The following is a 72,089-nucleotide window of genomic DNA, read 5'->3' on the forward strand; positions in this document are numbered from 1 at the left end:
AAGCATGTCTAGTTTTTGATTTATTTTGGGTAATGAAATGTGTATTTGACTAGTTCCATAATCTAGAGCATGTTACATAATGTAATGGATGTTTTAATGTTCTAAAGATCATGTTGCATTAAATACTCTTGTCTTAGATGATTTAATCTCATGGTTGTATGGCTTGTAGTTTCATAGTGACAATGGAGCTAAGACTATGGAATGGTTTTAATGGCATGATTTTGAGTAGCTTGTTAATTCATTGCTTAAGAATTTCTTTTGATGGATTAACCTTGTGACTTGTTATCATGTGCTCTCATCAATTGATTACTTGATTGACAATCTCTAGCTTAGTGAGCATGTTGAGGATTGCACCATAGTTTAGGTAATTTAAGCATGTGGAACTTTGATAGGTTGTTCTTACATTTTAATTAATTGAATTTCTTAAAGATGTTATAGTAGTCATGAATTGCTATTCATTACTGTCATTTCTACATTAATTCCCCAAATCAATCATATAATTAGCTTGTGTAAAGGTTTGGAGTGGATTCACTTCCCTAGACTTCCTTCTCTAAATCTTTTCTACTTGTATCTCACTTCTTGAATTTCATTGCAATCTATTGTTTTATGCATTTTAATTTCTTAGTTTAGTGACAAACACACAAACCCTTTATAAACCCCTCATCACTCTAAAATGACTTTAGATACTTAGGTTGCCTTAAGACTAGCGCAGTCCCAGTGGTTCGACTTACCCATCCAATAGCCCTATTTTACAATGATTCGTGCTATTGCGAAGAGGGTTGATTTATAATTGATTTCGACCGTCGATCACACATGTCCATGGGGGCAGTTGGAAGTAAAATGTAAGACATTTGAACAAGTCATGAATGGTCTCATTAGATGCATGATAGGAATGGTTAGGGATGGAAGATACTTGATTTGCCGAGTTTTGGTAGATCAAGAATTGATCAAACCTTTGAGATAAGGATTTCATCTCGGCAGCTATTTCATTGGAATGGTCAACTTGATGTAAGCCAACACTCTTCCTTTCACTTGAATGCCTACCATTCTTAGAAGATAAAGTTCGATGCAAAGAATTTTCACTCATGCTCTCATAAAGACGCCACATGTCATCCTCATGCCTATCAATGTAAAAGCCACCCATGAAAGTATCAACCATGCCCTTGTAATTGTCGGATAAGCTCTCAAAGAAATATTGAACTAATTGCCATTTGGGTATGTCATGATGTGGACATTTCCTAAGCAATTCATTGAATCTTTCCCATGCCTCATGGAACGTTTCCCCATCCCCGTGTGAAAAATCTCGAATTGAGGTTCTCATGGCATTGGTCTTAGAAACCGGATAGTACTTCTTTAAGAACTCTTGTTGCATTTCTACCCAAGAAGTTATTGAAAAAGGCCTAAGATTGTTAAACCAGTATTTTGCCTTGTCTTTGAGGGTGAATGGAAAAAGTTTAAACCTTAAGACCTCTTCCGGCATGTCTGTGTATTTCACGGTAGAACATACTTCAAGAAACTCATCCAAATGCTTGTAAGGTTCTTCACTTGGACGTCCATGATAGTTAGGAAGCATTTGAATGGTTTGTAGTTTGATCTCTGTAATACCCCTAATTTTTAAAAGGATAGTCTCGGTATTTTGTTTAATTATTTTCTGTTCATTAATTGTTTTATTTATGTTTTAATTGACTTTTTAATTAGTCCTGGTATTTCATTAATTGTTTAATTGCATTTTTTTTATTTATTTAATTGGTTATTTATTTGTGTGTTTGGTTGCATTGATTATGTGATTGTTTAATGGTTATTTAAACTAGATTTTTGTTTTACTTTAATTGATTAATTGGTTAATTATTTTCTTTTAGTTGATTAATTGTTTTGATTTCATTGGTTTGTTTGTAGTTAATTATTTAATTGCTTTAGTTGAGTTGGTTTAATTAAATTTATTTAGTTTTAATGTGACTATATGGTTGGTTGCATATATAGTATACACATAAGTAACCGACATAGTTTTAACCTAGTTTTCTTTATGGGCTGAGTAGGTTATGTTTAGGGTTTAATTGAACCTAAGGTTAGTGGCCTATAAATATTCAAGTAATATTCTGACTAGGGTTTTAGAAAACTATTACGATATAGTAAGGGCTGAGGGACTTGGAGAAGGCTGGGAAGGAGAATAAAGAGCAAACAAAGAGAGTTTCGACGGCAAATTGAGGCGAACGTCGGCGTAAGGCAAGTTCTATCCGTACTCTCTCCCTTAGGTTTCGTGTTCTTTACATTCTTAAACAGTTCCAGGACTAACTAAATCAACTAAACACATGCTCTATTCGTGCTTAAACTGAAACTTATCAGTATGTGTTGTATGCTTAAAAATTCTGTTAAAACGTGATTTTTAATTGCATAATTCTTTGTTTAAATCCATGTTAATGATGTATTAAGGGCTTAAACACAGACTAGGAACATACTGGGGTTTGGTTTCAACTTCTGGGAACCATAACGGTGAGTTACAGAAGGTGCAGAGTACGTCGGAGGAAGAAAAGATGAGGCAGAGAGAGAGAGAGCCGGCTCTCCCTTGGAGAGAGCCGGCTCCTTTATGATGGGAAGCTGCTCCAAAGGTGTGGGAGCCGGCTCCAAGGGCAAAAGAGCCGGCTCCACAATTTTGGAGCAAGCTCTTTGCTCCATTTTTCTTATATTTTCATTTTCTATACGTTTTTGCATGCAGTGTATGAATTTTGGAGATTTCAGATGAGGTTTAGGTTTGTATGTGGGAAGTTTTTATAAAGCCTATAGTTGTATTAAGGCTCCAAGAGTCATGTTAAGAAACTAATTACTTATGGTAGCTTGGACAGTATATGGTTTAGACAAATTAATACACAGATTGTTAGAGTTGGAAGATTTAAATTGTTTAATCCTTTTGTTAACAAATTTTCCTGTGACGGATAATATAATTGAGGCTTGTATCACAATACACTATGATCAGGTATTTCAATTATGCTATCTGGGGATGGGTTGATGTTTAATGGAACTATGGTTTAACTTTAACAATTTATTTAATTAAGGAGCAATATGAACTAAGTATGTTTTTGTATACAGTTTATCATGCTTATTATAGATTAGTGGATGATTATATAATTATTGTTAGTAGCCACTGTTGGGGGAATGGACTTTGTTGATGTTTACTCTAAATGTCTGTAATATCAACTGTTAAGTGTTGAATGATAATTTGAAATAATTTTATCATTATACCTAATTGAATGAAACAACCTAAACTGAGTAGGTTTGTGTATATACAGTGACTATGGTTCTTGATGCTTACATTATGCCTGTTAGTATCAGTGTTGGATATAAAAACTAAATCTGTTTATATATATAGCTGATTCTGTTTACACTATGCTTGTTAGTATCAGTAATGGGAATATGGATTTAGCTGATGTTTGCTTTAATTGTTGATATTATCAACTGCTGGATGATTGGATAGTATACACCGGTATGGGACGGTGGTATACTAGGGACGGTTTGGTTTCAAAATACCAAAACCTACCTACTCTAGATTAAGAATTGGATTAACTAAAAGTTAAGTCCTATTGATTATAGTGTCATGGCAACAACTAGTTGAGCGGCACTACTAGGATTCAGAATGGATTTTAAATATATTGTTATGGTACCTCGAAATGAGCTTGAGTCTCAGGATCGACGGTTAGGGAGCGTATATACATTGGGATACATAGCTGAATACGATGGTTAGAGGTGTACCCTGTTTAGGTATAGGTACATATGCTCACTTTGTGTGCGTTTTAGTATGTTACCTCTATTCAGGTTGAGACCGGCCTGTAGTCCAGTGAGAGTCCTTTAGTGTGACTATATATATATATTTACGGACTATTAGCTATTGTTGAATTGTTTAGGATGTATATGCGTATCGGGCCTCTGTTTGGATTGTAGTAGTATAGAACTTGCGCGTGGGCCTGACCCACTTTTATTTTTCAGGTACACGACAATTCCAGGCTTAGACATGTTCGTGCTGAGCAGAGGTCTCTATTCACTCTTCCGACAACGTAGGATTCTCTCCATAGCTTTATTTCTGGATGTTTATTACAGTTGTTTTATCTTCCGTTTGGATGTTTAATAGGGGTCCACTAGAGATGGATTCCCGAGTTGTAAACTGAAGGAGTTTTGGAGTTTGGGTTATCAGATTCTAAGTATTTAATTATAAAAGATTTTACTTTTAGTTTCTTCCAGCTTAAACTTTATTTTTTTTCTTAAATTCATTTTTGTCATCTGTGTTCGTATTACATATTAATTGTTTGATATTCCCTCGGGTTTGGGCCTGGGCCTGATCAACCCGTGTCTCGGATCCGAGGGGTATCACAATCTCATAGTGGTCTACTCTAAATGGTGACAATTAAATGCATGTGGGTGCATTGTATTCATTAGGCACATAGTGATCTCTTAAAGCAAGGGGAGGATTAGCAATTAGAGGTGCAACATGGGCACCTTGATTACCTTGAACTATGGGAGGTTGTGGAGCATACATTGGCCTTAGCATTCCCAATGGAACTTGGCCTTGTTGTTGTGGTGGGTGAATGAATAGCCTCGGCATGCCTAATGCTACTTGCATGTTATCATGATGCATATTGGGGTGGAGGATACCTTGTAGGTCTATATGACCAAGGTCCTCCACATGGTCCTTATTATGTACTTCCATTGATGAAATGGATTGACTAGAACTTCCTCTTCCCCTAGGGTTTCGAACAACGGATTCAAGATGAAAATTAAGAGGGACAAGAGTAGGTTTCAATGATCTACGACCATGCATGCACAACACACAACAAGCAACAAACAATCAACAATCACTTCACCTTCGCAACAAATCAATTATCAAACCTCCTCCACATACAATAATCCCATACTCCCATGCTATCAACAATATGCAAAGAATAATAAAATTGTCTCCACGTGGGCTCACGATTTATCTAAGAATTGAAATACAATCTTCCACGCGGGCCGACGATTTAATTAGAGATTGAGTTAAGAAAGAGCTTACAAAGGATCCTTTAGTATTTCAATTCAATTTTCAATTTTTAGCCTTGAAAATTTTTTAGATTTTAGTTTTTTCCTTGCTTTTGCTTAGTTCCTTAAAATGCTCATTTGTTCACCTTCTAGCTCAATGCACCTAGTCAAACAAGAACCAACACAATAAGTAACCAAAATAAAAATAAAGATAAAGGAAAGACAAGATCAAAAGAGTACTAATTCCTAATTGATTCCACAAATACGACGTTGCCTTCAATCAATCCCCGGCAACGGCGCCAAAAACTTGGTGTGCACGTCGTCAAGCACCCCAAAGCTTAGCAAAAGAGTGGATGTTAGACTAAGATGAGTGTGGCCAAGTTTTACATTTATAATTTGCCACTACTACCTTTCACTAAAAATATAGTTAGGGCGAGTAGGGATCGTCCCAAGGAATTGGTGGGTCGTATTAGGTTGTGGGATCGAAATTATGGTTAGTAGGTCAAGTGATCAAAAGATTGGTTGGTGATTGAATTATACTAAGATGCAATTTAAACTAAAGTAAATAATTAAATGTAATGGAGAGAAAATAAGAGAGAGAGATCTTGGCATTTAGAGGTTACCACTAAGCTAGCTTTTCTATACCCTTAATAAATGATTAATGAGGGGAAAAACATGTATTGCAACAATAGTGTGTGTGTGTGTGGTTGTTTCAACAAGCATGGATGACTAATTAAGTATATATTGTCTAAGTAACATGATGGATAGCACAATATATCAAATTAAGCCATTAATCCTTTCTTTAAGCTCACAATCCAAACACATCACAAGGTTAGAGACATATGCTACTTGTTTTCATAAGTATGGAACATCAAACAACAAGCATGGATTGTCCTCCCATTTAATATCTAAACTACAACTACACTACAATAAAGCTAATGACATGAAATTAAACTAATTAAACTAAGGGAGAGGCACAATCCATCAAGAAATGAGTATGAACCATCAAATAAACCACAAGAACATTCTATTAAGCACTATGTCTTGACAAATCTCTAGATTCATAGCATTAATACACATAGACATGCATCAATAACACAAAATCTAGAGACAAACACATGAACATCTATTCTAGCATACATAGACATATGGATATAATGAAATTATCAATTGGAAGCATTAAACCACACAAATCATTGAATAAACAAGATCTATATATATAAATATGTCAAAACATGTATCACAATACAAATCCCCTCAAAAATGCATAAATCAAGATGTACAAAGCATGCTTAGGGCTAACTTTAACCCTAAGAGGATGTCTAGCCACTCATGGATGGTGTCCTCCAACCCTTAAGGGCTAACTCCATAGTAGAGATTGCTCATCTTCTTGGTTGATGAAGAACTCCAAGCTTGTGTCTCTAGCCTCCTCTTTTCTTCCTCACTAAGAATATGATATGGAAAATTATGTCTCTAAAGTATATATATGTCTCTTTCAATCTATCGGCTCATATTCCTTATATAGGTAGGTTAAATATCACCCCCAATGACCTGGGCTCGTACACTAATATTCCCTCCAATGATTGGATATGTGACAACTTTTAATGAACTGGAAATTGAATTTTCTTGCACTTGGGGAAGTTTGATCGATTGAACTTATGATGAGATCGATCGAACATGGCTGAGATCTATCGAACTTAAGCTGGATCGATCCTCTATGTCGGCGCCTTTTTGGATAAGGACAGATCTGAGATATTTTGGGGAATGAGACAAAAGTGGTAGGTGTGGTAGTACAACTGGATAAGATGGAATCTTTTTGATCGATCGGAAGAAAGTTGGATCAATCAAACTTTGTGGGATCTTTGGATAAGGACAAAATAGCTTGGATCCATCTTGAAATGTCTAGATCGATGAACTTTCAATCGATCGAATATTTCCTGAGATCGATCGAACTTGCTGAATTTCCACCACTTGCTTCCTTTTGCTCCCACTTTGCTCATTTCTTTGATTCATCTCAAGATTGCTTCAATTATGCTCTTATTTAGCTGAGTTAGCTTATTTTGGGGATAAGTACCTAAAGAGGGAAATAATACAAAATCAATCTAAAGCGGGAAAATAAGATAGATAAAGGTTCTAGAATACCTAAGCTAAGGGGTTTAGCGCTCATCATGTAACCCTGAATTTTGGGTGAACCAAGTAAAATCTGTGTATTCTTGTTGTGTGGTTGTGTGTGTTTGATCTATTTCTTGTGTTTTCTGTTTAATTTCGCAACAAGTTCCACCTCCTTCATCTGCGACAATCTTCTTGGCCATTTCCATTAATCTATATGGCATGTGAAAAAATTTCAAATGCTTATTTGATGTCTTCACATAGTCATATATCATTCTCTTTATACAAACGCACCATCGATCTTTTTTGTTCTTGAATTTTTTATGACTCTTAAACTTCACATATGCTTCTTTTTTAGAGTCAAAAATTAACTCCATATTCACCTAGCCTGTATCAATTACAAAATTCTCTAAACTATTTTTTTTTTAAATAATTTGAGAATTTCTTATCATCGTGGGCTTCAATCTCATACTTCTTTGGAATAACTTTCTTTAAGAAAAGTTCATCATTTTCTACAACATGAACACAATTATTATAATATTTGATTTCTTTTTTCAATTGGGATGAATATGAAGAAATCAAATTTTATCAAATAAGTTATATCTAACTTCTTTGAAATTGGAATTTGGAACCATACCTGAAATTATTAACTCACTAATTTCATCAACTTTTGCCTCTTCTTTAGCACCTTCTTTTCTTTAATTTCTTTTTCCACTTCAATCTCCTCCACTTTTTCAATCTCTTCTTCAACACCTTTCTTTATCTCTTCCTTATTCACCATTTCACTTTGGCCTTCAACTTTTGAATTTTCAATTTCTTCAACTTTATTTGTGTTGTACGCATTTTCATTCTCCACAAATTTGTCCTTTAAACTTTTATAATCAGCGTTCATAAACTCATCATCCTCAAAGCATTGTACCCAATACTCTATGGGTAGTGATTCACTTCTATAATTGGAAACGATGGTCTCGAGCATCTTCCAAACACAATTTGGAGTTTTAGACTCTCCATAATACTCCCCAATTTCTTGATGTATTGTTTTCTGCAACACTACCAATGTCTTTTCTTCTTTCTTTTCCCAAAACTTGTTGGACATGCCATTCTTTGGCTCTAATCCAACAACATCCCACAAATCACATGGTTTGAGGTATGAAGTAGTGATGATTCTCATTCTCTTGTAATTAGAGAACATCATCTTCTCACTAAGAAAATACATTTTCTCCCCTTCACCATCATCAAGGAGAAACATGTTTTTCTCAAAATGTTGAACCTTTTAAGTTCAACTTCGTTAGGCTTTTAGGATCGTTTAGGCTCTGAACATGAAATCTGGCTCTGATAATGACTTGGCTCTGATACCACTTTGTTGGCTTTTCTCTGATACCACTTTCTGACTTTGCTCTGATACCACTTTGTTGGCTTTTTGATACCACTTTCTGACTTTGCTCTGATACCACTTTGTTGGAAATAGTAGCCTAGATATACATAATACTCAATAATATTTTGGAAGAGATCGAATGATATGGAGGAATACTTAAATAATTATTTTATTTCACTCCTTAACTTTTTCTTATTCAGCTTTCTCTCCCCACATAAAATAGGTATAGTACATGACTTTATATAGGCTCTAAGACATATGTAACCAATTACATTTCAATACCCAATTACTCCCACTAATCCCACTAACATAGTATTTAGTAGACTTAACTCTCATGTCTTCCACTAACACAAATACAAACTCCCACTAACATAGTATTTAGGAGACCTAATTCCCATACCTCTTAATCTTACATAACCTTCTTCATCAAGACCATTTGCTACCCCACTAACATGAAATGCACACATGCATTATATATACCAAATACTTAAAAATACAAATTACAACTAAAATTCTAAAATAAAGTTTATTTTCAATGGCACTGTTACTCCTGAGTTGATTGCCTGATAGTTGGGAGACTTTGGTGGTATCGCTCAACAATTCTGCTTCAGATGGTAAAGTGACTCTGACCGTTGTGAAAGATTGCATTTTCAATGAAGAATTACGGCTAAAGGATGTTAATAGAGACGAAGCTCGTCACAGAATATAAAGACATAAGGAGGTGAAGAGGGACCTGACGATGGTAGCAGAAGTAATGATTCCAGAGGCAGGCCACAGCCTAAAGATGACAGAAAGTGACATCATTGCGGTAGGACTGGTTATATAAAGAAATTGTGTTGGGATTTGAAGAAACGACAGAATTACACAGAAAATGAGAAAATTACAACGCGTGTTATCTTAAATTTCAACAACCACTGAATAGTTATTTGCATGAAACTGAAGAAAACACAATCAGAACATGTAAAGACATTTGGATCCCTGAAAACCAAAAAATAATTTCCACACATTTAGTGTTTTTAGCCAGCTAATTGCATATCCAACGCAAAAAAAAACAGGGCACCAAATTTAAGCATTTATTTCCATGACAAGTACACCAGCATATAAGTACGTGAGACAGTGTTTAAAAGGCCAAAATCCAAGTCACATTTCAATGACAAAGTAGGATTTACCTAATCGACCCCGAATAGTTGAGACAGGCTTTATTAAGTATTGTTAAGTCATCTATATTGTTAACCAAGGTGAAGCTGTCGATGCTTATTGTTGTAGTCTTGTAGACATGTCTCTTTAGCATCTACATTTATTGGTGTCTTTTATTTGTTTCGTTGATCTAATTTGAGGTAACAACTGACCCATGTGTCAAATAATCTTTGAATAATCGGAATGCAGTGCTCAAGTAAAATGATTATATAATAAAGGGACAATTTTTTGGCCATATAGAACTCTAGGATCTAATTTAGTGCCACAATTTTGAACTCCTTGTCATATAAGTTTAGGATCTACTTACATATCGATGATGCAGTAAGTGTAGGAGTGCACAAAAAAACCGGAACCGTGGAACCGAAACTGGAACCGTGGTTCCGAAATTTTGGAACCGTGGGTTACGGTTCCGGTTCTGGTTCCGATTCCAGACCATGGGAACCGTCAGGAACCGGAACCGTATATATATATATATATATATATATATATATATATATATATATATAATTTAATTAGTTATTCTAGACTAAAGGCTTAGAAGCAGCCACATGGGTGAAAACTCATCTAAGCATCTAAACCTATCGCCTCCATCTCTATTCTCTCAACTCTGAACTTGCCCTCTTTCTATGTTCTCGGATCTGAACTTCCCTCTCTCTCTCTCTCTTTCTCTCTCTGCAGTGATCAAACGGCCTGGCCCAGGTCTAAACTTCCCTTCACTCGTTACTAAGCCAAGGTCCCAGTTCTCCAAGTCAGCTCTAACTTTTTCGAAGAATCCTGCACCCATGGGCATACGGCCTAGCCCTGCAAACACCAAAATCTACAAGAATCAGAAGTTCAAAACCCATATATTTCAGATATGTCTGCAAGAATCAAAAGTTCAAAACCTATATTGGCATATCTGAAATAAACTCCTGATTCAGATTGTTTCTGGAATCATTTCAGATTGTAATAAATCTGATTGTTCAAAAATTTGCAAAAAATCATTTCAGATTGTTCAGATTGTGAATAAGCAATCGTGTGATTGCTTTTTGTAATAAATCTGATTACACCGGCATATCATTTCAGATTGTTCAAAAAATCAAAACCCATATCTTTCAATTTCCATCGCTGCTGTTCCAGTTCGGTCGCAAGCTTCAGCCGCTGTCTCTCATGGTTAACGGTTCTCATGTCGGTTCCAATTCCAGTTCTATACTATATGGTTCCGGTTCCATTTTCAAGGAACCGTCGTGAACGGTTCCGATTCCGGTTCCGACCAAAACCGTGAGAACCGGAACCATGTGCACCCCTAAGTAAGTGTACATTCTTCTTGGTTCCAGTTTTGGGTCAATAAACAGCAGCAACTTTTGGTTCTCCAAGACCCAATCAAATATCACACATAAAAACATAGAAATACAACAACATCGTACCTTTTTCACAACTACTTAGGGTCGGGTTCACGAATCCTATGTTTTCATTCCGTTCTGTCTAAAGTCCCATAACCCTAGTTAAACCTCTGCCCTAGTATTACCCGGATTTTCTCTCATTTTATCTGTTACTCTAACCATCTCCCGAATGTGATCATCTTTAATTCTATCATTTCTAGTCTTACCGCAAACCCATCTAACATACGCATTTCTACTAAACTCATTCTAATTCCATAAAGTATAACTGGTCTAATAGCGGTTCGATATACGCCCATCACACAATATATCACAAAAACATAAAAATTACAAAAGAAAATATTTTAAGAAACTTCTAACATTCAAATCAATGAAAACATGTTCTCACACACACCACCCAAAAAAAAAAAAAAAATCATCCAACTTAAATTCACTGCAAACCCATACAAAAATGGTTATGTTTCAGAGGTATTGGAACAATAACACAAGATGTCAAAACCCAATCAAGATACCGAATGAAATTCAAACAAGATCTAAATGGTAAAAACAAAAAAAAAAAAAAAAATTTGTGTGATTCCACAGTGCTACAGGACCAGATTGGATACAGACCTTGCCTGTACGGTGTGGATGTTCTCAAAATTCAAACCCTCTTCTGACGCTACTTTAATTGAAGGTTTTGATATATAGACTTGAATCCCCTCCTAATAACAATTTGGCCAGGTAAAATTTCAGCATGAACAACTCGCGTAAAAATCTGAATCTAACGTGTGCAAAATAAACCATATCTGTCCGAAATAAAATCGTGTGTACACGTCAATTTGAAAAGTAGGACTACGAAGTCTGAGATTCACTTCCATATTATTGGTGCAAGTGAGACATGGACCATACTAATAAGAAATTAAATAGAAATTAAATACTTTATTTTATTTTATAATTTTTATAAAAGAAAAAAAAATGGTTAAATCCATTCATCAACTTTTATTATCAAATTTTGCAATCTCACGCGTTTTAAATCAAGTCTGACACGTGTTTTGTATGAAAGTAAGTGAAAGAAAATTTCCCCTGTGAAAGTTTCACGATAAGAGAGACTCCAGTACTCTGTGCTTACCGTCGATCAGAACGGCCTTTGCTTTATCACAACATTGACCGCATCTATTACCGTCAAAATCTCAAACACCTTGTAGTACCCTATATAGACATATACATATATAAAACCCATGACCTAACGTTTTTGGCAACCCAAAAAAGCAGTTAAATAACTTTAACTGGCAAGTGGCAACAACTCTCCTCAAATGGGAGAGCAAAGCCTTTACCTGTTAGTTTTCCCTATTTTACCACTTGTTATATATATATATATATATATAATTCATACAGAAGCAGATGAGAATGAGAGGTGCGGGTCTTGAATGAGAGGTGTAAGAAGATAAATACTCCGTAACAGATTGATCAATCAACATTAGGTGGTACTAGCCATGGCTGGAGAGACCAAAACTACTGTGGTGAAGGCCAAGCCCAGCAGTCAAGATGCTTCTTCATCAAGGGGTAAGACTGATTCATCACTCCACAAGAAGAAAGTTGTTGTCAGCTCAACCAAACAGCCCCTTGATTCATACCGCAAATCTACCTCTGTAGTCACAAAAACTGAGGTAACCCATTAGAAAAATCATCACTTTTTAAGTCTCTACTTTTGGTAATCTGTACTTTCTCAAATCACCAAATTGTGTTGGGTTTTTGAATTGATTTGATTATTATTGATGAATTGGGTGTTTTGGGTCCTTGAGATTCTGAATTAATAACAATAATTTGTGATGAATTGGGTGATTTTGGGGATACCACTTTTCTGATTTTTGGTGCTTTGAAATTGGGTATCTGGTGTGTGTGTGTGTAATATATTATGAACTGGGTTTTGATGAGTTTGGATTGGTATTGTTCAAGTGAAGGTAAAAGCAAAATCAACATCAGCATCAATATCAAGTTCATCGAAAACCACAGTGACTAAAACTACTACTAAAACAAGAGAGAAGAAAGTTTACACATTGGCAGGCCAGAAGTATGATGTTCCCGAAGAGGTTGGATCTATCACATGCTCTAAGCTTATTCTGTTTCAGAAATTTTATAGTAATTGAACCTTATTCTCCATCCTTCATGTTGCTGCTGTTTTTTTTTTTAAACAGAGGGAACCACTAAGGATATTTTACGAGTCGTTGTCGAAACAGATACCTTCGAGTGAAATGGCAGAATTTTGGTGAGTTTTCTTTATTAAATTCTTGGCACTTCTTTCTTTGTTTAATTTAATCACACAGTTTTTTCTAAAGTTAATTTTCTTAAACTTTTCATCTGTGAGGTTTGAATGTATTTTCTAGTATTGCTTGATGAATCAACTCTGTTAGAGTTAACTAGTTTTATGGTTTAGTTCTGTTTCAATGTTTTATGTCATTTATAATGTTGTGTGTGATATTTTCCACCAATACTAATGCAATTTCCCAAACTGAAAGATTAAGAGTTAAATTACCATTCTGAAGGAGTTCTTTGCTCTTAGGTTAAGTGTTGTCAATATGATGCCTAGGCTCGTGGAATGGACCTTCCTAGTAGATTAGGTTATTGTTCAAGGTTGGGTGGTCCAACGGCTAGGCTTATTGCTGCTAAGCTCTTTTTCGGGTGCCCAAACTTACTTAACAGTGGTTGCACGAAATTTAATTCTTTTGGAATTGAACAATGACCGAACATATGCTCTACGTTTATTTACACTTTCAAAATCTATATTCTGAATTTCCAATAACTGCTCATTACATGTAGAACGGAAAAAAAAGTCAACCAACGTTTGGGGCGGGGGTTGGCGCACAACAAGGGGTTGATGTGGGATGAAGTTGGAGGAAAAAGTCAATTAACATTTCATGGAGAGCTTGTCCCTTTCATGTTTAAGAAGTTAAATGACAATGTTCTCCTGGCCCTAGGATACAATGTCTTTCTTCTCTATACAAGTTGCTGATTAACGTGGACAAGCAAGCTTCCTAACCACTAGAATAACACATGGCTACATAAAATGGATAAGGAGTAATAGTCAAGTAGACTCAAAACGATCACTTTACATGGAAAAACCTGTCTCAGAAAGGAAAATAAAAGGCCAATGTCGAGATTTGACTACAATAGGTATGTACAAGAGGCCTTAACAAGTCAAGTTCTATGGTCTATAATAAGAAATTGAACTAATACAAGCTGTTCTTTAATGCTGTTAGAGAGGGTCTAACTTTAATATTTATATGCTCTAACACTTCCCTCATGTGTGGTCTTCTTTTTTGGTCCAGCATGAGTTTTCAATTTTAATTATTAGGGTGATAGTGAAGTTTTAATTTGAGACTTTTGGCTTTGATACCATTTTAATAACCATTTACTCTAAAAGCTTAAACTGTTAGAAAAGGTGTAACTTTAATATTTCTATCCTTAACACATTACAATGGTTTCCAATCCTTGCTCTGGCCATGATCCGGTGTTTACATTGCACTGCGTGTTAGTTTCTTGTGGTTTCCTGCCTGTGATGTATGTTGAAGGCCAATAACTTTGAGATCATTCATGATATTACGCCATAATTCTTGTTTAGATTGTGGTGCACACAGCTCTTTGATCAGAGTGTTTATGATGTGACCTAGGGTGTGCTGCATGATAATAACAAACGGGAGACTTGGGTTCTTGTGCCTTGGTGATTAAACTAAGTGTAAGGCATGGTGTGGTTCAAGTCATTTATGTCATATCCCACGGCCCAAGTGGATGGACGTGGTACACATGGAGCCCCAGACGACACTACAACCAGGGCCTGTGGGAAGCATATCGCGCTGGGCATATATGTTTGGCTAATTTTTCAACTGACACATGTTGATTCTCCTATAAAAACTGGTGCACCATCAACAAAAGGGGCCAAGCAGTTTACACTCGAAAGGCATTCAGCAGATTCTTTCCAGAACTTTCTTGTTCTGCTGTTTGTCCCCATTCAGTATCCTGTCCTAATTTTCTCCCAACCTTCATTTTCCAAATGTCATATCTCAACAGGTTGTGAATCACTTCCGATAACTCTCTGGAATCCCACATGCATCCATGGCCTTTCCTTCCCTACTTTCCTTATTCCAGCACTTATCTTTGCAGAATGGACCATAAGATGCATAAGCTACTGCAATCCTCTGATTCTCATTAAGCTTTTGTTTTCTAAACATTAAGATAAGTGCAGTTAATGTCATTCCACTACTCTTATCATTTGTAAGTCATAAGCGTGCCGCATGACTTATTTTAGAAGTTCCGTTTGGTATTTCTTGATTGAGCCAGTCCACACTAACGTAGTCACTTGAGGATTTTTTCTTGAAAGCTGAAATAAATGCCCAAAAGGCACTTCCTTGATCTGTCCAACAAGTGGCTTGGAACTTTAGTCTATCTAAGAGGGAGTACTCTCTACTGTTTCATAGACTACGGTCAGCCAATTTGCATATCTTCCTTGGTCGACTTGCTGGTCCTGCCACAGTTAGATCTCTAGGTCCTTTGGTTGAGATGTAGTAGGTCTTAGAGTTAATGACTCCAACAGTCCTCGAACTTTGGGCCTAAGACCCATCTGCTGGCTGCAGCAGCCAGCATGTTGTAAGCTTGACTGTCAAATGGTCTGTATAAAGCTCATCGCCTATTTTGAAGGGTCCTATCCTTTTGGGCAGCAAGATGAAACAAGCTACTTGACCTTAGCTTCATTCTGATCCTGTTTTTGGGATTGTTCATATGAATGAATCAAGTTCAACCCAATTCTGAATGCTGTTAATTTTTGAGTTAAGCTTGAACTTGCTTTGATAGACTCATGAGAACAATTAAGGATCTGAAACCTTTAGCTACTCATGCTCAAACGACTTGATTAGAAGTTCATTAAAGACCATTTATGAGGCAAATAAGACAAGATCAATCCTGATATAGAGCTTGTTAAATTTTTGAGCTTAGTCTACCATACTACTTGACTTCGCTCATTCATAACATCACATCATTCAGGTACTTGCTAAAATTATGTAATGATTATCAAACATATGTGGACATTATGTTAATTAGTCCATATTGGCAGACTGCAAAAAACATTGATGACCGTGTAAGGAAATGAGAAGCAATTAGATATATCTTCAAAAACCTCAACAAGGACTATGGGAATGTGGTTGTTTCCTTATTGTTCTTATTTTCTGCAAACTATCTAGTGTATTTCCATCTATTATCATCATCAGTTCTCTTTCCTTTTATTCATCTTTCCTTACAAGTTGATACTGTATCTTCCTCAACCATCAATAATGACAAAAAAAAAAAATTTCTGGAAAGAACTATATCTACTTCCAGCAATTTTTTTTGTTAGAGAATATTAAATACTCAATATCTGACTTCGCAATTATAGCAATTGCAAATTCTCTTCATGCTGTTCAAACACAACATATATCATCTGGAAGCTCGAAGGTACACATACAATATCTGTTTCTTTTGTGTCGGATTATAGGGTGTATTTTTTCTTTTTTCTTTTTTTTTTAATTGGCAATATAGGATGTATTTTGCTATTTCTTTTTCCATTTTTTTCCTTATGACAGGACGGCAATTCTTTGACTTTGAACTTCTTTTTCTTTTTTTATATTTTATAATAGAAAATCAGGGATAGGGACGAAGATGATGCTCAAGCTCCCTTAGAGACTTGAAAACTAGCATGTGGTTTACCACCAGCATGCCTTACTAGCTAAGCTAGCTGGCTTCCTCCTACTACTGAACCTCATATATGCTCCTGATAACTCTGACTCTAAAATGAAATTGAATATGTTTTTGATGATCGAGTCCATTTGGCATCTTTGTATTGTCAAGCCAGTAATAAATGACTCGGTGGTGGGTACATGTCAGACATGTCGGACTTCACATGTAATGACATGAGGAGGAATTCTCCCCCCCCCACCCCCCCCAACACGCACACACACAGAAATATTCCCTTTCAAACGCTTGAACACATGATCTATCATACGTCCTCATTTCTCACTCTTCTAACACCAATTGAACTTTAGTTCACCTGGGAGTTGCACCCATATAACTGCATTAAACTACTTTTTTTATTTTAGAAGTTAGAAGAACAATAAGGAAAGAGCTGAAAAATGTAGTTAACAAATAGATTGGCAAGGCACTTTGGTGAATGTGTCCATCATGATACCTAGTGTTTGGATTAGGTATACAGAACATAACATAATCTGCTCATATTAGCTGGATAATCATCAACATATTATGAGGCATGTCATGCCAAGTGTCTAGGACTCAACAGTTGATCAAGTGTTGGATGCAGCTAGAGCCTGTTTCAAATATCCTGGTAGCATTGGCCAGGGAACTTTTGATACAAGTAACCAGTTGCTTTCATGCTTTCTGTTAGTATTGATCATGAAAAGAGGCATGTATCATCCTTGGTCTTTGTAAGTTCTTATTTATTATTGGTCTTCCTTATTCTTTGGGTGTGCAGCTCAGGCTCTGGGAGCCTTGTAATCTCTCTCTCTCCTTTCTATCATGGTCCAAGGTTGAAAATCATTTATTTATTTATTTTATTTTCTAACCTTGGTGCAACAGTAAGGTTGCTCCATTGTGACCTGGAGGTCACGGGTTTGAAATTGGAAACAACCTCTCCATGCGGAGGTAAGGCTGCATACATCTGACCCTCCCCATACCCCCACAATGACAGGTTCCTCATGCACTGGATGAGCCCTTTTACAACTCAAGATGGATTGAATATCGGATTCTCCATCATGAGTTTATCAATGAATGCTACTTGTGTAGTAAAAGTTAACCTCTAACCATATTTAAACTTATTTGAGCTAGACAATTGAATTGGTTCTTCATGCTATAATTCCAATTTACCACCAGCTGTATGTTACAGGGGCAAATGTTTTGTTTCTGTAAAAGTTGCCCTTATGTGGTTTGAAGTGCAAGTAAAAAAATGTTTTTTTAATTTAATTTTTCTCATGGCTGGTAGCATCAACTAATTGTTCATAGAATAAACATGAAGATTGATTTTAGATTAGCAATTAGTGAATGTGCTACTCAGTTGTTATTTTAAGTAGGATCATCGGGAAGGGATTTAGCCAATTTTTCTATACCAAATTAGAGCATCCTTAGACTACAATGACTAGTTTTACATGTTGAATATTTAAACTAGGTGGTGAATGAACAAGTGAAATGAATCTAGGAGGATTTTGAGGCATTTCAAGTACTACATTGAAGCTAAAAGGCCATACCTTCCGATCCTTAGTTCTTATGATTGATTTTTGGCTGCTTAAGTAATTAGAATAGTTAAAACTGCCAAATACTGTTAGAGAGCATTGAGCCTATCTTATGGCCAGAATCTCTTCATTTGATTGGTGATTTTGTGAGTGCTATTAGGAGAATGGACAATGTTCTACTTCATCACCACTAGAGTAGTTCATATCCCTAAATGCCCAAGTTTCTTCAGTCGTTCATGTTCCACTGTAAAGAATATGAACTCCAATAGTATGATTTATCAGTCCAGACCACTTAGTGAGATGACTGGTAATAGCATAGTTCCATTTGTTTCTTCTGAATAATTACAATGGCGAGTGCACTCATCAACAGCCTTGCAATAGGACTGGTTAGTTTATTACAATCAGCGAGGAGGCACGTAGGGATGTAATTTAAATCCTCTCCAATACTAGGGATCTGTAAGTACTCCATGGTGCAAATTGCACTGCGGGCAATGCGCCACATCAGCCCACTAAGTTCCACACCAGACAGCCATCATTTGACGAGTTTTAAGTTCGAATTTGTACCACTTCCAATGTAGAAGGTCGATAATTTAAGTCCTCGTAGGGGCAAAGTGAGCATATGTGTTTCAATTAAGGGGAAAAAAGGTTATTAGAGAAAGAAAAACTTTGGTCGTAACCCTTAACACTTTCTTTTATGAGTTGACTAGTTGTCATCTTTCTCTCACAAACTCTATTTGCACATCACTTTCCCACAACTCACATTTAGTTCATCTCGTCCACTTCAGCCATCAATATCTCCTTTTAACCCTCTGAATCTTTCTCCAAGGCAAAAATAAGAAGAGAGGACTACAAATTTCTTCTTTGACCCTAAACCAGTATGAAAAAAATCCATAATCTTTTTTTCCTTTCTTACTCTTTGTGTAAAATAGGATTTCATTTAAATTACAAAAGAAAAGGATAAGGATTTTGTTAACATCAGTGGCCTGGCGGTATTAGGCCCTTACTTCCCAAAAGGAGGTCAGGGGTTCAAGGCTCAGTGGAAGCATATGTGAGTACCAATTAGGAAAAAAAAAACTACAAGAGTCCTTACAATATATTGGGATTATATTATATATCAAAATATCATGGAATGCTTTGAAAACATGAAAAGTACTGGTCGAGAACAATTATAAATGTATCAAATAAAAATATTATCAATCATTATTTATGTTTTATATTTATTTCTTTATTCCTAAATAAGTTTTATATCTATTATTTTGGTAAAAGAGAAATTCTCTTGACATTGCTCAATGTTGCCCCCACCGAATAGAATTCTCGGCTTTGCTACTGATTATTATAAATACTGAAGCCTTACTGCATAAACCTAGACGTAAGAAAATGATTAATCACCTTGTTTCTAGGAGTGTGGTTATACTTCCATTTAAGTATCATATGCTATCCCCATCTGTTTTACTGAAAGTGAATCAAACACCATATGTGAAATGATCAATAATTATTTTGAAAGAGGCATCTTATTGTAAATATTGTTTTGTTATGCTAATGGACTATTTGCTTAAAACAAGTCAAATAGGACTTGCATAGCTAGCCTGTTTTCGGGAAAGACGCTTGAAGACATATTCGTCCACTTTGGAATATTATTGACCATGCAATCTACAAAATTTCATTCATGTGATGTCTGTATTATAATAATTGGAGTTTGTTAGAGCATCTCTGAATCGGCTTTGGAAGTTTGATCTTAGTTGGTCTAATGTCTCTTAATTCTTTCTTATTTAATGCTTCTTTATACAGTGTCATCTGATGAGCATCTTCTTCTTTTCTGGATTTGTATGACCAACTGTCGTATTGGGATGGGAGATAATGTGGACATGCACTCCACTCACTGCCCTCACAAATTCATTGACTGGAGGGTCCAAAACTTAATTGGCTAGAACAGAAAAATACAAATGATTTCCTACTAAGTGATGAAACCTTGAACACCTTATTTGGAAAATTCCCCTATTTTTGAACATGGGATTGAAGCCTCGGAAGTGAATTGTTATGCTAAACTTTGTGATAATCATTGTTGATCTTGACATTCCTGAGTGGTTGTAAATTCTAGCTTAACGGGTTTCTAGTTATTAATGACAGAGATAATGATCCAAATATGCAGGTTGATGGAACATGGTTTGTTATCACCTGAAAGAGCAAAAAAAGCATATGAAAAGAAGCAAAAGAAGCAAAAACAACTTCGGATGGGAACTCCTATTAAATCTCTCCCGCCGCCGCAACCACCAAGAAATAAACCTGAGAGTTCAAAAAAGCCACAGCAAATGTCAAAGAATGGTGAAGTGAAAGCCAAGAAAAGAATCATTAATGACAGTGATGATGATGATGAATTTATACTGAGTCCTAAAAGGAGGAAAGGGTAAGAAGAAAAAAGGCCCTATTGCTATATGTATCAGTGTATTTTAGAGAATTACTTCATTTTATCTTTCCTATAAATTAACTGCTACAAGTCAAGTGACTGAAGTAATCAAACACATGTAGATTGAGACATTCTTTGTATTATCTGAATTCTGATGATAGAATCAAAAAATAAAAATACAAATAAGTTTTGAATATATCTCCTCCATCTATTCTTTAGTCAATAATGTGCCAAACTTAAATTTTGTGGGACTTGAATGGCAACTCTGACCAGAATAATGCTGTTGATCAACAAGTGATATTACAGATCGTGTATATTGCTCTGTAAAAATTTCTTACTTTGACATCGTTTTTATACTCTGGGATATAGAACAATTCTATAAAATTTAGCCTCTTGATGTTGATTTTTTTCCTTGTTTTTCTTTGGTTGATGATTATCCCCCTTTCAGAAGTTTGAGTGGTCTGTTGGATGTATTTATGTAACTAGGAGAATAGAACATTTATTGAACTGATTAATTTTCTCATTAGGAACTCAAATTCAATTCTGAAAAAATATATATATATTAAAATTAAAATTTTTACTTTTTGTTTCCTACTGCAGAAAAATGATAGATGCGATGGACTCTTATGGATGGATGGATTCCAAATGGAGTTGAGGTTTAAATAAATATTGGCTATTATAGTTAAATTCGGAGGCCAAGGTGTTGGGTTATTAGGACTTAGTATTTGCAAACTTTTCAACAAAATCAGGTGTCTGTATTGCTCATTTTAGTTGAGCGTATTTTTGAATGTTAGTTTAATTAGTTAGTTAGTGTACCTTTGATCCATGGACTATGAAGACAGTATTTGAAGTTTAAGGATCAAGGTGAATTTATGTCTTGAACTGCCAAGTCACCTGCTACTGTTTTATGTTATGCATTGATTTCATTCAAAATACTAGGATGAGGTATATATTTTGAAATGTCTATGAACAGTTTAAGCTGAACAATTAAGTTTTTAAGTCGATAGTGAAGTTCGATCAAGGAATCAATCAATTTTCACTGGTCTCAGTTTGATCAATTGAACTATAGCAGGATGGACCAATCCTGGTGAATTATGATTTCCTATTTTGAGTCCAACTATAAAACTCTAATTCTTTTTGGCCAGAAAAATAATATAAAGATGCTTAGGTTCTTAAACATATATAGATATCCAGAGAGATAATAACAATGTCTACTAGCATAGATACAGAACATCTTTCTTTCTTTCATCGTTATCAGGATCTTGCATAGTACATTAAATGGTGACTAATTCAGAATGTTGGTTATAAGCTTGTTAAGTATTAAACTTTATTAATTCCGTATCATACAAATATTTGGAGAATAAATTGCTAGTTCAGGAGATCAAATCAAAAGGATATTTAAATTCCGATTCCATTTCTTGAGAATGAATGGTCTGCCCTCGAACGTATGAACTCTCTGGAGAATATTCTCCATGTCTTCATACGAGTCAAACAAAAATATTCTATAGTTTCGATAGGTTGGATTTCTAGGTCAGAGCTATGAAGGTATAGATTAAAAACCTTCCATCTTATCCCAGATAATCGAGCACGGTTAATTTGACCCGCAATGTGCTATTGTTGATTGGGAAGTTTTCCCAGTCCCGACCTGCATGTATATCTGACAGTGCCTTCATTGGAATTGTCACCTGCTTTTAATACTTAGGCCAAGGATGGGGACTGCATTCAAAGAGCGAAAGGAACATGTGTTCTTCAGGAGAGTGTTATGAAGCTTTCATAGGGAAGCATATGAATATCTGAGTGTAACAATGTCTGGCAGAGTAATGGTCACAGGTTAGGCCATAACTAAAAGATGTGTACTATATATGTATAATATACGTAATAATTCATGGCACATGTATTGCATCTGAGTGGAGCAGCAGAAATAAAAGGTGCATCTAGTTTGGTTATTTTTCATAGGACCAAATATATTATCATGTGATATGACAGAGGCTATTAGGTAGTGTGTGAAATTAAATGTCACGTATGGGCAATGCATGTGACGCCCACGACTGGTTGGACCACATGGCACGGTTCAGTCACCACTGGCACATTTTTTTATCAAGAAAACCATTAGACGGTGAAGATTTTGAATGTCTGGTGACTGTGACTGTACAATGCATTGCAGTAACTTGTAGGCTCTTTGTTTTGACTAATTTCCATGGTTGGATGGCATAAGTTGTGGCAGTGCACTCTGCGAAAGAAGAGTAATGTAGAGTGCAAAAATAGTTAGTTGATTTTAATTGTGATTAACCTTTTTAACAATTTAGATCTAATTATTAGGTCAACTTGTTCAATTTATGATTGATTAATTTATATGATCAATTTAAACATCCACAATCACAAATATATATAAAGTAAAGCAAGTAAAAGTTTAGAACGATTGCATCAGGATTTTTAGCGAGGAAATCCTAATTGATAAAATACGTCAACTGTTTGCATGGTGAAAACCTCGTGAACTATTCAGTCCAAAGTAAACCAATCCATTATGTTTGAAACAAAGTACACAGAACTTTGACTCTGGCTCACACCTTATCGTTCTACCAAACACCAACTGCTGACAATAATCTGACTTTGCAACTCCTCGTCCAACAACAACTTGACCTCAGGCTTATGCTTGATATTTGTAAAAGAGTAGCAGGTAGATCAGACAACACTCCTCGAATGCTCCAACACTTTTAAAATGTGATCGTTTTTACTTCTGTTCTTCAAAATCTGAACTCGATTATGAAAGAATTAAATCCTGTTTTTTATCTGGAATATCTGAATCTTCAATATAGCTCCAATTCCAATGAGATAGTAAACAACACAACTAAATCACTCATGAATATATATGTGTGCTCTCAAAAATAAATTCAGAATAATCAAATTTGATTTTCTGAATTTTCTCTCTCTAAAAGGCTTTCTCAAAATATAGAATTAATTTTCCCTAAAGCCGTCCATCAACCAATGTATATGACATAGTTTATATAGAGTTTATAAAGTCCTAATCTCTCTGAAAATATGCAAAATTTCGTGCATAGGACTTTGGAAAGAAGTTGGGATCAAAAATGAAACTTTCAGAAGAAGGAAACTAAAATCATAATACAACCAGGAGACCTTGAACCGGTTCAGAGGGGCTGAACCGGTTCAAGAAGGCCGTAATGAATCCCACGGATTCTTGAACCGGTTCAACCCCCTCGAACCGGTTCAAGATGGCCAGTTTTGAAATTTTTCCAGTTCTATTGATGTTAAACCTGTTCGATAAAACTTGAACCAGTTCAAGATAGGCAGAAGGTAAAAACTTGTTCCGAACCTTTCAAAACCCTTCCTAAATGTTCTTACTACCTCTCTAACCTTCTTAGAGCATTGTTTTCATCATCTCAGAGTATAGTATATCATGAACACTTGAACTTCTTCAAATCCGCATTCGATTTTCAATCTTTGAAAATTTGAATCGAAAAACTACAACTCGATCGGACTTGTTTTGTCAATGAAATTAGCCAATTATAAAATATATATTTCACAATCTCCCCCTTTGGCAATTTCATGACAAAACCCTAAAAACAATTCAGCAATCTACCCAAGCAGGAAAATAAATTACAATTATTGTTAAAGGAAATAAACCGCGAAAATTTTCTTGAACCTCATGAAGCGTCAACACTTGTAGCAACCTGTAATCTGCACATTAACTCAAACACAACTACCTGTAAAGGTTAATCAAGAAAATAAACACAAGCATAAAATAACAAATCTAATAATGCATGAATGTCAATGCAATGAACAATGGTTCTCCCCCTTAATGTAAAAAGTTTTTCTCCCCCTGAATAATAAGTCTCTCAACCTCTCCCCCTTTTTGTCACATATTAACAAAGGTCTCAAAGAAGACATATCCTGAAAGTAGAAAGTAACCAACCATATAAAACTTTTAAATTGAAACCAATGAGAATGTAGACTCCACAAGATTATATGTATCAACAGAAATAACCAAGATCAATTCTTTTTAGTTCCATAAACTTAGTAAGTGTTGTAAAATCACCATCAAGTTCCAAAAACATATGATCTATCAATTGTTCAGATTTTAGATAATAAATCAATGATATTACATATCTTTAGAAATTAAACAATCAACATGTGCAAAAGACATTTTTTTCTCTTTCTCTTTGTGCTCCATTTTTCTTTTTGCACATTGGCGGCTTTCACTCTTATGTACTTCCAGCTCTTTCCCTTATTCCCATTTGTTTAGAATTAAGGTAGCTTTCAGACAAATCCCAAAGGTAGCCTTTTCCATCTCACTTTTCTTTTTTTTTTTCAAAACAGCAAATATTTTTCTTTCTTTTTCAAAAACTTTTTCATTCCAAGTTGTTTTTCAATTTTCTTTTCTTTTCACTCTTTTGGTCTAAAATACATAAATCAAGTTTAAATCCCAAGACAATGATCAATCATGTTAACATTATCTTTGACCAAAACAATAATATCTCAAGTAAATGTACTATCAATGATTCATTTATTATACGAAATAAGTAAGCAAAACCAATTTCATTAATTCATAGCCATTGTATGCTTTCCATAGATAATCCATTTGCCATTAAACTCCTTGTGTTCAATATACTCAATCAATATGGTTTGCTTAACTTCCCAAAAACATAATCTAGACTCTCAAGATATGCATGAAAATCCTTTCTAGATTATGTCTTTGCAATGCTTATAATCAAGATAACAGACACCAATAGATTTCATAAAATCAGAAAACTTAGGAGCATCTAATGGTTTAGTGAGAATATCAGCCAAATTCTGATCAGTATGCACTTTTTCCAAAGACACGACATTTTGTTCAACAAGTTCCCTAAGAAAGTGATGTCGAATGTCAATGTGCTTAGTCCTAAAATGCAAAACTGGATTCTTTGAGATATTAATTGTACTAGTATTATCACAAAAAATAGCAATAGTACCTTGATCAACTACATAATCCAGAAGCATCTGTTTCATCCAAAGCAATTATGTGCAACAAGTTCCATCAGCAATGTATTCAGGTTCACATAATGATAAAGATATGCAATTTTACTTCTTACTGTACCATGAAACAAAGTTAGTACCAACATAGAAACAAACACATGAAGTACTCTTTCTATCATTCTTGTTACCAGCCCAATCAGCATCAGTATAGCATGCAATCTTAGAGTTAGACTCAGAAGAATAACGCAATCCATAATTCAATGTACTATTGACATAACGAATAATGCACTTGACTGCAAGAATGTGTTGTTCTCTAGGATCAGCTTGATACCTAACACAAACACCTATACTAAATGAAATATCTGGCCTAGTTGCTGCCAAATACAACAAGCTACCAATCATACTCCTATACAAGAATCTTTCAACCTTGTTAGGATCAGGGTCTCTTTCCAATTTGGATGAAGTACTCATAGGAGTTCTAATATACTTTGAATCTTTCATACCAAACTTCTTAACTAGCTCATTTGCATATTTTGATTGAGATATGAAAATCCCATCATCAAATTATTTCACTTGGAAACCTAGAAAGAAAGTCAGTTCACCAACTATGCTCATTTCAAAAGTTTTACTCATATCTTTAGAAAAATTATGAACAAAGTTATCACATGTAGCACCAAAAACAATATCATCCACATAGATTTGAGCAACAAAAAAATCTTTTCCTTTCCTGAAAATAAACAATGTTTTATCCGTTCCTCCTCTTCTGAAGCCTTTGTGCAATAGATAAGAAGTCAACTTCTCATACCATGCTCTAGGTGCTTGCTTTAAGAGCCTTTTTAAGATGAAAAACAAAATCAGGATTATATGAATCAGTAAAACCTTTTGGTTATGCTACATAAACTTCTTCCCGCAAAATACCATTTAGAAAAGCACTTTTAACATTCATTTGAAACAATTTGAATTTAAAATGACATGCAAGAGCAAAAAAAAGTCGAATAGGCTCAAGTCTAGCAACAGGTGCAAAAGTCTCATCAAAATCAATTCCTTCAACTTGAGTATATCCTTGTGCAACTAATCTAGTTTTATTTCTCATCACAAAACCATGTTCATCAAGTTTATTTTTAAAGATCCATTTGGTCCTTATGATATTAACATTACTAGGTCGAGGCACTAATTCCCAAACATCATTCTTCATAAATTGAAGCAATTTTTTCTTGCATAGCCATAAGCAAATCAGAATTTTGAAGAGTTTCATCAACATTTTTAGGTTCCAACTAAGCCATGTAACATAAGTGTACTATATTATCTACAATGCATGAGTGTCCTACATCATCACGGACTGTACTCCTAGTACCATGCTTATCCCATGGACCTATCACATTGTCAATTGGATGACTTAATCTAACTCTAGAACTGCTAAATGTGGGAATATCAAGAGATGGTGTAGGAATTTCTATAGGTTCATCAGTGGTGACCTCTAATTCCTCATCCTCATCTTCTTTAACCTCTTCACCTTCTCCACCTAAATCCTCAACTCTTTATTCTTTATGAATTATAGGTTTTTTCCTTTCATCTACAATTTCAAAATTAATTTCTTCTTCATCAAGTTGAGACGAGGTAATCTTAGATTTCGTATCATCAAATACAACATTTATAGACTCCATGACCACTTTGGCTTTAAGATTAAAAACCCTATAAGCCCGACTTGTTTGTGAATAACCTAAAACAACACCTTCATCACTTCTAGAGTCAAATTTTCCCAAATGTTCCCTATCTCTAAGGATATAACATTTACTTCAAGAGACTCTAAAGTATTTAACAGTGGACTTTCTATCATACCACAATTCATATGAAGTCTTGTTAGTTCCAGGCCTAAGATAAACCTTATTTAAGATGTGACAAGCAGTACGTACCGATTCAGCCCAAAAATGATTAACAATCTTATTCTCATGAAACATAGTACGAGCCATACCTGCAATTGTCCTATTTTTCCTTTCCACTACACCATTCTGTTGTGGTGTTTTAGGTGCTGAAAATTCATGTTTAATGCCATTTTTATCACAATATTCAAGAAATTCCTTAGGTTCGAATTCACCTCCATTGTCGCTTCTAATCCGATTAATTCGATATCCCTTCTCATTTTGAATAAGTTGACAAATAAACCTGAAATTCACAAAAGTATCAGATTTTTCTCTTAAATATGTTATAAAAATAAATTTAGAAAAATCATTAACCATAACAAGCATATATCTTTTTCCTCCAATGCTATCAGGTATTATACGACCCATCAAATCATATGAATCAATTATAAAGGTCGAGAAGTAACTTTATGAATAAGTCTCTTATGTGACACTCTAGTTTGTTTTCTTAATTGACATAGACCATATATTTCATTCTTAGGCATCATCAATTTAAGAAAACCTCAAACAAAATCATTATTAGACAAATTTACTAAGTCATTAAAATTCACATGTCTGTAATACCTCTCATTTTAAAAAGGATATTCCTGATATTTAATGGTATTTAATTTATTATTTAAGTGCATTTTATTTGATTATGTGTCATTATTTTTTTTTATTAGGTGCTTAATTGTTTTCTTTTGTGGTGATTTAATCTATTTCTTTTGTGGTGATTTAATTTATTTAAATGATATTTATTTTTAGTTATTTGATTGGAATTACTTGTTAGTATTTTAATTATTTAAGTGGTATTAATGGTTTAAGTGTAATTGGTTTAGTTATTTGATTGGAATTACTTGTTAGTGTTTTAATTATTTAATTGGCATTAATGGTTTAAGTGTAATTGGTTTAATTATTCTATGTGTGTCTTATTTTATGTGTGTCTTATTTGGTTTAATTGGGTTTATTAATTATTATTTTGTTCAATTAGATTATTTGTTAAGTATTTAATGGTGAATAGGGTAATTAGGTAAATACATCTAACTAGGGTTTTAATTACAGTATAAATTAGGGTTTTATATTATAGCCGTCGTAGGTTTCTACGTTAATTGGATGGGCCGGTTAGAATTGTGAGTTGGATTTAAATGAACCTAGGGTTTAGGAAAACTCTATAAGTATAAGGTAGACGTCTGTGTAGGGTTTTTTTTAAACAAAGCACACGTTTTGTGGAAGTGGAGAAGAAAAAACGCAGTTTTTCACATTCTGCCAAGGTTTGATCAAAGCTCCGATCCCGCTTCATCCGTGGTCCAATCGAGCTGAATTTTGGAGGAGAGGTTCACGACTCAGTGACGCACAATCTGAACGGTGGAGATCAGAGTTTGACCTCAGGAACAGTGATTCATACTCGTGAACAGTAACTGGGTCGCACAGGTTTTTCCATTCTGCCCAGATTTCATCAAACATCCGATCCCGTTTCGTCCGTGGTCCAATCGAGCTGAAATTTGGAGGATAGGTTCATGACTTAGTGTCGCACAATCTAACGGGGGAGATCAGATTTTGAGTTCAGGAATAGTGTTTCGTACCCGTGAACAGTAACCGGGTTTTGGAACTCGCCGGGATTTTTTAAGAAGACGACGTTGAAACTTTGAACAAAAGTTTCTGAGGCAAGATTCTATCCTTACTCTTTCCCTTAGGCTTCATACTCTTAGCACTCTTAAATGATTTCAGTATTAATGAAGATTAAACCAAACTAAAATGATATCTGTTTTGCTATGAAACTGGTAGTTACAGTAATTTTGTATGCTTGTTCAACCTAGACTAAGCATGTTTGTGGATGCATTGTGGTTCTGTGGTTCACGTTTTTCCTTACCACTGCTAGTATAAATTATTGGAAGGATGGGTCTAGATGATAGCTATCTTAACTTCTGTAATAGCAACTGTTGGAACTTAAATACTAGGAGGATTTAAGTTTAACATTAGATCGGTTTTGTGGAACACTATAATTTGAGCATGTCTACATACATACTGTGAATATTGTTTTGATGCTTACATTATCACAGTTAGTATCAACTGTGGAGGTTAGAATTTTGTGATACATACCCTACATATCTGTATGTCATTTGTAAGGTGTTAAATGGAAGTTTTAATTAATTCTGTCTTTATATCAGACTAAAGGGAACAACTTAAATTGGGCATGTATATGTTGTTGTTGTGACCCTGTTTATCAATACTTATTTTATCACTGCTAACATTGAACGTTGGATGTTGGAATTTAGTTGATATATACTTGATTTATTAGTATTATTGACTACTGGAGGATTGGAAAGCAGGCACCGGTATGGGACGGTGGCATACTAAGGATGGGTTTGGTTTTTAAAACAATACCATTACCCACCTACTTGGAATAAGGATGGGATTAACTAAAAGTTAAGTCCCGTGGATTTGTATTGTCATGGCAACTATTTATTGAGCGGCAATACCAGGGATTTTGGATGGATTTTATATATGTACTGTTATGGTGCCTCGATATGAGCTTGAGCCTCAGGACCGATGGCTAGGGAGCGTATATGCATCGGGATGTGTAGCTGGCTACGATGGTTGGAGGTGTACCCTGTTTAGGTATAGGTACATATGCCCACTTCGTGTGCATTTTAGCATGTTACCTCTATTCAGGTTGAGACCGGCCTGTAGTCCAGTGAGAGTCCTTTAGTGTGACTATATATATATATTTACGAACTATTAGCTATTGTTGAATTGTTTAGGGTGTACATGCGTATCGGGCCTCTATTTGGATTGTAGTAGTATAGAACTTGCGCGTGAGCCTGACCCACTTCTATTTTTCAGGTACACGACAGTTCCAGGCTTAGACGTGTTCGTGCTGAGCAGAGGTCTCTATTCACTCTTCCGACGATGTAGGGCTCTCTCTATAGTTTTATTTCTGGACGTTTATTACAGTTGTTCTATCTTCCGTTTGGATGTTTAATAGGGGTCCACTAGAGATGGATTCCCAAGTTGTAAACTGATGGAGTTTTGGAGTTTGGGTTTGATGGATTTTAATAATTATAATATTTTGCGGATTTTATTTTTGGTTCCTTCCAGCTTTAATTTCATTTCTTAATTTATTTTGTATTCCGTGTTCATTATAAAATATTAATTGTTTGATATTCCCCCGGGTTTGGGCCTGGGCCTGATCAACCTGTGTCTCGGATCTGAGGGGTATCTCTGTTGGTATCAGAGCACTCCAGGTTCAAGTGTCTCTAGGATGTTTTCGTATTAAGTCTTCCGCGTAGCGTTTTCTCTTGAATAGAGCTTAAGTTAGGATTCATTGTATTCCTTATGATTCGTATAGAAAGGGTACTGACGTTTGTCTTTTCGTGTTAACAGATGGTTAACGCTAGAAATGGACAGAACATGCAAGGAACTAGGAAGGAAAGGAGAACGGCACATAGGCAACAATATCTCCTACGGCGTCAGCAAATGGAGGAAGAGCAGCAAAGGCTTGGGTTTCAAGATGACATGGATCAGTTTCAGGAGGAACAGGAGAATGTTCAACAGACTCTGGACCAGGTCAGAGATCCAGAGATTCCTCTTCACCTCAATGACCTCGTTGCTCGGGCTATAAAGGCTGGGGTAACAGCTGCACTTCGGAATCAGCCTCAGGTACAGCCGGCACCTGTACCAGCACCTGTACCAGCACCAGTGGTTCAGACGTATTCTTGGGAAAAGGCTAGGAGCTCTTTCACAAAGGGGAGTCCACCTGTGTTCTCAAGCTCAACCGATGCGAGAGCAACTCACCAGTGGAAACAGGACATTGAGCGTCATCTTCGTTTGGTTCAGTGCACGGAGGTTCAGAAGCAGATGCTTGCTACTTTTAAGCTAGTTGGGGATGCACTACAGTGGTGGGAGTCAGTTACCACCTCAGAGGAGAGGATGACATTGTCTTATGATGAGTTCAGTGCTCGCTTTGATGAGAAATATTTTTCCTATGCAGTCAGGGCAGCTATGAAGACCGAGTTTCTAAGTCTGCAGCAGGGAAACATGACAGTGGCGGAGTATGAGCAGCAGTTCACACGCTTGTCTCTCTTTGCACCGGAGAAGGTGGATGCAGAGGAGAAGAAGCGCAACAGTTTTGTCAAGGGACTGATGTGGTCTATCAAGAGAGCTATTACAGGTAGTCCAACCTATACTACCTATGCTCAGGTGGTAGACGCCGCTCTACAACAGTATCAGTTGACTGTGGACATCAGACAGGCTCGTGGTGAGAAGCGGGGAGATAAAAACTCTACTAATCAGTCAGCTGAAAAGGGGAATGGCAATGGTCACCGGCAGAATGACAAAGGCAAGTTCCAAGGACAACAGCCTTGGAAAAAGCACAAAGGTAGTTCAGATGCTCACCGGAATGGGGCACCTATTCAGAGGCAACAGAATGGGGGACCACAGGCAGGACAGGGTCAGCCACAGGCTAACCGACAGAGGAGGCCATTTGGTACTTTCCAGGGTAGTTGTTACACTTGTGGAGAGTATGGTCATACCACCAGACAGTGTCCTAAAGTAGGACAAGGACAGGGACAGAGACAGTATGTGTAGCAGGGACAGAGGGCGCCAGTGCCTCTACCAGCTCCACAGGTTCCACGGATTCAGGGACAGACACATCTGGCTTTACCGGCACCGCCGTAGACTCAGGGACAGACACCACAGCAGTTGCACTATGGCAGGGTATATAACCCTATGCCACATGATGTTCAGGCACCTCAGACTATTGAGGGTAAGTTTCTTATTCATGGTTTGCATGGACGTGTTTTATTTGATACGGGTGCTACACACTCATTTGTAGCTAGGACTTTTGTTACTTTGTCTGGGATGAGGACGAGGGTATGCATTAGACCTCAGGGTATTTCTACACCATTGGGTGATACAGCTATTATACATGAGAGTGATGGGCCTGTGACACTAGATATTGGTAGACTCAGATTTCTAGCCAATCTATTGGTCCTGGACATGCACACTTATGATGTGATACTTGGGATGGATTGGTTGTCTCACTACCATGCCCAAGTTGTTTGTTTTGATAGATCTATTATTTTTACCATACCTGGTCAGGATATGTATGTAGTAGCTATGCCACGTTCTAAAGGGGGCGGTAGCACCTATTTGTTCCATGTAGAAGAGGAAAATGAGGAGGGGATTACTGTGTCATTGGATAACATACCGATTGTACAGGATTTAACGGATGTATTTCAGGAGATTCCAGGGTTGCCACCTAGTAGCGAGATCGATTTTGTGATAAACTTAGCTCCAGGCACTGCGCCTATTGCTAGGGCACCCTATAGGATGGCACCGGTAGAGATGAGAGAGCTGAGGGATCAGATTCAGCAGTTACTCAGCCAGGGTTTTATTCGTAGGAGTACATCACCTTGGGGAGCACCGGTTCTGTTTGTAAAGAAGAATGATGGTTCGCTTCGTCTGTGTATAGATTACAGGGAGTTGAACAAGGTTACGATTCGTAACAAGTATCCTTTGCCTAGGATTGATGACTTGTTTGATCAGTTAAGGGGAACCACATATTTCTCCAAGATTGATCTGCGTTCTGGGTATCATCAGCTGAGGGTCAGGGAGCAGGATGTTCCTAAGACAGCATTTCTCACGCGATATGGTTCTTATGAGTTTCGAGTTATGCCGTTTGGGATGACTAATGCACCTGCAGTATTCATGGACTTAATGAATAGAGTCTTCCGGGCTTATTTGGATCAGTTTGTTATTGTCTTTATTGATGACATCTTGATCTATTCTCGGTCGGAGGACGATCATGCTAGATATCTTCGCATAATCTTGCAGACGCTTCGTAAGCACCAGTTATATACCAAGTTCGAGAAGTGTGAATTTTGGCAGCGGGAGGTGAAATTTCTGGGTCACGTGGTGTCAGAAAAGGGGATAGCAGTGGATCCGGCTAAAGTTTCAGCGATGGTTGAGTGGGGACAGCCTACATCACCTACTGAGATTCGGAGTTTTCTCGGTCTGGCAGGATATTACAGGAGATTCATCCAGGGGTTCTCCAAGATAGCAGGACCACTCACTCATCTGACCAAGAAGGGTGTACAGTTCGTGTGGGATGAACACTGTCAGCGAGCTTTTGATGAGCTGAAAAGGAAGCTGACTTCTACACCGGTTCTGGCTACTCCGCAGAGCGGGATAGAGTATCTTGTTTACACGGATGCTTCATTGCAGGGTCTTGGATGTGTATTGATGCAGGAGGAGCGACTAATTTCTTATGGATCTCGGAAACTTAAGCCTCATGAGCTTAATTATCCAACACATGATTTGGAGTCGGCAGCAGTGGTCCTTGCCTTGCGTATTTGGAGGCATTATCTGTTGGGTGAGTCCTTCAGATTATTCAGTGATCACAAGAGTCTGCAGTACTTGTTTACTCAGCGAGAGCTAAATATGAGACAGCGCAGGTGGTTGGAGTTTGTAAAAGACTATCATTTTTCTATACAGTACCATCTAGGAAAAGCGAATGTAGTGGCGGATGCACTCAGTCGCCGACCTGTTGGTAGTCTTTCTGCTCTATTCACTACTGAGTGGAATGCTTTAAAGAGTGTGGATAAGTTATCGGATACTTTTATGACTTGCATGGTGGTTACACCTTCCATCATTCGCAAGGTTTTACAAGCACAACTCACCGATCAGCAGTGTGTCGACAAGGTCGCAGAGATAGCTTCCGGAGAGGTTCCATTCTACTATGTTGGGGCTGATGGAGGTTTAAGGTACAAGGGACGGTTAATGGTACCTTCTGCTGATAATTTGAGGAAGGATGTGATGACTGAGACTCATCACTCTGAGTTCTCTGTTCATCCAGGAGGCGATAAGATGTATCAAGATATGAAGCGGCAGTTTTGGTGGGCAGGTATAAAGAGGGACATTGCTCTTTTTGTTTCTCAATGTAGTACTTGTCAGATGGTTAAGATTGATCATCAGAGGCCGCCAGGAGCTCTACAGCCACTACCAATTTCGGAGTGGAAATGAGAGAGCATATCTATGGATTTTGTGGAAGGGTTGCCAAATTCTTTCAAGGGGTATAATTCCATATGGGTCATTGTGGATAGGTTGACCAAGTCAGCTCATTTCTTGCCTATTTGCACTGACTACACTTCGGAGCAGTTGGCGAGGCTTTACATTTCAGAGATTGTGAAGCTACATGGCATTCCATTGTCTATTATATCGGACAGAGATTCGAGCTTTGTATCTGGATTTTGGACGAGTTTTCAGCAGGCTTTAGGTACGGAGTTACACCTTAGTACTGCTTATCATCCTCAGACTAACGGACAGACTGAGAGGGTGAATCAGATTATGGAAGATATGCTTCGGTCATGTGTTCTGGATTTCAAGGGCCACTGGGAGGAATATTTGCCACTTGTGGAGTTTACTTATAACAATAGTTTCCAGAAGACTATTGGTATGGCACCATTTGAGGCATTGTATGGTCGACCGTATCGGTCACCTATTTGTTGGATGGAGGTTGGAGAAAATCGATTCTTAGGTCCTGAGTTCATCAAGGATACCTCTGAAAAGATTGCTCTTATTCGAGATCGCATACGTACTGCCCAAAGTAGGCAGAAGAGCTATGCTGATCGTCATACTCGGGCTTTGGAGTTTCAGGTTAGGGATCAGGTTCTACTCAAAGTGTCTCCTATGAAGGGTGTTATGCGCTTTGGAAAGAAAGGGAAGTTGTCACCGCGATTTGTTGGTCCATTCATGATTACGGATCGCATTGGAGCTGTTGCTTATCGGTTGGCACTTCCGGATACTTTGGATCGCGTCCACAACGTGTTTCATGTTTCCATGTTGCGGAAATTTCTTCGAGATGAGGATCGGTATCAGCATATCGATGTTGGGGAGATTGCGTTGCAACCGGATGCAACTTATTTAGAGCCACCGTGTCGTATTGTCAACAAACGAGATCAGATTCTTTGTAATAAGATTATTCCTTTGGTTCGTGTTCAGTGGAATCATCACAATGAGTCTGAGTCCACTTGGGAACGAGAGGATGTCATTCGCTCACGGTTTCCTGAAATATTGGAAGAAGGTAAGAGTGAATTCCGAGGACGGAATTCCTTTTGTTAGGGGGGAAGAATGTAATACCCCTAATTTTAAAAAGGATATTCCTGGTATTTAATAGTATTTAATTTATTATTTAAGTGCATTTTATTTGATTATGTGTCATTATTTTTTTTTATTAGGTGCTTAATTGTTTTCTTTTGTGGTGATTTAATTTATTTCTTTTGTGGTGATTTAATTTATTTAAATCATATTTATTTTTAGTTATTTGATTGGCATTACTTGTTAGTGTTTTAATTATTTAAGTGGTATTAATGGTTTAAGTGTAATTGGTTTAATTATTTGATTAGAATTACTTGTTAGTGTTTTAATTATTTAATTGGCATTAATGGTTTAAGTGTAATTGGTTTAATTATTCTTTGTATGTCTTATTTTATGTGTGTCTTATTTGGTTTAATTGGGTTTACTAATTATTATTTTGTTCAATTAGATTATTTGTTAAGTATTTAATGGTGAATAGGGTAATTAGGTAAATACATTTAACTAGGGTTTTAATTACAGTATAAATTAGGGTTTTATATTATAGCCGTCGTAGGTTTCTACGTTAATTGGATGGGCCGGTTAGGATTGTGAGTTGGACTTAAATGAACCTAGGGTTTAGGAAAACTCTATAAGTATAAGGTAGACGTCTGTGTAGGGTTTTTTTTAAACAAAGCACACGTTTTGTGGAAGTGGAGAAGAAAAAACGCAGTTTTTCACATTCTGCCAAGGTTTGATCAAAGCTCCGATCCCGCTTCATCCGTGGTCCGATCGAGCTGAATTTTGGAGGAGAGGTTCACGACTCAGTGACGCACAATCTGAACGGTGAAGATCAGAGTTTGACCTCAGGAACAGTGATTCATACTCGTGAACAGTAACTGGGTCGCACAGGTTTTTCCATTCTGCCCAGATTTCATCAAACATCCGATCCCGTTTCGTCCGTGGTCCGATCGAGCTGAAATTTAGAGGATAGGTTCATGACTTAGTGTCACACAATCTAACGGTGGAGATCAGATTTTGAGTTCAGGAATAGTGTTTCGTACCCGTGAACAGTAACCGGGTTTTGGAACTCGCCAGGATTTTTTAAAAAGACGACGTTGAAACTTTGAACAAAAGTTTCTGAGGCAAGATTCTATCCTTACTCTTTCCCTTAGGCTTCATACTCTTTACACTCTTAAATGATTTCAGGATTAATGAAGATTAAACCAAACTAAAATGATATCTGTTTTGCTATGAAACTGGTAGTTGCAGTAGTGTTGTATGCTTGTTCAACCTAAACTAAGCATGTTTGTGGATGCATTGTGGTTCTGTGGTTCACGTTTTTCCTTACCACTGCTATTATAAATTATTGGAAGGATGGGTCTAGATGATAGCTATTTTAACTTCTGTAATAGCAACTGTTGGAACTTAAATACTAGGAGGATTTAAGTTTAACACTAGATCGATTTTGTGGAACACTATAATTTGAGCATGTCTATATACATACTGTGAATATTGTTTTGATGCTTACATTATCACAGTTAGTATCAACTGTGGAGGTTAGGATTTTGTGATACATACCCTACATATCTGTATGTCATTTGTAAGGTGTTAAATGGAAATTTTAATTAATTCTGTCTTTATATCAGACTAAAGGGAACAACTTAAATTGGGCATGTATATGTTGTTGTTGTGACCCTGTTTATCAATGCTTATTTTATCACTGCTAACATTGAACGTTGGATGTTGGAATTTAGTTGATATATACTTGATTTATTGGTATTATTGACTACTGGAGGATTGGAAAGTAGGCACCGGTATGGGACGGTGGCATACTAAGGATGGGTTTGGTTTTTAAAACAATACCATTACCCACCTACTTGGAATAAGGATGGGATTAACTAAAAGTTAAGTCCCGTGGATTTGTATTGTCATGGCAACTACTTGTTGAGAGGCAATACCAGGGATTTTGGATGGATTTTATATATGTACTGTTATGATACCTCGGTATGAGCTTGAGCCTCAGAACCAATGGTTGGAGGTGTACCCTATTTAGGTATAGGTACATATGCCCATTTCGTGTGCGTTTTAGCATGTTACCTCTATTCAGGTTGAGACCGGCCTGTAGTCCAGTGAGAGTCCTTTAGTGTGACTATATATATATATATATATTTACGGACTATTAGCTATTGTTGAATTGTTTAGGGTGTACATGCGTATCGGGCCTCTGTTTGGATTGTAGTAGTATAGAACTTGCGCGTGGGCCTGACCCACTTCTATTTTTCAGGTACACGACAATTCCAGGCTTAGACGTGTTCGTGCTGAGCAGAGGTCTCTATTCACTCTTCCGACGATGTAGGGCTCTCTTTATAGTTTTATTTCTGGACGTTTATTACAGTTGTTCTATCTTCCGTTTGGATGTTTAATAGGGGTCCACTAGAGATGGATTCCCAAGTTGTAAACTGATGGAGTTTTGGAGTTTGGGTTTGATGGATTTTAATAATTATAATATTTTGCGGATTCTATTTTTAGTTCCTTCCAGCTTTAATTTCATTTCTTAATTTATTTTGTATTCCGTGTTCATTATAAAATATTAATTGTTTGATATTCCCTCGGGTTTGGGCCTGGGCCTGATCAACCCGTGTCTCGGATCCGAGGGGTATCTCAATGTCCAAGTCTTTTTATGCCATAAAACTGCCTCATCAGTAACTGCAGAAAAGCACATCAGTGAAGGATCTAAAAATACAACATATCAATTATCAGAAGTTCTAGTTCCTTTCAAGATACATTTACCTTTTTCATTAGTTACGAAACACCCTTGTTGAGTAAAATTGACTTGAAACTCCTCATCACAGATTTGACTAATACTCAATAGATTAGCAGCTAAACTTTTAACATATAGAACATTTTTTAACTCCTCAATTCCTGAAAATTTGATCTTACCTTTACCACTTACAGTAGAAGTATTACCATTACCAAAAGTAACAGTACCAGCTGAGCAATCCTTAAAAGTGGTAAATAATGTTTTATCCCCTATCATATGCCTAGAGCAACCACTATCAAAATACCAACCAGATGGACCAAGTGCTCTAAGTGTTGTGTGCATGGCAAGACATTTAAAATTCTCTTTCTTTATCAAAACAATTTTAGATTCATTATGTAATGATTTCCCTATTGTTCTAGGCAAAGTGTCACAAGGCTCAACAGTCATAATCCTCTTCTTCCTCAAATTTAAACTCTCTAGATTTTTCAATTTCTTTCCTAGTTCAATTTTTCTTTTCAAAATTTGTACTTGATATGCCATTTTTCACCACAAAAATGACATGTTGAAATAAGTTTAGGAGAATTAGGAATAACACAAGGTTTAATTTCAACTTTCACAAAAATATCTTTAAATTTCTGAAAATACAATTCCTTTGAAGTTGATACAAAATCTCTATTACTCATAACATTCTCAACCACTCCTTTCAACATATCAATTTTGCAAGTGTCAATATCAACTTTCTGAACAGACTGTTTTGATATAACAAATTCACGACTCAAATTATCAATTTTAAGTTCCAGTGATTTATTAAACAAATTTACCTTCTTAAGTTCCTTTTCCAGAAAATCAATCTTATGAAGAAGATTCAAATTTTCATAACCAATTTCTTCCAAATTCTTATTAGAGACAGAAATTTCTAACTTATAAATATCTCTATCAAGTTCCGCAAGATTCAATTTCTCTAACATATTTTCAAAATTCTTTTTAAATTTAAACCACTTAATTTGCATGTTTGTGACAAAATCGAAAACAGAAGATAACGGCAACACATCAACAAAAGATGAATTTTCAGACATGATGCAAATAATTAACAATAAATCAACAAATATGATCTACTCTGTATATTGAGTGTCCCGCTCTGATACCAAACTGTGAAATAAGAGTTACGCGCGGTGCGGAAACAGGTAGTTGATTTTAATTGTGATTAACTCCTTTAACGACTTAGATCTGATTATTAGGTCAACTTACTCAATTTATGATTGGTTAAATTATATAATTAATTTAAATATCCACTATCACAAATATACGTAAAGTAAAGTAAGTAAAAGTTTAGAGAGATTGCACTAGGATTTTTAGCGAGGAAACCCTAGTTGATAAAATAAGTCAATTGTTTGCATGGGAAAAACCTCGTAGACTATTCAGTCAAAAGTAAACCGATTCACTATATTTGAAACAAAGTATACCGAACTTTGACTATGGCTCACACCCTATCGTTCTACTAAACACCAATTGTTGACAATCATCTGGCTTTTCAACTCCTTGGCCAACAGCAACTTGACATCAGGCTTATGCTTGATATTTGTAGAAAAGTAACAGGTAGATCAGACAACACTTCTCGAATGCTCCAACCCTTTCAAAGTGTGATCACTTTTACTTCTATTCTTCAAAATCTGAACTCGATTGTAAAAAAATCAAATCCTGTTTTTCATCTGAAATATCTGAATCTTCAATATAGCTCCAATTCCGATGAGATAGAGAACAATATAACTAAATCACTCATGAATATATATGTGTGCTCTTAAAAATAAATTCAGAATAATCAAATTTGATTTTTTGAATTTTCTCTCTCAAAAAGGCTTTCTCAAAATATAGAATTGATTTTCTCTAAAGCCATCCATCAATCAATGTATATGACATGGTTTATATAGAGTTTATAAGTCCTAATCCCTCTAAAAATATGCAAAATTTCGTGCATATGACTTTAGAAAGAGTTGGGATCAAAAAGGAAACTTCCAGAAGAAGGAAACTAAAATTAGAATACAACCAGGAGACCTTGAACTAGTTCAGAGAGGCTGAACCGGTTCAAGAAGGCCAATAATGAATCCCACGGATTCTTAAACCGGTTCAGCCCCCTTGAACCGGTTCAAGATGGCCAGTCTTGAAATTTTTCCAATTCTGTTGATATTAAACCTGTTCGATAAAACTTGAATCAGCTCAAGATAGACAAAAGGTAAAAACTTGTTCCGAACCTTTCAAAACCCTTCCTAAATGTTCTTACTACCTCTCAAACCTTCATAGAGCATTGTTCTCATCATCTCGGAGTATACTATATCATGAACACTTGAACTTCTTCAAATCCGCATCCGATCTTCAATCTTTGAAATTTTGAACCAAAAAATTACAACTCGATCGGACTTGTTTTGTCAATGAAATTAGCCGATTACAAAATATATATCTCACACATTCAGGCCAAGAAAGTTCAATCTACATGGAAGGTCAATATTGATTGTGTAGTGACTGTTCTTTGTTCATTGAACAGATTAGGATAAATCACACCCATTTCACTTATATGGAAGAATTTGGCATGGTGTTTATGTCTGTGCACAAATGTTCTTGTGTTTGTGTTTATTCTGCATAACAGTCCTCTAGGTTCGATTAAAGCCGGTGCTCCGGTGAACACCACCTAGATTTTCTCTCCCATGTGAGGTGTGCAAGGGGGGAATGGCTGAAGATAAACCTAACTTTAGTGTATTGGCTTCCATAAAAGTCGCTGATGTGGGAAAGTTATAGTTGATAAAGTAGGCATCATTACTCATCAATACGAAAATTATCATCCCCGGTGAAGGATGTATTAGATTAGGGCTTTTAGTAATTAAACAAAGTTCCTCGGGTCATTAAAAGTTGTGGGCATGCTCTGTTTTTCTTTTTTCGTTTATATATTTATATATATTGATAGGTAAAGAACACATTCACATAACTCAGACACTTCCAAACAGGTGGTTGTTAGTCTGATTTGTCTTGATCTGATCAACACCATGCCAGCCATGATAAATGTAGCATTTAGTGCTTGAACATGTAAATTGTAATGTACTATTAGCCTCATAAATGATTAAAAAAACTGTCAATATTTAGAGTATACAAAGTGGAAGAACTGCAACGGGAACATATCAGGTACGTACAGTTAAGAATCAGAACAGATCAGGTACGCACAATTAAGGGGTTAATGCCTTTTCAATTCTCTGATCCTCTTTCTATCAATCCTATTATGAGTACTCTGTTCAGTGTGTTTATTTAAAGGTAAATACTATCATGATGGTGCTCTCATTAAGCATGCACTTGCCTTGAGGTGTTACGGTACGTCTTCTCGTTATGCATCTTAATGCGTTTATTTGATTAGTACATTACTTAAAACTAAGGTAACAAGCATGCCTTCATGCAGTTGGATATGAATCTCCTCAAATTAGACAAGATTCAATTGAATAATAGTGAGTCTTGCTTGAGCATGATCAACGTGATCAAACTATAGCGATCATGACAAAAGAGTAATGAAGTACTGAGCATCGCTTTGTGAATAATTTCGAAGGCGAGTATAACATTGTCTTAGGCCCCATAAAACTAAGGGTACAAGCATGCAGTTCGATATGAATCTCCTCAAATTAGAAAGATAAGATTTAGTTGAAAATAGTGAGTTTAGCTTGAGCATGATAAACGTGATCAAACTGTAGCAATCATGCAAAAGAAGTGATTAGTGATGTTAACTAAGAGTACCCAACTGTTAGCATCCAACTTAATTTTCATTAAAGACATAATTAAGCTATCTGATTGCTTTGCTTTGTCTGAAGGTGTGAAGTCTGTTCATATAAAGAAGAGATGAGCTCATATTTTGGCAAATGAGGTTTTAACTTTCAGAGGTAGTTAGAGCCGTTGAAAATGATTCTATTCAGAGCTGATCTTTATACTAAAATCTATTTCTTTCCCTAGAAAAATAAGTAAATAAATAAATAAATGACTAAGACGAGTTAGGTTTTGTTTGATAAAATAAATAAATAAATAATAATAAATTGAATACATATTAAAAAATTTAAGTATCTGAATAAAATACAACCTCTCCCTACCTGAGAATTTAGGAACAATACATACTTCTTTTAATGGTAAAGCAAACACAAATACCCTTTTGCTCGTGTCCGAGTTTGAATTCCTCTCTTTCTCTTTGAGAATAGATAAGTTATACCGTTGGGGTTTAAATCTTTCGGTATGAATAATACGGGAGAATAGTAGAAGAAAGTATATTGTCGCGTTGCCTTGATGAAGAAAACGCACTGAACCACCTCCATTAAAAATGATGTGCCGTCTGGAATTGGAACAACTGGTGGGATAAATTCATTTTTGAATATGTATAATGACAATGTCGTGTTATGACTTGTATACGGTACCTTGATGATGATGTGATGTATAAAGATCCATAGTGATACGGATTTTATAAATTATTTGTAGAGAAGGGCCCCTGATTTTGATGTTGCAATGCTTCATTTAGTATGTATGGTTGGTACAATTTTATTTAATTTTTTTATTTTTAATTTACCTTGGAATGATCAAAACTTAAACCCTCATGCTTTCCTTTCATTAAAATTTGAACACTGAGAACGTCGTGATGTAATGGATTCGGATGAATATTAGTATAAATCGGTCGTACCGATCGGTTCGTGAAAGTATATAACCGATATCCACCATTAAAAAAATGTTAAAAAAGATACGATAAATTATGGTCTCTAAATAAAGCTTGACGTACTATTTTAAAATGTGAAAAAGAGGATTTTAAAATGTGAAAAAGAGGCTGAAGATTAAACTACCCTATAAATTGAACAAATTTTCACGAGATCATGTTGTTAAAGGATGGTCATGAGTTGGGTTGAGCCACGTACCAATAATGGGTGCATTTACAAGTGTACAAATGGTTGGACCCAACCAAGCCACGATGACTGAAAGTTGGAGATTAATGTAACTACCATGAATAGGGTGACTCATGAAATGCATATTTGGGACCCCAAATCATTAAGTGAATGATGAATGATTTCTTAATGACAAAATTGATATAATACCAACTGATTAGTTCAGTCGAAGTGAGTTTGTTGATTAGTTTAAAAACACAATTTTTTTTTCTTTCTTTTTTTTAATTATATATATATATATACATTTTAAATATGAGGTTGACTCTAGATGTGAAGACACTTGATTGCAATTAGAGTTTAGTCCACCAATTATTTCAGTCTCTCACCAGAACTTATTCTCCATCCATTATTGTTCTCAATTTTTTTTTTTTTTCCCTCACAAATTAGGAGAGGGGACTTGAAAGTAGACACACCCTTCCGGAACTAGGTGTTCTACCAGTTATGCCACTGAATAATGCCTCATTCATTATTGTTGTCTACAACCCTTTTATATTGTTATGAAATAATGCCAACATTTATATGTGTGGAAAAATAACAAAAATATTATTAAATTTTAAAATTATCATTAAAAATGAAGGGGAGACCAAAAAAAAAAAAAAAAAAAAACGTAAAAAGTAAAAAGTAGTAGAGCTTTGAGGGTTTTAAATCCTTTTTCCTAACTGCTCGTAACTCTAGCAGAATGATCCAAACCTATTATAAGGAGCAGAATACGAAATAAATAAATAAATAAATAATCTACATTCTTGTGTTTATGTGTGTCGATTTTTACTATTGGACAAAGTAATAGTCCTATGCATGTATCATGGATGTATGACTGTAAGATGAGCTGCTTTTGGGACCAATCATGCAGAGAAGTAATATAATTTAAAAATTCACAATATCTTCCAAAAAGAGAAATTTTCATTTTCAGACAAAAATGTATTGTTCATATGTGTAGATGTGCTCACACAAAAACAATTAAACTCAAAATAAATATTATATGGCATTTTGTTTTTTATCCTAGTCTGGACCCAGTGTTGAAATCTTCAAGTTGTTGCCTTCCTTCTGGATCGAGCTGGGTGGGACCAGACCAACATAGTCCACAAGCTTTGAAAAAAGGCGACGTTGTAATGTAATGCTAGATTCCAAATGTTACATATGTAGTATGCATTGTTAGAGTCTGAAAGTAACCTTGGTTGTTAATATCGAAGTGTACCAACAAATTTTAATTAAAAAAGGAGGATGGAGAAAAATTAATGAGCATTATTTCAGATGATATGATTTCTTATTTTTTTTAAAAAAATTGAGTGTTTGAATCTGGCCAGCTGAAATAATATTGTAAGTACATTCATATAACAATCAAATGACAAAGTTTAGTGGTACAATTTCTCTACCTCTTAAAATGAAAAACGAGAGCTCGAGTTCACAAACAGGTATGAGAGTGAGTTTATTGGCAATAAAAATATATATATGTATATATATATACATATATATATATAAAGTTATAAACATAACATATGTATATGTACATTGGATAATTATAATAGGATGGAGGTGTTAAAGGAGTTGAAGATGATAAGGAGAGAGGATAAATCTACAGTGTGAGACAGGTGAAACCAGAAAGATATCTAAGTTGAAATTGGTTCTGTAGAAAGGGACCCTCCAAATTGTACCCTATATACAGGGTCATGCAGGGTATCCCATCTCCTCAGTGGGTCCCATCTCTCTCTCTCCTCCCTTATAAGTCTTGTATGTGTGCCCTTGGAAAGTGGTGGAACGAAGGGTTGCCTAATTGATGATCCAGCAATGAAGCTATGAAGGTGCATGCCATCTCTCTCTCTTTTTCTCTCTCTAAAACCTAGTGCTGCTGCTTATAGATTTCTTTCTCTATTCTGTGTCTAAACAAAATTGCTCTTACCCCAATTGAACCACTCTCTCTTTTGTGTCAATATTACTTTTAAATTATTTTAGTACCCTTATTAAGTAATATTACTAATGTTACATATATTCATGTCTATCAATTGTACTAAAAGAATATAAGTTTGTGACTGGTTTTGTTCGTCCGTACAAATAACCTAGTCATCATTGAAAATGAGTACTGAACCTCAGAATTCAGAAGCTGAGAGTAGCTCAAACTCAAACTCATCATTTTTGTCATCCTCACATGGGTTAACTCAGTCACCACCAAACTCGGTCCCAAACTCATCAAACCAAGCCAGGCCGCAAGATGTAGAAGCCAAAACTATGATCAAGAGAATCCGAGACACCAGCAAACACCCGGTGTACCGGGGCGTCCGGCGCCGGAATTGGGGCAAATGGGTGTCCGAAATCCGTGAGCCGCGCAAGAAATCCCGCATATGGCTCGGTACATTCTCCACGCCGGAAATGGCGGCTCGGGCTCACGACGTAGCCGCATTAAGCATCAAAGGTGACTCGGCGATTCTCAATTTTCCTGAACTCGCCGAGTCACTGCCCCGGCCGGCTTCTCGATTGCCGCGCGACGTGCAAGCCGCGGCGGCTAAAGCAGCTGCAATGGACAAGTTTGATTTGCCTTCGTCGTTGTCGTCGTCGTCATCATCATTGTCGTCATTAGTTTCGGCTATGGAGTCGTCAGCTTCCGATGAATTGAGTGAAATTGTTGAGTTGCCGAGTCTGGGAACGAGTTTTGACTCACCCGAGTTGAAGGACGATTTTGTGTATGTTGACTCGGTTGATGAGTGGCTCTATCCTCCACCTTGGCTGCAGGGTGCTGATGATTGTGGGCTTTTTTCTTTTGAGTATTTGTCGTGGAATAATCAGTATTGAATTTGTTTATATTAATTTGCTTTTTTTTTTTTTTCCCCTCTAATCAAAAGTTTACATTTGTGAGGAGTGGAGAGGAAATGTAATCAATTTCCTTTAATCAAAGGTGTACATTTGTCTTTGTTTGAATATCTAGCATGGATTCATATTATGTCAAACTAAGGTTTTTTTTATTGGTTATTACAAGGAAGCTATCAAATTTTATTTCAAAAGAGAATAATCTTTTATTATGTTAGTGGTGTACAAGATTTGATTTGTTTTTATTTAGAAAATAAACTAAACATATACCTATTTGGACGATTCTATAAAAATTAAAATTGAATCGTTCCGATGTACCTATCTAAACTGTGTTAGTACTGATTCACTTTTACTGATTAGCTTGACTAAAAATATATGAATAATTACTTCTAACATGTATCTAAGTGCGGAGTGTTTTTTAATTAATCCAATTTTTACAATTTATATATGAAAGTTTTCCTACCTATTTGAGTAATGCACTTTTAACTTTTAAAATATTCTTGTAATATTATATATCAACAAGAGCTAGAATATAATTTTATTAACGTGGATGAGAGTTTAAGGTTATTAATATATGCGCAACATTGATTCAATCATTCCATGTGATCAAGTGCATGGTAGTCAAATGTTACCAACCAATTTCAAATGAAAAACAACATCGTCAATATTACAATATATGTGTGGAATCCTAGTTCGGTTCGGATTGATTTAAACTGATCCGATTTTAACAATTCCACTATGTTTTAAACCGGAAACAAACCCGCCGTGTCACAAACAGGGCCAATAATTGGTTTGGATGGGTTGATAAATTTCCTCAAATTCGGTGTGGGCCCACACGGGTACTAATCACTTTTAATGCACAAATAAAAATTCATAATATTGCAATCATTTTTCACGAAATTTTATATATATATATTTCAATTATGATAAAATAGGGAGAGGGGACTCAAACACAGACACATCTACTTAGAGATCTAGGCACTCTACCAATTAGGCCATTAAATAGTGTTTCGAAATTATATAGTTCACAATTGCAAGTTCATAATTAACTAAAAATGTTACAAATTGATAATTTTTCTCGAGACTTTTATGTTGCGTTTAGTATGCAGGAATGTGATTAGATTATATTGTTTGTTTGCAAATATGAAACGTGTGGGAATAGAATGATAATAATCATTCTAGTGTATGTTAGACCAATTTAAAATTTTGAATGAAATGATTTTTAAATTGAATTTTTCAAAATACCCCTTTTAGTGACAAATAAATTAAATTAACAAAATAACATTCTTCTATAATTTTTTTTTTAAAAATTGATAGTGATGGTAAATGGTGGTGACGATAATGGTGGAGGTGGAAGCGATAATGTTGTAAGTGGTGGTGTTGGAAGGCGACGGTGGCAGTGCTGACAAAAGGCGATAGTGGTGTTGGTGGAAGGCATTGACGGTGATGGAAGTAGTGGCGGTAGTGATGGAAAACGCCAATGGTGGAAATGATAATGGTAGAAGGCGATAGTGGTGTAAGTGATAGTGGTGGAAGGTGAAAGGTAATGGAGATGGTGGTGGTGGCGGAAGGCAATGGCGGTGGCCGTGGCAATAGAGGTGTCGATAATGGTGGATGCATGTACAATGCAGTGGAAGGCAATGGAGGCGGTGATGTGGCGGTGGTGGAAGGCGATGACAATGATTGTGATGAAAGGTGGTAGTAGTTTAGGTGGTGGTGATGGCAGCATCATGGTGGTGGTAATGGTGACGGTGGTAGTAATGATGGCAATGACAGTGGTGGAAGGTAATCGAGGTGGCGGTGGAAGGTAGTGGCAGTGGTTGAAATTGGTGTTGGTGATGGTAAAAGGCAATGGAGGTAGTGACAGTGTGGTGGTTAAAGGCAATAATAATGATGGCGATGGCAGTGACAGTGGTGGAAGGTAATAGATCCAGGTGGCAATGGTGGAACGTGGCGGTAGTTGTGGCGACGGCAACGGTGGTTTTTGGACTTGGAACTTGAGGGATTTTTGAGAATTTGATTTTTTTTTTTTATAAAAAAAAAAAAAAAAATTACTTGGAAATAGAATGACCATTCATAGATTTAGCTGTGGAATGAATTTTTATTCTAATGGAATGGACATTCTTACTTTAAATTGCATATTAAATAAAGAAATGATTGGAATAATTATTCATTTCATTCCTGCACACTAAACATAACATTATAGATTTGTAAACTAAGTCATTCGTCTATTGCGTACCTTCCAAAATAATTTACCTTATTGTTTTAAATTGGGGGCATCTAAAGTACAAAGTCATCGCAAGTTCACGCTGTATTGTCTGAGTGATTAGGGTATTTTCTGCGTTTGGGAGTCAGCCTGGCACTTTCTCCTTCCTCTCTAACAAGTTAACGTACTCCTAACATTCTTACCCTGAATATATACATATATAAAGTCATCTGTCACCATTTATCAAAACTCTGATTATCAATTGAGAGCAATTACTTGTTGACATTAATTTGAACTGTGATGGGAATTTTTTTTTTATTTTTTTATTTTTTATTTACAGAAAAATATATATATATAAAAAAGGTACTAAAAGGTACAAGAACTGAACTCGGAAAGGCTCCCACTCCTTCCACACCTCAAAACCCTACTTCTACTGTTGTGGTTTGCTTTTGGCAGATGGAAAAAGATGGTAGAGGTGAGATGATAGTGACAGATTTCCCCATGCATATATATAATTATATATATGTAACAGTGATGGCCTACACATGATTCACATGAACAGTGATGAGTCAGTCGATTCTTTTTGGATTTTTGTTCTTTTTGAGACTGAGTTCTATGGTTGTGACTAACTTGAAACATGCGTGATTGTTTTTTTTTACCCTTTCGTAAATTTTAGATGAACCACAGAAAAAGACTCAATGCAATTTAAAATTAAATATGAAACTCGAGTGTGTAACACGTATACCGCAACAATGGTAAATTGATAATGTAATATATTAAATATATTGCATTTTCGATTTAGACTCCAATTTTGACGTAAAATATATATTTTTAAATATATATATATTTTTTAAATAAAATATTTTTTTATTTTTATTTTGTTGATGTTTGACAAAAATATGATATCGAGTTCATCGGGAGGGACATGTAAAATTAAATATAAAATTTTAATATTATTTTTTTGTAAATATTTTAAGACAATCAAACACCAAAAAATAAAAAAAATATTTTTTTAAAAATATTTTACCTCCAAACAAATGGAGCTTTAATGACATTAATTTTACGTGATATAATGTTATTGTGTGATCGATATCTCATATATTTGCTTTGCTTTAAGATTTTTTAAAAAAAAATATTTTATCTCCAAACAAATGGAGCTTTAATGACATTAATTTTACGTGATGTAATGTTACTGTGTGATCGATATCTCATTTATTTGCTTTGTTTTAAGATTTATATATATTTTTTTTTGAGTTGACTTTATGTTTCTGTATTATCATCTTGACTTTAGGTTTTTGTGACTTTAAATTGAAAAAAAAAAAAAAAAAAAATCATTTCGATTTAATTTCACTAATTAATGGTACCCAGACTAAAATGTGTATGAATTCATTAACAATGGTATAATCTATACAGGAAGCTTCCTCTTTTTTCTCGCTGTGGCTTGTCAAATAATTGGTGGTTATTGAATGCGCACCAGTCTTATCCTTTTACCTACCCAAAAGAGAATGGCTCATCATTCTGAATAGTCTCTTCTGTCAAATAATTGTGTGTGTGTGTGTGTTTGTGTTGACGAATGATTTCAACTTCTTATGGTTTGTTTAATTTACAGCCTAGCCTTACTCACATTATAAGGTATATCCTTTCACCTGCCGTGTAACTTCAGAGAGATCAGACATGGATATTATGTGTGTTAAACTTTTTGAGCAATAATAAACACTTTTTTATTTATTCTTCATTTTTACAATTATATCCTTCACATATAAGTGTTGATGCAAAATTCGGCATAATATCGACGCGGTACTGGTCAAATGTATTTCGACGGTCAAAAATTTTATATTTAATTTGAGTCGTACTTTAATGGATTGACCAACCCCCTCCTTTTATAGAGGGTCTTAGTAATAATGTCCATCCGATGAACTCTTGCTTGAGCTTCCGTGTCGCTTGAACCTTCCAACGGGTCAGATATTCCTAATCAAGGGGAAACAAGTACCACGAACTGCAAAACAAAGGGTTAATAATTATCTAAAAAATGTAGTCTTTGTAATCTTTACTACTTATAGCCTTTGTAATATTCCGTGTCAAGGAGAAACAAGAACTACTGACTGCAAAATTAGTGGTTAATTAGAAATTTGCTTCTCTTTACCCAAATAATTAACTATTTTATTTATTTATTTTTCATTTTTTTTTACGATTATACCCTTCACTATATTGTGGCAAAAGAGTGAAGATGAGTGTTAATGCAAAATTCTGCATCACTTGGAGCCGGAGGCTTCCCTGCGAAAAAAGAGAAGTGACGGTGTACCCTGACGATCAAATTACTTTATATTTAATTTGTGTCATACCATAATCGGTTAAGTGACCCTTCAGAAAGTCTTAATAATGGTGTTCATGCACCGAAATCGATTCCTTAAACTTTTTCTTCACGACTGGGAGTATAATTATCAGAAAATGTAGTATTTGTAATCTCTACTTGTGGCCTTTGGACTTCTTATGGGGACATCAAGGAGAAACAAGTACTATTGACTGCAAAATTAGTGGCTAATTAGAAATTTGCTTCTCTTAACTCGAATATTTAAAAAAGAAAGGAAATAGAAAAAGGAATGACACACAATTAGTGATTCAGTGGAATAAAATATAAAATTAAATGGGTGTCATATATTCGTTTGGTTGGAGGGATGGAGAAATTGATGAAAGAGATAGGGGGAGGAATGGATGAGATATCCCTAAGGAAAGGAGGGTGTCTTTTCCATTTTATGTTTGGTTAAATATAATAGATAGTAGAAATGATGAATAGAGTAATACTTTTTTTTATTTGGTTACAAGGAAGGAAATAAGAATTCTTATATTATTTTTACTAGTACACGCTTATGTATAAAACTATAAAAAATAGATATTTATTTCAAAATTTTTAAAAAGATTAAAATTGTAAATTATAAATTTATAGGTAGTTATACCTCATTTTTCTCTTCTCTTCCCCCAAAAAATGGACGGATAGAAAAATATAAAAGGAGGAGGAATGCGCTGAAGCATCTGTCCTTATTTCCTCTCTTCTCATCGCTCCAACCAAATACGAAAATATTTATCCATCTCTCCTCTTATTCATCTCCCTCAATCCTTCCCACATATAGCATAATAGGATTAGCCTACAGTTATGACCCACACAAATGCAGTCCAGCCAACCCCTCCTCCGAAAGTGATGTGAAAATGTTCCAGAAAAAAAATATATATATATATATATATATATATATATAAATAAGATTAATTACGCCATATACAAATTGAAGCATGATGTAATTCTTGGTTTAATTTTATTATTATTACTATTATTAGTATTTATTTTTCATGCAATGTGCAATGAAATAATTAAACCAGAGACACTATGGCCCACAGTGCAGCTCGTATTTTCCAATTTTGTGATCCAAAGTGACATTGACCTAATTTCTGTTAAAATTCATTAATTCATGTTTGCATTGCCAAGTCCACTTGCAATAATGCATGGTCACCAACCTGCAGGATATCAATAATTTTAAAGATTCTATGGAATCATCAACACCGTTTCAGTTTTACCCTCATTCATGTTGTTGGTTTAAATTATGTAATGCCTCAATCTTTATTAATGGACAAATCTGATTTTCACAAACTCAAATATGCCTTCACAACCTCGTCTCATTAATCCGTGAAGTGAGATTCATGGTGAATATGAATGTTATGTGAAAAGATAAATATATTTTCAAATTATCGTATTTTTTTGAGTTTAATTTTCTTTAGATAGGATTATAATTGTTTTTTTACACATCAGAAAAAAGTGTTTTCGTAATAACTTGAAGGTTATATTTATCATATGAAGATAAAAAACTTGTTATATCAACACTGACTATCTTGAAAGTAAAAACATAGATTCATTTATCATACACTTTTAACTAAAAGGGAGATAATTGTAATTATTCAAAATCTAAAAGAGTTAAGTGTAATAAACTATAACTAGAGGGAGTTAAGTGTTATTTATGCTTATATATATATATATATATATATATATATATATATATGATTTTTACAACTTTTTTTAAAAATAATAATAACTATCGAGCAAGCAAGCAAAATGGTGGAAAAAAAAAATCCTTCGTCTATTAATATATTAGGATCATGTCAAGTAGGGATACCATATCCATGGATTATTTGGTAATCAGAAATAATAGATAAAAGGACCAAAAAAGGGAATAAAAAAAACACACACACTAATGAAAACAAATGCATGTATTATTATATATCTAACTGATAAACTTTCTTTTTCAATTTATACTAAAATAGACTACAATTTTTGGAATCTAGCTTGATCCAACAAATTAATATAACATTTTGGAAAATACCTTTTTAGTTTAAAAAATGTGCAAGTAATATTCTTGATGTTCAAACGCATAATTTTAAAATAGTGCGAATAAGGACCTTTTCTTAGAAGGGTAGGTAAAAATAAGAAAATGCCCCATAATATTCTTTATTCAATAATAATAAAAAATGACACAAAGTTGAAATTACTTTAAAGGATAATTCTCAAAACGCCGACGTTTGATGCTTAAAGTTTGGCTCTTCTGCTCCGCCGTAATTGGATCTGAGCTCGCCGGTTGACACTAGTTTGGGCTGCGACAATCAAAAATCTTGGCCTATGTTCGCCTCAATCGACACTATGTGGAGTGATTGATGGGTGTGGTTGCTAAAAATGTTCAACTCGTTCAATTTTCCTCTTCTTCGTGGCTTATCGCCGTCGCTGGAGTCCGATGAAGATGTCAAAGCATCAAGCATGTGTGCCTCGCGCCGAGTCTGATTCAGCGGTGACTCAGAATCGTCTTCTTAATTTCAAAGTTGTACCTAATATTCCGGCGACGGGCGCTCCGTTGCAGGTCATGCTTCTGCGTCGCAGTGACGGCGGCGCGGCGTGCAAGATCTGCCTTTGACGGCTTTCCCTTCTACCCCTTCACGATCCGACCCATCTTTTTTCTTTCCTCACTTTCTCTCTTTACACTTTCTCTCACTAAACCGATTGTCTGTCTCTCCGGTGATGGTGTTGGATTCTTCAGCCGGTGATGGTGTTTTCCGGGCAAAATTTGACGCGGAGAGAGAAAATATTAAAAAATGAATTTTTTTTTTTTTTGGGAAGTACTAAAAAATGGAAATTATTTAGGAAGAAAAAGAGACTTTAGAGAGGAGACAGAAAAAAAATAAAAAAATAGAACTTGGAGAGAGAAAGAGCCAAATTAAAGAGGAGAGAGAAAATATTTTTATTATATATAAAGAAATAATTAAATAAGAGTAATATATATTATATATAGAATGCTTAAAATAATGAATTATTTAGTTAAAAAGGAGAGAATAAAGAAAATTAAAATTATTTTCATATTTGTTTAATTTCGTTCAAAGTTGTCTAATTTTGCCGGATCATCACCACCACTAGCAACTCGAATCTCTACTTCGATGATGGATGTGCTGATATATTACAGCCAAATTAAAAAATTAAAGAGGAGAGAGAAAATATTTTTATTATATATAGCCATAATTAAACAAGAGTAATATATTATATATATATAATGCTTAAAAACAATGAATTAATGTATTTAGTTAAAGAGGAGAGAATAAAGAAAATTAATTTTTTTTTGATATTTGTAAATAAATCCCTTTTATTTTTTTAAAGTGTACAAAAAACCCCCTGTGTTTTCAAAGGGGTATTTTGAGTAGTGCAAAATGGTAGTTTTGGTATTAAAGACCAATTTTTAGTTACATGCACGGCACATACCAATTTTCTTGACCAGAAACCCTTATTTGCACTATTTTGAAATTACAAAGGTGGCGTTTGAACACCAAAAATATTATTTATAAATATTTAAAAATTAAAGGGGTGTTTTTTGCACTCACCTCATTATGGGGTAAATAAACGAAGAAAGAGACAAAAAGTATTTAAGAATGATATTATATGCATAATATAATGTAGCTATTAATTAAATGTTACGTTAATGTCATACTGTTGAATGTGGCAGATTAAATTGTCTTAACCCTATTTATGTGTGGTCTCAAGTTCATTTAGATATAAATATATGAAAATGATAATTAGTCTTTTTCTCATTTTTGTTAGGGGAGTAATCGATTGAATTCTAACTAAATTGCAATATTTCATTATCTTTTCAATAGCATTTGAAAAAGAAATCTAAATTGACATTCAAAAAATAATTTCAGAAAATAATTTTTAAGAACTCAAAAAATTAAAAAAAGAATTATTAAAAATTATCAACTAAATAAATTTTTTGTATAATTTTTTAATTTTCAATTTTTAATTTTTAAAAAAATTATACTAAACAAGCCCAAAATCTTCTCCTTGATGCTGGGAAGGAAGACAAATAATTATCTCTACTGTGCATGTGTTTAATTAGTAGTATTATATATATATATACTTACATAGAAAGTAGCTAAGAACTTTCATGACAAAAATAATGGTCATGGAATCATTTCACTTTGCAGATAAAGTTGTCTCCACCATAGAAAGTAGCTAAGCACTTTCATGACCTGCAAAAACATGAAAAACAATTATCAATTGGCCAATGGTCCCAAATTAATTGGTCATGTATGGGTGACTCAATCTATCATATATATATATATATATAATATTATTTTCTTCAAAAGACAAAAATCACTTTTTAGTAAATTTCTTCTCTTTCTCTTCACATGTTTCAAGAAACCTTAGCCATTGCCCCATCCAGAGAGTATCATCAATATGTCACCATTAATTTCCAGCATACCAATTTCCTATTACATACATATATATATATATATATGTCTGTGTTGTACATATCTATTCTTCCCAAAGCCCGCTATTTGCCTAGCTAGGGTAATTCTTCGTTTATTTCCCCAAAGACAATAAAACTTTTAGACTCTAAATAATTGACAAAGTTAGCTAATTATCTTATGTACCCACACACACAATTACACAAATAGGGTCAAACACTCTGGCCATATCGAACACCAAGATCTAAATCTCTGTTATGCATGGGACATCTTTTCTCCATTTTTTAAAGATTTATCTGTACCAGAAAATCCAATCACCATGACCCCATTCTTTAGCTGTGACCCTTTTGAAAGCTGTTTCAGAACAAGTTTGTCTTCTATTATCAAATTTTCTTTTTGTTCTTTCCTTAATTTAATTTATTTAATTTTATTTTTTTTCCCCTCCATGCCACCTAGGTATTCTTTAATAATTTTTTGCCCAGAATTTTGTTTATCAGAAATAAAAAGTTTTTTAAGTTGAGTTCATGGCGGGACTAGCCTTAGCAAAACAATAAGGTTTCTCTAATTTATTCTGGAGGTTAGGAATGCTGAGATAAGTTACGAATTCATATATCTCATCCTCTTAAAACTCTTAATTAGTGAAAAATTCTAAAATACCAACACTGAAATATTGTAATACTTTTCTTAATTAGTGAAGGACTCCAGCACGTGATTTTTATTATGGCGTTAATCACGTGGATACAATGATTAGTCATCTTTAAATCAGTATTAGTGCATGCATGGTGGATAGCATGCATGAGACTGATGTGAGTGACTGACCACATATGTGTCGTAGTTGCCTTGTAACTATCATGTACTTGACTATTGGTCAAATCGATCAACTAATGAAAACAAATGCATGTATTACTACAACTAATTAATCATTTTATATCACATAGTCATCTAAATGGAAGAAATTATATCAACTGCATATAAAGTTACAATATGAGTTAAGTTGGCCCATTGTAGGAGAGAACAATAAAGAGCTTTTTTTTTTTTTAATAAAAAAATTAATAAATAATATAGAAAAAATCTCTTTTTCTTTTGATCTTCAGTACTACTGAGGAGCTACCTAAATCAAGTAATCAACAGTAGTTAAGTGAATCATTTTGTGTTAATTATATGGTTATGGCACATAATTAAGTTGGATCAAGAAACTATTTTTTATTCATATATTAACTACAAGAAAATAATTAATTATTAAGGATTTCTAAGATGATTAATGTTAAGCTGATGTGCATGTGTTATGTCCGGTCCCAGGGACGGACCTAAGCAGTAAATTGCCCCTCCTGATTTTTTTTTTTTTTTTTACTATTATATCTTACTATTTTTATCATTATGATATATATACTAATAAAATATTATATTTGGCCTCCTTAAAATTATTGGAAAAATTCAATATTGCCCTCTTCCTTAAGTTTTGAATCCATTTTGAGTGTTCTAATCGGACAAAACTAGTATCTTACGTGTCATATTTTCAAGTAAAAAGTGAAAGAAAACGACAAAAATTTTCAATAGTTTTGCAATAATTGATTGATAAAAGCTTGATTTGTAGAGGGTTAGATTCTAAAGCAAACAACACCGGCCAATAACGTGGGAATTTTAAATAGCAAAATTTAATTATATATCTAAAGATTATATAATCGAAGTCTTCTTATAGTCGTCCTCGACGGAAAAAGTGAGCTTCAAATCAACTACAAGATGTGGGACCGGTGCTCATAGCTAGCATTCGAGCTGTCATCCACACGTGTGTTGGGTACGCAAAGAAAAAGCAAATTACAATAAGCACCAACTAAATCAATCACCAATGAAGAATTCTACTGCATTGACGAGGAGAAACTACTGTAGTTGATAATTATTTACATTGGAAAATGTAGACAAACTCTCGCAATTATGGTTGCACTTTTATCAAGTTAAGCCCTCGAGTGTTGTGCTCGGCTTTGCTCGGATTCGGTTTGAATTCAATCTTAATATTGTTTAATTTAAATATGTTTAAGCCAATATTATTCAATGACGAATTTAGAAAATTTTGTTAGGAGGTGTGGCTTTTTAATTTGTAAGGACAAATTTATATGGTGAGTATATTTTTGTAATTTCAATGGATTTATTTCATAAATTTTTAAAAATTTATGAAATAAAATGCAAAAAAAAAAAAAAAAAATTATTGGGGGCCGAATTGTAATTTTAATGAGGATATTTTCATAAATTCTTAAACATTTGAAGTATAAAACGTAAAGCAAAAAAAAAAAGAATCTAGTAAGGACGAATTATAAATTTAGTGGAGGCATCTTTATAAATTTTTAAAAAATTAAAGAATAAAATAAAAATATAAAAAATCTAATGAGAGCCCCACTTGTCCTATGTTGGAATCGTGCTTGCTCATGGATTCAAAAGTCTATATAAACCTACCGTTGCTCGTGTATCCACAAGCCTATACAAATGAAATGGATGTGAACATTGTTTGGGTTGATTCATTTCGTAAGCAACTTCTATAACCCAATTCAAGCTCATTTTATTTGTTTAACGGCATAAAACAAAACGTGCTTTAAAAGAATTGACCCCTTGCAACCCTTGTAAATGGACTCTCTTCCGATCTAAAAGTAATTTACCAAAGATAATGTATCTATTCACGATTTTTTGTTCTTCAAAATTTCAAACAAATGGCCGGACACTCAATATTTTTCTAATGGGTTTCAAACACTCGGCCTTCAAATTATGCAATATCCATGTGTAATATATCTCAATATATTGAATGTTTGATTACGAATTCAATCCAACAATTTTGAATAAGCATGTCACCCTATCCAAATTATGCAATATCCATGCGTAATATATCTCAAGTGAATGGATGAATCAATTATTGAATATCAAAATCGGATCCCATGCAGTTTCTTATTTTAGACCAACTTTTTCAATCACTTGAACATTTTTATTTTCATTTCCATTTCCATTTCCATCGTAGACATACATAAATAACCACATGGCACATACATAGATATACATACACACACATTTATATATATTATATATAACTCTGTTTTTTTAAGTCTTTTTTTGTTCATAATAGTGTGGGGTCTAACGGGTAGGGATCAAGATTTTCAAAACAGGGTAGGGTAGTTGATATGATTTGATGGTACATGGTAACCTTAAGGACAATTATCTCTCTAGAACGCTCCGGCACTCTCTTTATTGCCCAACGCCCAAGTGGTGCATATATATATATATATATATATATATATATATATATAAATGCCTGGTTGTACCAAATGTATGGACCTTAACTACTAACACATCACCACCAATTCAAAATTTTAAAAAGAAAAAAGAAAAAGGAAAAAGGAAAGGAAAGGAGTTTAATTTGTTTGTTGAGAGGAAAAAAAGCCCCGGGGAATGGAGATTTTGATTGAGGCTCAAAATTTTATTTTCCCTGAAAAAGTGGTGAATGGAAGGAAGGAGGTTTGTTTGAGCATCTTTAACTGAAAAAAGAAGCAACTTTGCGTAAGATAAGGAAGCAGCTTTGCGTAAGATAAGGATATGGTGAGATTTCCATTTATCTATGTTTCATAATCTTACTTACCTACTAGGAGATTCTTACTTACCTATTATGAGATTCTGGTTTATGTAATAAATTCTCTCAGAATTTGTCGATGCCAGCAGTAAAAAATAAAAAAAAATATCAATTTTATACTTCTAATGTTAAAAATGACAATAAATATTTCTTGGACAAAATCGTAAAATGACACAAAATATCCATTTTACCCTTTTAATGCTTGAAATGACAGTAACTATTTCATGGACAAAACCGTAAAATGAAACAAAATATCCATTTTACCCTTTTAATGCTTGAAATGACGGTAACTATTTCATGGACATAACCGTAAAATGACACACTATCGCAATTAAGTTAAACGATAGTCAATTACAAGAGAAGTGAAACACGTAAGATTATAAAATGTAGAGAAGTCTATATATAATTTTGACAAACTTCAAAGTTCAAATGAGGTAAAATTTAGGTAAATTCTGGTGTTTGTTTTTTTTGTTTTTTTTTTTTAACACCAAATGGATATGAAGGTGTCCCTTTCTATTAGTTATAAATATTTTTACAGCTCTCACATTACATCATACATTTCCTATCAATCACTTTCTGGCTTCAAACCTCTCACTAATTGGGCCTCTTGTCCCTTTAACTATTTTCACAATGAGCCCATTAAACTCTCTCTCTCTCTCTCTCACATCCCATCATAAATTATATGACCCCTATGATTCACATTTGCTTTCAACTTCAATCCAATTGTCCTCCTCTTCTCATTTAACAATTTTCATTATGTGCCCTTCACACAGTATACATTATACTGCATTTCATTTGAAACAGGAGGAATGAAAAAAACATGAGAATGAAAGAGAGTATTGTTTTAACTGAGCTCGCAAAATTGGTATTGAATTGAGAGTGTAGTAATGTCATTCTTAGTTGAGCTCAAGCTCACAAAGAGGACATTGAAATTATTGACTAATTTCATTTTCTTGTTGCACAATGATAGAAGTAGCATAGAAATTAAAACAAGTGCTTTCTGAAAAATAATTATTTTACATTATTATTATTAATTTTTTTGGTGTTTTCGTTTCCTTTTTTTATCCGCGGTCCTTTCTTTGTTTCTAGCTTTTTCCCATTACCAAATTGAGAATGAAGGCTTATCATCTAAAGGGACATAATTTTGTTAATTCTCCGTTACAGCTTTAGATTAATGCACCTACTGTCCTCACCCAGCACCCGTTAACAATCACTTTTTGTCCTCAGCTCCCATTCTCCAATTGCTCCTCTTGTCCTTTCAATTGTTTTCACAATGTGCCCATTACTCTCTCTCTCTCTCTCATCCCATCGTAGGACCTTTTTTTTTTTTTTTTTTAATGATATATATATATATATATATATATATATATATATATATATATATATATATATGAGAGAGAGAGAGAGAGTAATGGGTACATTGTGAAAACAATTGAAAGGGCAAGAGGAGCAATTGGAGAATGGGAGCTGAGGACAAAAAGTGATTGTTAACGGGTGCTGGGTGAGGACAGTAGGTGCATTAATCTAAAGCTGTAACGGAGTATAAGGATTATATTAAGTAAGTAGGACAAAGAAAAAAAAAAGGGGGGAGAAAGAATATAATGTTAACTATTTCTTTTGTGTGGATTAATTAAGAAAAGGGTAATGACCTAGGCTCTAGACTGAGCTGGGGTGCCTTTGACAATGAAATGGGTTACAATTAAACATAAATTTAATAACATAATTTTTTAAATAAAATTTTATTTTTTATAAAATAATTTGGATAAATATTTAAATTCAAAAATTATAAAATATAGTATCTATTTAAGTTGTGCTTGACAAGTCTTTAAAGACTCGAATTTGTCGATAATAGACATGTGTTCAAAATATCTATTTAAGTCATGTATTAGGGCCTGTTTGGATTAGGCCTTTATTTTAGTATTGTGGCTTAACTGACTTGATCTTGTTTGGATGGGCTAATATTAATAATAATATTAAAAAAAAAAAAAAAAAAATTAGAGTGGGCTGGAGCCCAGTCCAGCCCAGCCCACCCTTGGATCTGCCATTGTCTTTATATGAAATATGAATATGCTTTAATAATAATTTAATTTTTCAATTGTGTCCCTTATGACTTCTAGCACCTCGCTGCGTCTTGGGCCTTTAATAACACTAGCAATGATACCATTTTTATCTTGTTGGAAAAAATTAGCAAATAGAGGAAAATATACAATAATGTTTTTCTTATGGGAGTAAAAAGTAAAAATCATAATTTGCTTATTATAAATTAAAATAGAGAAAGTATTTGCATTGAATATCAACGAGGAGTCAAGACTATAATCTAATGCTCTTTTCTCACCTTACAAAATATAATCTAATGCTCTTTTCTCACCATACAAATTAGTCCCACACCTAGATAGTGACGGAGCCAGAATTTCAAGTGAGAGGGGGCACACTGCCAAAAAAAAAACAATACGGAGTACATATATATATATATATACATATATATATATATATATATATATAACAACTATAAAATTCAAAAAGACAAAGAAGAAGAAAATTATTAAAATATAAAAGGAAAGAAAAATGAAAGAACTTTAATAGGATATAGTTAAAAAGTTTCAATTGAGGAAGAGAAATTTGACTTTTTCAACTAAAGAAATTTAAGGAATGTGAAAAGTAAAAGAGAAAATAAAATACGAATATAATTTTAGGAACTACAAATTTGAGGGGGGTACTATATAAATTTTTTCATATATATGAAATTTTTTTAAAAAATTACCACATATATTATAGGTTGTTGGCCAACTCAGGGGGGCACGTGCCCCCCTAGGCCTTCATTGGCTCCGTCCTTATTTTTAGATATTGGCCTTGTCAAAGGGTTCTCTGTATTGCGAATCCTACTCCTCTATATAAGACTTGACTTTGATACCCTTTTTTTATGAGTTATGGATTTAAAGATTTTTATAAGTTGTTCTATTATTACTTGAAGGTTATGAGTTTGAATTTAGAAAACAATTCTCGCAGGAATAAAAGAGCATTGTATACCTAGCTAGCCCTTTACCATTTGAAATTGAGCATGTCATAAATCAATATTTAATGTTGAAACATCGCATTAAACCCATATTTAAAAAGTCACACATTCTATAATATTGTTTTCTATTCTGTCAAATTAGGGGGAGGAGACTCGAATATGGACACATTCGTTCGGAGAGCTGAATACTCTACCAACTAGGCCACTAAATAATGCCCATAAACTCTATGATATTGCTACTCACTGCTTTACAATTCCAAACACCTTCTGCAATACACAACACTTAATTTTTTATTTCAACCATAGCCGTCGAAACTCCTTTATTAGTTTTGACAACTACAAAATGATTCTGTTGGCCAAGTACAAATTGTTTTTCTTGCCATTATTAGAACAAAGAATTAATTGTAAGGAAATGGAAATCAAATAAATTATTAAGATTTTGACAATAGATAACTTAGTGCACTTCCTTTCAATTCTACATCAAATTTAATTTCTAGCTATCCATGACAATAATTCAGCCCCCACCATGAATAAGAATCTAAGAAAGAATTCATGCAGACCTAGTCATGGTCTATGGAAGCACTCATTTGTCAATGAGATGTTTTAATATTTCTACAATAAAAACATGCATCCAATTCATGGAGTATCATATTGACTTACATTACATTTGTCTATCATATAAGACTGTTGTAATGGGTGCGTATGATGCAATTCGATCCAAAAGTTTAAGTAATTAGGTAGGGTTTGTTAGAAATTATATATATAAATAATAAAAATTATTTTATGGTCCTATGCACTACGTTTTCTAAAATAGGATTACAATGTGATTATTGATACTTAATGGATTGGGTTGTACTTTTCAATTTGGTGATCTAATTGGGAATATGATTTTATACCGTTGGATTGTGATTTTCTAACTTATTTGGTGTGATTTAATTCTAACCATTGATATCTAAGTTTCCATGATAGGAATGGAGACTTAGATATGCTTGTTTGTGGAGAAACCGCCATCCCTGTTGTTATATATAAGGATTTTAAAACCCTTATTCAGACATATCGTATCGACAACTCTCAGAAGGAGGTAAAGCGTTAATGTTTTGCAGAAACTCACAGAGGATTACATATATATTCTAAAGGTATATGTGTGATAGGTATATGTGTGTTAATCATCAATTAGGTACGAGTCTAAATTACTCTTTAATTAGGTACGAGTCTAAATTACTCTTTAATTAATTAAAATATTCTTGATTTCTACGTGGATTAATTTGATTAAAACCCAACAATTGATATCAGAGCAAAGTTAGAGCTATAATTTTCTACCGTAGAAATTACGAAAAATAATCAATTTATTTAACTTAATGAATGATCTATATATATCGTTTCGCCTCTATGAGTGCGAAATTTTTGTTCTTCATAATCGGCAACGGATGTTTGCTGATTTGGAATTAGTATATATATTTGTTTGAACTTGTGTTGTGAAGATTTACAAAATAGCGCACTGTTTGCACCGGTTTTGTGTCAGTTGGTGCGAAAGCTTTGTTATTGTGATTTGAGTTGTTCAGTCAATTTTTGGTTTAAATATTAATCACGATATGCAATTGTACAAGTCTTCGTTCAATGTACATATATTACACATCTAGATTCTAGCCAACTTGTCAAATACATATTCTAATATATGGATGTATATATAATTGATTTATATTTACACTTATCAGTACACGACAACTGAATGACACAATTGAAAACTTTTATTATTTTATTATATTTAGGTCATTCATTGATAGAAAGGAATGAATTGTTTATTAGAATATGAATTTATTCATTGATTCCTTTTTTGAATTGTTTATTGGGATAAGTTTCGAATGATATCATCTTTTAAGATGAAAAACAGGAAAGTTTTACTAATTAACGAATCACTATTGATTGCATGTAGTATATAGATAACCTGTTTGATAAGATGTCAAATTTGAAGTTTGATTGAACGCTTGAATAATATATAATTTATATAATATTCAATTTATATGCTGGAGCTTGGATATTGCTTAACTCTTACCCAATTGACATGATCATACAAAAATGAGTATTACCATATTATACTTTGTTCTAATATATATATATATATATATAACATAGATCTCTAGTACATGACTCAATTAAGGAAATTGAAGGTTTATCTTTTTATTATATTAATTCATTTAGTGATTCTAATGAATTTCTTTTGAATTATATATTATGTATGGATAAATTATTTTATGTAATATATACATATACAAGACTGTGAAACTGCATGGAGGTTTAGTCACGCACTATATCTAGTGTTTTTAATGAGTAATTAATGATATTTGTTTAATTTTAAGTTGAAAAACTTATGGGGGCTTGTGTGCCATAAGTATTTTTGATCTAATTGATTTAAATATTTAACTAGTTTAAATTGTTCATCAGATATATAATATACATGCATCAAGTTTTTTTTGTTATCTTATTTTAATTAAAGTATATAAAGAATTGATATTTTTAAATCTTGATTGATGTGCATGTTATTATTATATTGTTCACTGTAATTTCTTAACATGTATGGGGAGGTTTTATTTTATTTGTATTAAAGCCATTTATATTACAGTGAAATCAAATATTCCATAATATTTGGGTTTAGTTTATGTGCATTATAAAGAAGTTGTTGAACTTAAATAAATGAAACTTCTGCAATATAGGTTATTTCTTGTGGTTTAGAAAGACAGGTAAAATAACCGTTTCAAAGGTAATAATTAAAGTGGGTGATGCCTGCCAAATAGTGACACGCTTATGGAGGTTATTATTTTATTTAAATTTTAAGGCATTGGTTTTATTAAGGTCTTACAGTGCACTTACTTACATAAGGACATTTATTCTGCCAAAAGGTGATTAATGTCTTAGTGTGGGATAAGTGAGTAGAATATTTGAGAATGCTTAGATTATAATTAAATAACCCTCTTGCCAAAAGGTAATGGAAATGTTTAGGAATAATTTAAGCATAATCAAATAGGTCTATATGAGATTTTATCGCAGATTTGGGAGGTAAAGTAAAATCTAAAATTCTGCCAAAAGGTGATTTTTAGATGACATTTTATCTTATCCTACAGGGTGAACAGTTTTTACACATAGTAAAACATCTTGAGAAATTCGGCTTAAAACCCAAAGCACGAATTAAAGTAATAATCCATAAAGCTGTGACATATTATTTTATATGTTATTTATGTGGTATTATTCAATATAACATTTATTCAGATTATAGACGTTTTCGCAATTTAAAGATAACTCATAGGGATTGAACCATTGAATGGTTAAAATTATATTGCCTAGAAGACATGTTTTGATATTATATTGGGTTTCTTGGACTACGAGTCTATGTTTTTTTTTTTAGGAAGAAACCTATCTGCCCAGTGCAAAGTCTTCTTAGGTAAAAAAAGTTGTTGCATTTTTTAAATGGACTAAAGGTACTACCATACCATTAGATTAATTTATGCTTCTATTGGTGATATTATTCATGGTTGAATTTTGGTTTTGATACTGCCAAAAAGCTTCTTGATTTGAGCAAGAAAAAGTTAATGGGTATTAAGAAGCAATTACAATACTATTATCAGACATGGTTTATGTTAGTCAGATATGATGGCAATGGTTCAGTGAGGAAGTACATCTATAAGATGTGCAAGCTAGTTAATGATCTAAGGTAATAGGGAATCATATTTGATGATAAGTTATTTGTCCACTTGGTAATCTATTCGCTACTTAGGTTTTTTTCAGTTTTTCAAGGTGAATTATAATTCACAAGAAGTTAAATGTGGCATTAATCAGCTATTAGCACTTTGTGTGATTGAAGGGGAGCGACTCAAGGATGTTAAAACCGAGTCAACTCATCTTGCTGTGACAGCAAGAATCGTTTTAAGAATAAACTAGGCGACAAGAAAGTATATAAGGCTAAACAGAATAAAGAAAGACAGAACAATACATGAAAAGACATTAATCATGGAATGATAAATGTTGGTTTTGTAGAAATAAAAAGACATCAAAAAGAAAAAGGCCATTGTGGTGAAAAAGAAAAACAAAGCAGGAAAGAAAATTGCCATATTAATATTCGAGCCAAACTTGGTAAAAGTATAGGTATAGACATGGTAGATGGATCAAGATGTGATCATATCTGCTTCTTGTTTTCAATTGACTCGATGCCGTTCGAATAAATTGTGTTTTGGTTAGAGAGGATTTATCTATGTTATGCATAAGATATCTCTCAAAAGAGACTTGAATACTTGGTCAATGATGAGATTATTGGGCCACAAATTTCATGCGTTGGTTATATCGAAGGATAGATGCAGAGAAACATAATTTTGAGGCTAGTCGATCATTTGGTTTTTTAGATTATATTTTTAGCGAAAATTGTGATCTATTTCTTATCATAGCTCGTTTGCGGTAAAGATATTTCATTGTCTTCATTGATGGATTCTCAAGGTTTGTGTACTTAATCCACCAGAAGTTTGAAGCACTTGATGTGTGTAAAATATACCAGACTAAAGTAGTAGTTGGGTATAGTGATTATGGTTTTAAGATCGGACTAAAATTGTGAGTTTTATTGGGAGAATGGATACGGAGGGCGTAAATTGTAGTACTTTCAGTACATACTTAAAGAGCAGTGCATTGTGCCACAGTACACCACTCCTTGTTTTCCTAAACAGAATAAAGTTGTAGAAAATAGAAAGTGTAGAAATGTCTTACAGAGACAGAGTTATATAATGAAGATATTAATGAGCTTGATACTCACACTATTAATGATTATTTTATTAGGCATCTTAAAAGATTAAAGGATTAAAGATTTTTCTGTCTAGTCTATATGATACCCCCGGATTATCGAATGCGGGTTGGCCAGGCTCACGCCCGAACGCCCGGGGATATCAAAAATAAATCGGCAATAAACGAATACAGAGTACAAAAGAATAAATAGGAATAAATAATTTGCTGAAAGAAAACTAAAAGAATAATCCAATAATAAAACATCTTAATAAATTTTCATTAATAATAAAATCATTTTGATACAATAAATCCTCCATTAATACAACTCGGGAATTCATACTGTGTGGACCCCTAAAAACCAATCTGAACAAATGACAACAATAACTGTCTACAACTGAAGAAAGAAGCATAAAAGAATTCCCATGTAAAAACGAAAAAATGAAGTAGACTGATTCCTGCTCAGCACGAACAATCTCTACTCCTGACGAACACCTGAAAAAAAAATGGTGGGTCAGGCCCACAAACAAGTTCTACTCTACTACAGTCTAAACAAATATTCGATACACATATACATCCTAGTCAATCCAACAATAACTAGTAGTCCGTATATATATATACACACACTAAAGAAACCTCACTAGACTAAGGTTTGCCTCAACCTGAATAGTAGGTAGCATGCAAAACGCACATATAGTGGGCATGAATACCTAAACCTACCAAGGCACACAACTACACTATATCTAACTACACATCCCTGGCGATATACGCGCCCTAACCACTGATCTTGAGACTCAAGCTCATATTATGACACCATAATTATATATATATATAATTTAATAACCATCCTATCCAGTAAAAATTAATCCTCTACAAGTAATCCTCTATAAGTCGTTCAACTTGTTTAGCTGACCTGACTTGAATATAAGTAGGACTTAACATTTTAGTTAATCAATTCCCTTATACAAAATAGGCAGGACTTAACTGATAAGTTAATCCGTACCTAAAGTGCCACCATCCCATACTGGTACACTACTGCGATACCCCTCGGATCCGAGACACGGGTTGATCAGGCTCAGGCCCAAACCCGAGGGATATCAAACAATTAATATGTACGAACAACGAATACAAGTTGAAATAGAAATAAGTAAAAATGGCTTAAATGAATTCTAATGAAAATTCTCAAAATATAATTATTAAGAACCAAACTCCAAAATCTCTAATTATTTTACAACTCGGGAATCTATTTAGTGGACCCCTAATAACAAATCCCAACATAAATAAAATAGCTGAAGTCAGACAAAGCTAATAAGGAAGCAGTCCTACGTAGTCGGTGGAATAGAAGTTTGTATCTGCTCTGCACGATCAAACTCTAAACCTGGAGCTGACGAGCACCTGAAAAATAAAAGAGTGGGTCAGACCCACATGCAAGTCCTGATTTACTACGATCTAAACAGGAATTCGATACACAGATATATCCTAGATAGACTCAACAATATCTAGAGTAGTCCATATATGTATAAATACACACTATAGGACGCTCATTAGTCCAATAGGTCTGTCTCAGCCTGAGAAGAGATACCATGCAAATCGCACGTAAAATGGTCATGAGTACCTAGACTTACCAGGGAACAACACCTATGTCTAGTTATCCATCCTAGGCGATATACGCGCCCTAACCGTGGTCATGAGACTCAAGTTTATACCATGATACCATATTATATATATATATATATAAAGTCCGTGTCCTCCTAATACAAAATATCACCCATTTAGTATAGAGGTTTGATATATGTATAACAATCCATCCCAGAAACGAAAATTATGTCATTCAGTTATTTACTAACCTGACACTAATAGGAGTTAGACTTAACCTTTATGGTTAATCCACACCTTAATCCATTTTAGGTAAGACTTAGTATTTGAATTAATCCATCCCTAGTATGCCACCGTCCTATATCGATGCATACAGTCCTCCAATCCACATAATTTGATAAAAATAACATTAATTAATTTATCAACAGTTCCCCAAAATATGCATCAGTACAGTTTAATACATATATAATGACATTAGGTATTCACTACAGAACCTAGAAATCATGCTCCAATTATTTAGACTGCTAAAATAAATCATAGCGTTCACATCCTACGAAACAAACGATAAATCGATACAATTATAACAATTTGGGTATTAATAAAATCCAAAACTAAGTAAAGTTATATATAATTAATTCACCATACTTATTAACAACACAGTTTCAGTAAACGAGATTAAATACATACAATTATAACAATTTGAGTATCAATTAAATCCAAAACTAAGTATAGTTATATATAATTAATTCACCATACTTATTAACAACACAGTTTCAGTAAACGAGATTAAATACATACACTTATAACAATTTGAGTATCAATTAAATCCAAAACTAAGTATAATTATATATAATTAATTTACCATACTTATTAACAACACAGTTTCAGTAAACGGGATTAAATACATACAATTATAACAATTTGAGTATCAATTAAATTCAAAACTAAGTATAGTTTTATATAATTAATTCACCATACTTATTAACAACACAGTTTCAGTAAACGGGATTAAATACATACACTTATAACGATTTGAGTATCAATTAAATCCAAAACTAAGTATAGTTATATATAATTAATTCACCATACTTATTAACAACACAGTTTCAGTAAATGGGATTAAATACATATCAGACATGCATAACAGAGTATTTAATCCTTCATTAAATCCCTGGAGTCCACCTAAGCATGCACAGAACACAGATTCATGGGAAAGAATAGAACATAAGCGTGCCTTTGAGACATTGGATTAAAATATCTAACTGTCGTCTCTATCAACTCTGGCAACGTCGGTTGTATTAAACGACCTTTGCTGCTCCTAGTTTAGTCCACTAGCACACACCAAACTCCCCTCCTTGATTTAGTCTTAGCTTAAGCCCAAACCCTCGTATTCCTCTCTTTATATCCCTCTGTAATTCTCTGTATCTCACGGTCTCTCTGTTTTACAGAATTTGGCTTATTTTTCTAAAACCCTAAACCACCATATTGCTTGTATTTATAGGTGAAAAACGATAACCCTAACCCATGTAATATTAGAGACTGAGCCCTAATTCCAATCCTAGCCGGCCCATGAAACTATCTAAGTTGTAACATACGGCGCCTTACTACACAAACCTTCTTAGAGAACCCTGCTGTTGAATTAAACCCCTGTTAACAAGTAGTTTAATACATTAAACATTGTTACGAATTTAATCTAATTACATAAATAAATCTTTTAACATAATTAGTTAAACTAATACACCCAAAATTAATACTCACTAACGTAAATCAATTAATGTAATCTAACACATATTTAAACCATTAAAACAAACAAATGAATCTAATTTAATACATTAAACATTGTTACTAATTTAATCTAATTACATAAATAAATCTCTTAACGTAATTAGTTAAACTAATACACCCAAAATTAATACTCACTAACTTAAATTAATTAATGCAATCTAACACATATTTAAACCATTAAAACAAATAAATGAATCTAATTTAATACATTAAACATTGTTACTAATTTAATCTAATTACATAAATAAATCTCTTAACGTAATTAGTTAAACTAATACACCCAAAATTAATACTCCCTAACGTAAATCAATTAATGCAATCTAACACGTATTTAAACCATTAAAACAAATAAATGAAATTTAAACACCCAATTAAATAATTAAATCAAATAATTAATTATTAAACCATTAAAACAAATAAATGAAATTTAAACACCCAATTAAACAATTAAATCAAATAATTAATTATTAAAATAACGAAACAATTACCAAATAAGCAAAAAGCCACACAACAATATAATGAAACAAAAAGTAAAATGCCGAGACTATCCTTTTTTAAAATTAGGGGTATTACATTCTCCCCCCCTAAAAAAAGGAATTCCGTCCTCGGAATTCGCTCTTACCTTCTTCCAATATTTCAGGATACTGCGAGCAAATGACATCCTCCCGTTCCCAAGTAGACTCAGCCTCATTGTGATGACTCCACTGAACACGTACCAACGGAATAACCTTATTACGAAGGATTTGATCCCGACGGTCGACAATACGACACGGTGGCTCTAAATATGTTGCATCCGGCTGCAACTCAATCTCCTCAACATCAATATGCTGGTACCGATCCTCATCTCGCAGAAATTTTCGCAACATGGAAACATGGAACACATTGTGTACGCGATCTAATATATCCGAAAGTGCCAACCAGTAAGCTATAGAGCCAACTCGATCTGTAATCATGAATGGACCGAAAAACCGTGGTGCCAACTTCCCTTTCTTCCCAAAGTGCATAACACCTTTCATAGGCGACACCTTGAGTAGAACCTGATCTCTAACTCTAAACTCCAATGCACGAGTACTCCGATCAGCATAATTCTTCTGCCTATTCTGAGCAGTACGCATGCAATCCCGAATAAGAGTAATTTTCTCAGAGGTATCCTTAATGAACTCAGGACCCAAGAATCTGCTCTCTCCAACCTCCATCCAACAAACAGGCGATCGACATGGTCGATCGTACAATACCTCAAATGGTGCCATACCAATAGTCTTTTGGAAACTATTGTTGTACGCAAACTCCACAAGTGGCAAGTAATCCTCCCAGTGGCCCTTGAAATCAAGAACACATGATCGAAGCATGTCATCCATGATCTGATTACCCTCTCAGTCTGTCCGTCAGTCTGAGGATGATAAGCGGTGCTAAGATGTAACTCTGTACCCAAAGCCTACTGAAAACTCTTCCAAAAACCAGACACAAAGGTCGAATCCCTATCCGATATAATGGACATTGGAATGCCATGTAGTTTCACAATCTCTGAAATGTTTAGCCTTGCCAACTGCTCCGTAGTGAAGTCAGTGCGAATCGGTAGGAAGTGAGCTGATTTAGTCAACCTATCCACGATGACCCAAATGGAATTATGACCCTTGAAAGAAGTAGGCAACCCCTCCACAAAATCCATAGAAATACTCTCCCATTTCCACTCTGGTATCGGTAGTGGCTGTAGAGTTCTTGGCGGCCTCTGGTGATCAATTTTCACCATTTGACAAGTGCTACACTGAGAAACAAAAAGAGCAATGTCCCTCTTTATACATGCCCACCAAAACTGCCGCTTCATATCCTGATACATCTTATTTCCTCTTGGATGAACAGAAAACTCAGAATGATGAGTCTCAGCCATCACATCCTTCCTCAAATTGTTAGCAAAGGGTACCATTAAACGTCCCTTGTACCTCAAACCTCCGTCAGTCCCAACATAATAAAATGGAACTTCCCCAGAAGCTATCTCTGTAATTTTATCAATGCACTGCTGATCCGTGAGTTGTGCCTTCATAACTTTGCGAATGATAGAAGGTGTAACTACCATGCAAGCCATAAAAGCATCCGATATCTCGTCCACATTCCTCAAAGAATACCACTGCAATACCCCTAGTTTTAAAAAGGAAAAAATTGAGTTATTTATTTATTTATTTATTAATTGATTTA

At 34.5% G+C, this 72,089-nt stretch overlaps 2 protein-coding genes and 1 pseudogene across 2 annotated transcripts; all 3 read left to right on the top strand.

Annotated features, from left to right (window-relative positions):
• Nucleotides 1-1,217: 1,217 nt before the first annotated feature.
• LOC132287277 (small nucleolar RNA R71) lies at nucleotides 1,218-1,316 on the top strand (annotated as a pseudogene).
• Nucleotides 1,317-12,405: 11,089 nt separating this feature from the next.
• On the top strand, nucleotides 12,406-21,565 carry LOC132283382 (uncharacterized). Its single transcript, XM_059785320.1, has 5 exons — nucleotides 12,406-12,707; nucleotides 13,002-13,130; nucleotides 13,236-13,306; nucleotides 20,455-20,709; nucleotides 21,310-21,565. The coding sequence occupies exons 1-5, from the start codon at nucleotides 12,534-12,536 to the stop codon at nucleotides 21,362-21,364; spliced, it is 684 nt and encodes a 227-aa protein (XP_059641303.1). The 5' UTR covers nucleotides 12,406-12,533; the 3' UTR covers nucleotides 21,365-21,565.
• A 23,446-nt stretch (nucleotides 21,566-45,011) lies between these two features.
• LOC132285878 (ethylene-responsive transcription factor TINY-like) lies at nucleotides 45,012-46,303 on the top strand. The gene has a single exon (XM_059788111.1). The coding sequence runs from the start codon at nucleotides 45,435-45,437 to the stop codon at nucleotides 46,146-46,148; it is 714 nt and encodes a 237-aa protein (XP_059644094.1). The 5' UTR covers nucleotides 45,012-45,434; the 3' UTR covers nucleotides 46,149-46,303.
• Nucleotides 46,304-72,089: the final 25,786 nt, after the last annotated feature.

The sequence above is a fragment of the Cornus florida genome, unplaced genomic scaffold (genome assembly GCF_030987335.1).
Source record: "Cornus florida cultivar Cherokee Brave unplaced genomic scaffold, ASM3098733v1 CherokeeBrave_3.0.0_Hap2_Chr11, whole genome shotgun sequence".
NCBI classification, from domain to species: domain Eukaryota; kingdom Viridiplantae; phylum Streptophyta; class Magnoliopsida; order Cornales; family Cornaceae; genus Cornus; species Cornus florida.

Coding starts and splice junctions, on each gene's coding strand:
- LOC132283382 (XM_059785320.1), top strand. CDS start 12,534: ATGGCTGGAGAGACCAAAACTACTGTGGTGAAGGCCAAGCCCAGCAGT. Junction 13,131..13,235: donor AGTATGATGTTCCCGAAGAG/GTTGGATCTATC, acceptor TTTTTTAAACAG/AGGGAACCACTAAGGATATT. Junction 20,710..21,309: donor AGTCCTAAAAGGAGGAAAGG/GTAAGAAGAAAA, acceptor TTCCTACTGCAG/AAAAATGATAGATGCGATGG.
- LOC132285878 (XM_059788111.1), top strand. CDS start 45,435: ATGAGTACTGAACCTCAGAATTCAGAAGCTGAGAGTAGCTCAAACTCA.